The sequence below is a fragment of the Hemiscyllium ocellatum genome, chromosome 30 (genome assembly GCF_020745735.1).
Source record: "Hemiscyllium ocellatum isolate sHemOce1 chromosome 30, sHemOce1.pat.X.cur, whole genome shotgun sequence".
In the NCBI taxonomy this organism is placed as follows: domain Eukaryota; kingdom Metazoa; phylum Chordata; class Chondrichthyes; order Orectolobiformes; family Hemiscylliidae; genus Hemiscyllium; species Hemiscyllium ocellatum.
Genome location: NC_083430.1, coordinates 10,018,092 through 10,073,425, shown reverse-complemented (window position 1 = coordinate 10,073,425; position 55,334 = coordinate 10,018,092). Strand labels below are relative to the sequence as shown.

General features: G+C 41.8%; 2 long non-coding RNA genes across 2 annotated transcripts; one reads left to right on the top strand and one right to left on the bottom strand.

The window, feature by feature from the left end:
* Window positions 1–4,505: 4,505 nt before the first annotated feature.
* Window positions 4,506–18,690, bottom strand: LOC132829989 (uncharacterized). The gene is made up of 3 exons (XR_009646294.1): window positions 18,583–18,690; window positions 8,362–8,605; window positions 4,506–4,765 (listed from the first exon to the last, which is right to left on the bottom strand). It is a non-coding gene; the product is annotated as an uncharacterized LOC132829989 (long non-coding RNA).
* Window positions 18,691–35,763: 17,073 nt separating this feature from the next.
* Window positions 35,764–54,421, top strand: LOC132829991 (uncharacterized). Its single transcript, XR_009646295.1, has 2 exons — window positions 35,764–35,847; window positions 53,159–54,421. It is a non-coding gene; the product is annotated as an uncharacterized LOC132829991 (long non-coding RNA).
* Window positions 54,422–55,334: the final 913 nt, after the last annotated feature.

Here is a 55,334-nt window from a genome sequence, read left to right as displayed (position 1 = left end):
CAGATCTGAGGGTCAATTGGACGGAATCAGTATTCATCTTAGCAAATTCCAAAAACTGGATTTTCAATCGATCCAAGTGAAAGTTTCAATGGAAATGTCAAACTCTCCCAGAGTTAACCATCCCCAGTCTGACTCAGCATTGAGAGTAATATTAATTAAGTGGGCCAAAGCTTGGCACTGCACCTCAGAGAGTTATGACTCAGCTTTAGAAAGGGCCCTTTGTAACTCGGTGTTAACAGCAGCCAATACATTGGTCAATTCCATGTTATTGACCTGGAGAGGGAACATAATACATGCAAGAGAAGGTAATTTCCCAGACGATGAGCATTTCTCATTAGAGAGAGAGAGAGAGAGAGAGAATTATTTATATTTAGTTTTGAGAGGCACTATTCTGAGTGTGGGGCAAGGAAGGAGACAGAGTACTTGGTATCATGGTGCAAAGATACCAATCTCTCCCTCAATGTTGGCAAAACAAAAGAGCTGGTCATCGAAAACAGAAGAAAGGAGGTACATCAAGGGAGCTGAGGTGGAGAGGATTGAGAGCATCAAGTTCCTGGAGATGCTGATCACCAATAACCTGGTCTGGTCCCCTCACGTTGATGCGATGGTCAAGAAGGCACAACAATGCGTCTTCCTCTGGAGGCTAAAGAAATTCAGCATATCCATGTAGAGTAGTGTGCCACAAGGAAGCTTTTTGTTGTTTATATAAGTGATTTGGGTGTGAACATAGGAGATATGGTCAGTGATTTTGCAGATAACACCAAAATTGAAGGTGTAGTGGACAGCAAAGAAGGTTACCTCAGAGTACAATGGGACCTTGATCAGATGGGCCAGTGGATCGAGTAGTGGCAGATGGAGTTTAATTTAGATAAATGTGAGGTGCAACAATTTGGAAAGGCAAATCAGGGCAACACTTATCCACTTAATGGTAAGGTCCTAGGGAGTGTTGGTGAACAAAGGGACCTGGAGTGCAGGATCATTGTTCCTTGAAAGTGGAGTCGCAGGTAGATAGGATAGCGAAGAAGGCCTTTGGAATGCTTTCCTTTATAGGTCAGTGCATTGAGCAGTGGAGTATAGGTGTAGGAAGATTTGCCAGGAACCGTACCTACCATGGCTGCACCTCCTCCCACACCATACCCCCCCCAACAAAAATGTGATCCCACGCTCCCAATTCCTCTGCCTCCACCATCTCTGATCCCTGAATGACTGATTCCACTTCAGGACATCCTAGATGTCCTCCTCCTTCAAGGGCAGTAATTTCCCCTCCCCCTTGATCAACAATGCCCTCAACCACATCTCCTCCATTTCCCATTCCTCTGCCATCAAACCCCACTCCCCCCTCCTCACCCCTTTACCACAGAAAGGATAGAGACCCCTGGTCCTCACATTCCACCCCACTAATCTCCAAATCCCCCACCATTTCCGCCGCCTGCAGTCTGACACCAAAATGACATTTCCTTCCCTACGCATATCCACTTTCCACAGGGATGGTTACCTCCGTGATGCCCTGGTCAGATCCACACTCCCCACCACCCTCTCCTGGCACCTTCCCCTGTGGCCACAGCACGTGCAACACCTGCTCCTACATCCTCCCCTCTTCCATCCAAGGCCCCAAAGAGTCATTCTAAGTCCGGGAGAGATTCACCTGCATTTCCTCTAACCTGACTGATTGCATCCCTTGCTCCCAATGTGGTTTCCTCTACACTGGAGAGATCGAGGCAGACGCAGAGACTGGTTCAGGGAACATCAATGCTCCAATCAACCCCATCTTCTGGTTGCCAGCCACTTCAACACCCTCTCCCATTCCCCAGACATGTCTATTCTGGGCCTCCTCCACTGTCAAAATAAGGCCACACACAAGCAGGAGGAAGTAAACCTCGTCTTCTGTCTTGGGAGCAGACAAGTATACGGCCTTAACATAGAATTCACCAGCTTCCAAATCTCCCTAAGGCCCTCCCCCCTCATCCGAGATCCAGCCCTCCCTTTCTGCACTGCCCCCTTAACCTTACCTAACCTGTCCATCTTCCCTCTTTCCTATCTGCTCCACCCTTCCCACTGACCTTTACAGTCACCACCTACCTGCATTCACCTAAGACTCTCCCACCTACCTTTCCACCAGCCCCCCCTCCCTCTATTTATTTTGCAGCCTCCTTCCCCCTCTCCAGCCCTGATGAAAAGTTCCAACCTGAAATGTCGACTCCCCTTCTCCTGTGATGCTGCCTGAGCTGCTGTGCTTATTTCTGCTCCACTCTTTATCCAATCTGACTCTCTAGTGTCTGCAGTCTTCACTATCTCCAAGTATAGGGAGAGGCAAGTCATGTTGCAACAGTGGTTTGACCACTGTTGAAATATTGCATGTAATTCTGCTCTCCCTGTGGTAGGAAACATGTTGTGAAACATGAAAGGGTTTTGAAAAGATTAACAAGGATGTTGCCAGGGTTGGAGGATCTGAGCTATAGAGAGAGGCTGAATAGGCTGGAGCTGTTTTCCCTGGAGTGTCAGAAGCTGAGGGGTGACCTTATAGAAGTTTATAAAATCACACGGGGCATGGATAGCCAAGATCTTTTCCCTGGGGAATGGGAGTCCAAAAGTAGAGGGCATAGGTTTATGGTAAGCGGGGAAAGGTTTAAGAGGGACGTACAGGGCAATGTTTTCATGCAGAGGGTGATGCATGTATAGAATGAACTGCCAGAGGAAGTGGTGAATTCTAGTACAATTACAACATTCAAAAGACAGCTGGATGGGTATATGAATAAGAATGATTAAGAGGGATATGGGCTAAATGCTGGCAAATGGGACTAGATTAATTTAGGATATCTGGTCGGTATGGACGGGTTGGACCAAAGCGATTGTTTTCATGCTCTATATCTCTGTGACAAACAGTGAAATTCCCAGCTGACCTTAGAGAAACCTTTGTAGGAGAGCTTAGAGCACAAGAGCAGATAAGTGCATGGTTTTTAAGTCTTTCTTTCAATAATGAGTATACTGGGTTCTTTTTGGTTATATGTTTTATAGAGATCTGTCTCTTGATTATAATTTTAAAATATAAAACTTAGCAACTAAATTATCCTGGAGCAGAGTTTTTTAGAGCAGTAAGATGGTGCTACTTTCTGGGTCTGTAGATTGTTAAAGTACAAAGTTGGCCTTTAGCAGAATAATGTACTCTTCCTGTCAAATGTGGAAGATTTTGGAGAATTTCCATGTTACTGATGATTATGTCTGCAGGAAGTGTCTTTGGTTGAAAATCCTATCAGATTGCATGGATCAGTTGAAGTGACGGTTTGAGTCAATGAGGAATTTACACGAGCTGGGGTTGTGACGGAAGGCAGTTATAGGAAGGGAAAAAAGCCACAGGTACAGTCAGGTCGATGGGTTACTGCCAGGAAAGGTAGGAGAGAGAGGCAGGTAGTGCAGGAGTCTCCTCTGGTTATTCGCATTTCAAACAAGTATGCAGTTTTGGAAAATGTAGGGGGTGATGCACTCTCAGGGGACTGTAGCACAAACAGCCCCATTTCTGGTATCAGGACTGGTTCTAATGTAACAAGGGGTACGTCAGGTTCTAAATGATCGATTGTGTTAGGGACTCTCTCGTCAGAGGCACAGATAAACGTTTCTGTGGCTAGCAGCGAAAAATCAGAATGGTGTGTTGATTCTCTGATCTGAAAATGTGTTGCTGGTTAAAGCACAGCAGGTTAGGCAGCATCCAAGGAACAGGAAATTCGACGTTTCGGGCCACAGCCCTTCATCATTTTCAGCTCTGATCTCCAGCATCTGCAGACCTCACTTTTTACTTGTTGATTCTCTGATGCCAGGATCAGTCCATCACGTAAGCCAATCTCCCCTCCATTAACTCCATCTATACTTTTTGTTCCCGTGGAAAAACAGCCAATATCAGCAAAGACCCCTCTCACCCCAGTTATAATCTCTTCCAACCTCTTCCATCAGGCAGAAGATATAAAAGCTTGAACGCAAGAACCAACACGTTCAAGAACAGCTTCTTAGCTACTGCTGAATGGACCTCTCAAATTGCAAATCTAATGTTGATTTTGTTTTTGTACACCTTCTGTCTAGTTGTAACTCTGTATGCCTCGGTCTGTCCAATCACCCTATGATCCGTATGTCCTTGTATGTTATGATCTGCTTCTACTCACGAAACAATAATGTTCACCATTCTTAGGTACATGTGACAACAATAAATCAAATCAAAATCAGAAGAGGAAGTAGACCACCACAGCCTCAACGTTGCTTGAACCCATTAACTTCCATTCTGTAGTCCACTCTAGCCAACTGAGCTAACTGACACACCCAAAGGAACTAACTCTGAACTAAACAAATCAGGAACAAATGGTGAGCTTCACAGGATAGCCATCTCATGGGGACAACCCACGTCATAAGCAGTTGTGAAATATTATAGACTGAGAGTAATTGGTTTGCTTATTCAATTCGGTAACATTCGTGCTTCAACATTCCATTTATTACAGATCATTTCATTCCATCTTTCTTCCCTTCCTGTGGGATCAAATGTCACTGTGCGTCTAACAATTTGGATCTTCCTACTGATCAATATTTCATTGCTGCAGAGCTGCCATTATATCCTTCTCTCCATCAGCTTTGGAGCAGCAACAGTTAGAGACAACATGGCGACTGATTGACGACTCCCTGAGTCCTCCCTCTTTGTTGCCTGTCTGTTGTGTCTTCCACAGTCCCAGAAATCTTCTAAGAGAATTGACGAGGTGGGAAATTCGTTCAGTTTGTTGTCATGTACCTGCAACATGCCAAAGACAACCACAAGTAAATAATAAAGTAAATGGGAGCAGATATCAACTAGTGTCTACCAGGCTGCTTGGTTCACCAAGCCTGCTGTACTTAGCTGGTCTTCAGATTCACACCCATTTTCCCACACAATTCCATAGCCCTCAGTTCCCTGAGAGAACAAACTCTCTATCTCAGCCATAAATATATTCAATGATAGAGTACCCACCATCCTCAGGGTCAAAGAATTTCATTAAATTTAATCAGCCCCTTATCCCGAGTCTGCTCCCCAATCTTTCTGATTCCCCAGCCAGGGGATACCATCAATCAATACCTACCCTTCCAAGTCCCTTCAGCATATTTATAGATGATCGCTCATAAGAATGGCAGAAGACAGGCTGGATTTTCTCGTTCTATCAGCATAGTTGATAACTCTCTCATCACATGGACAATCTGTATTGTCTTCAAAGCAAGTGTATCCTTCTTAAGAGATTAAAATTCCACAAAGATAATTTTAGATGTGCTTTCATTAACACCTGCAAGACTTCTTTATTCTTGTACTCCAGTATGCAATAAAGGTCAATGCCATTTGCCTTCTGAACTATTTGCTGTTCCTGCATGTGTTATGGACCAGGCCACGCCCCTTGAAGAAGGTAGCCCACACCCTAACGTTTCTGGTTTTTGAAAGCAGGTGGATAGTGTATGGACCAGGAGTGATACAGCTGGCCCAATCACTCGGTTTTAAACAATGCAGAATTTATCTATACACAAACAAAAGAGAATAGAATATAGAACAACATAATATTTTTGAAAACACAATTGACTCTATTGCAATTTAATGATGCTGTTCCAAATATTTACAACACCCCAAAAATACCCTCTGGGCAAAAAGGTTAAAATTGAACACAGGTTCTTCAAGGAGCGATGTCAGAGACAGAGAGAGAGAGAGGATCAACACGGAGATGTTTCTTCGGGTTCAGCAGCTTCTCAGGGTTCCCCGCTAAAACCTCACAGCAGCTGCAAACAAAACAGTTTTCTTAAACCAAACCAAACCAGACAAAACCTGACCTGGGAGAACTGGCCACTCCCCTTGTACAAGGGTTTTAAAGAAAGACTTAAAAGCATTCTCAGTAGATTAACCCAGACATATCAGAACTCTGACTTTATAACCCCTCGTGAAAGAAAAAGCAAGGACAACATAACCTTGTTAAAGGAACAGCATTGTCACACATACTAGCTCTGTAGTCCTTGTACAAGTATACTAATCCCTCTGGCAATCAATATTTCTAAGTTCCATAGCTAAATTCCAATCTTATGACCAAAGTAAATAACTCCATCTATCATTTTGCTGGCCACTGAATTAATCTGGCTAACTTTTTGTAACTCATGTGTGCCCTCCTCAAAGCATACTTTCTCATCTAGGTGTGTATCATCAGTAAACCAAGATACTTTGCTTTCTGTCTCTTTGCTGGTCATTAATGTGGATCGTACTAACCAAGGCTCCAGCCCTGATCCTTCCAGCACTCCACTAATCACTGACAGCCAGCCTGAAACTGTTTTGTTTATCCCTACTCTGTACTTCCTGTCTATTAACCAATTATCTGCTGCTGATGATGATGTATTCTTCCCGTCTCCATGGGCCTTTATCTTGTGTGTTAACATCTTGTGTGGCACCTTATTGAATGTTTCTTTTGAAATCCAAGCGTAGTACAGCTACCCTATAAACTAGTTATTTACTCAAGAAACTCAAATATGATTGTCAAACACAATCTCCTATATTGAAATTATAAATTATGCATTGTATATTGTGAAAGCTCCCTAAATTAGTTGATCAAGGACATCAGCTCATCCACCTCCATTGACACATGATACTCTCTGGCACTAATCTCCTAAGAACTTGGTTGGACTTTCTCGGAAAAAGAGTGGATCACTTTCCCAGCCACTCTAGATCCCATTTTCACTCTCCCTCCATTCTTGAATGGTGTCATAAAGATCAATAATCTTCCTCCAAAGTTAGTACTTCATTCCAGGGGCTTCTCCTGTGATTGTACTATATCACAGTCTCAAGCCAATCTCTGTCGATGCAACACATTCAGGTTGGTCCTGGGAATGTGAAGGAACAAAGAAAGGTCAGGGGAGATTTGATGGAAATGTTTAAAATCAGTTTAAATAACATCTTTGTTATCCAGATAGATAGTGGAAGGTTTGGTATCAACGTTCAGGTAAATTAGCTAATTTCCTGGAGGGGAAGAATTTACACAGATATCAATTGGACATCTGCATTAAAGGATTGCTACAGAAATCATGGTCTGAATGGCCTCTTCTGTGCTTTATTTTCGATGAATTTATAATCTAAAGTATGATATGCCTGTTGAACATAAGGTGGTTATGCTCTCAGAGCTGATTGCACATTCCACCTTCTTGGGTAAGAGGCAGAGTGAGCCCTGGCTCTGCTTGATTAATGCCATTTAACTGGTTTAAGATGGAATGTCTGCCATTACTATTAGGACACCCTGCCGCCTTGAGCTGCCAGCTAGTCAGATACTTGGCAGCATTCGTATCCCAGCAGTGCCTCCCACCCCCACCTCGGGCGCAGTCACCATTGTTTTGGATGACAGTGAGGCTGGGGGCAAGGCATTGAGCCTTGAGACAAGGAAGGAAGTCGTATGTGGGGTCTCCCTAGGGCCAGTGTGGCAGGGTCTGGCCAGAAGCTGGGTTGCCCATGGATACGGGTTGGGAAGAACAAGCTGTGAGAGAGTGGTTGGTGTTGCATTGTGGGAGTGGCCTCCGATGAGCAAGGAACACACCCTCCAGCCAGCACTAAGTCCCATCTCTGAACAAGTTGGGAGCGCGAAACAAAAAAGTTGAGCATCAGCTTGTAAATCTATCTTACATGTGCTAAAGATAAGAATGGGAGTGATTCTTAGATCGCCATGGAATGGAAAGAACATTGGAGCCTTTATCATCACTATCCGTAGCTTCAGACAGCAACATGCATGTAAACCCTAACCCTAACCCTGATCCCACGTGTGAACTTGCTATGCATTACACCAAATGTTCACACTGTTTGTGGGTAACCAGGGATGCAAACATATCTCCAAGTGACATCATAAAGGAAAATGGTCAATCCTTCATTTGGACACTCTAACAAAATCCTGATGGGTTTATAAGTAAAGTCTCATACCTTTTAACTCCTGGTCGAACCTTTTTTATTCTATCCATCACCATCATATCAGCTGGATGAGTAGGGTGATGGATAAATGGAAACTGCAAATTAGGCATCAGTTAAGTATAAGCACAAATGTGGAAGGTGGAAGGCCAAGCACCAGACCATTCAAACATTCCCAATTTTTGGACATAATGATCATCAGATACTCCCAGGACAAGTACAACTCAATTATATATTGTAAAAACTCTTGAGATTGATTGATTAAGGACAGCAAAATTAGCAAACATGTGTTAAACACAGTTTACAATTGACATTACCAAATGGAGGACACAAACAGGTTCAGAATGGTCTGAATATTGGCTCAAAATCCTTGAAATGTCAAGCACTCATAGGTGAGGCATGAGCAAGATAAATGCGAACAGCTGTATTCAAAAACAAACCTTATTGTAGATGTTGATCAACATCGACTGGCTGTTTGATTCTCACTGTGGCAAAATCTGGATGATAACACTCTTAACAGACCTCTTGAAACATTGTTGAATCTTTGTTTCATCTTGTCTCTGATACCAAGAATCATGGTCCTACCAGGTCTCCCTGTGAACCAAGAGATATTTCTTCAACTCCAGTTGGTGTGAAGATGCTTTGTCTTCTCTCTCAATTTTCAGAACTCAGCCTGGGATACTCCTAAGATAAAATTCACCTGTTATATGTTTTCAATTAATGATACTTGGTTGAATAACTTACTTTGTGTTACTTTGGATTAGGATTCCCCTAATTTATTAATTTACAAATGCTCATACTTACGGGTGTGATCCTATACAGGGATATAATTTTAAACATTCAATATGCGATCTTTTGCTACACTCATGAATGTCTGCTTTACACTGTCCTTGCATTGTGTTCCAACTTTTGTATTAATGCACGAGTGAACGGATACAAGAACGCAATTGGGAACTGCCCTGTATTCTGTATTGGTATGGACTGAACTCATGGACTCTGTCCTCTCCTCCCAGCTCCTCCTATATTTATTTGCCATTGTTGGGGGGGGGGGGGGGTAACCAAGGGAACACATCTGTCTACAAAAGACATCACAAAAGATCCAGGATCCAATCACACAGCATTTAGGAATGATGTCACAGAGCAGCCAAACATTGCACCCACCCCCATCCCACACCCCCACCCCCAGTGGTATTATTGGATCACATGACCAAAGCCTGTTCCTTATGAGCATGAGCCCAGATTACAGTCTTGTTCCCAATATTACTCCCATTCAGACTCCTTGGAATGACAGTAGCCTTGAAATTCTCCCTCCTATCTTCCAAATGTTAGGTTTCACTTTGCAATGGCCCCCATGTGGACTCCTTGCACCAAAATGTCTTTTTGCTTTACTTCAGAGTATTGGTCTTAGTATGGTTTGTGGGAAATGCAGTTTGGAAATGGAAACAGATACATTACCACAACCTCTGTGCCCTGAATCCAGTACAGTTACTTTAACAGGAAGTGGGTGTCAAATGCAACAAGTTGAGGAATCATTAAAGCAACAATTGAAAGTTGCCTAATAATGAGCATGGCACTTTCCACATCAACAGTGTCAGGGCAAGTACAGAACGGTCAGCATTCTGCTAGTGAGTAGCTTGTGATGGGCATAAGGCATATCTAGACACTGAACCAAAAAATGGCAGAATCAAAACAGAAGCTGAATAAAGTATAGGAAAAGATCCATGCCAGAGTACACAGTCACAGGAAGAAATCAATCAACTACGGTAAATAAAGTATCCCAGAATCACAAGAGATGAAGTTGAAACACGTAATCAGAAAATATACTACTAGCGAGTGCATAAAGGAACTGGGCACGGTGTAAGCCATGAAGGAACTCCACTGCTGAGTACCCAAGCCAATCAGTTTGATCGTGAGTTGTGAGTAAAATAGAGGGATGCCAGGGTCAGTCTGCTGCAGTGAAATAGAAAATTGAACACAGGCCAGAGTTTCCTGTGGGAGACCCAACAGGAGGGACATAGAGAGACAGAGTGAACTCTCCTGAGGGGGAGTGACAGCTCAACAGCAAGAATTTCACTCCCTCAATGATATAGACTGACAAGATGAAATTTGGTATTAAAGAGATTAAAGTAAATGGCAGATTAACTATTTTTAAATTAGATATCTGTGATGACATATTGATTCTTTGCAATATTATACCCTGGTTTACTGTCCTCCATATAAATTTGGGGCTAAGAAAATACAAAGTAAGATGCCCAGATGAACGCTAAAATTTGTTATAATAAAAACTAAATTAAACAGGCTTTGTAAATAAATCGTAACAATTATGGCTTTCTATCAGGCAGACCTGCTTGTACAGTTGTAAGCATCCTTCATTCAACAGACACCAAATACATATCAGTCCCAACATTGCAACATTGCACCTCAAAATGAAGCTGGAAACATTCAGAAAGAATGTGTAAAATAAGACAGTACTGAACCACCAAGATGGAAGTTTACACAATGGTTTGCTCTTTCAGAATATAGTTACAGAAAAGTAAACTAGCATATGTGCTATTCATTTACTCGAATCTAAAACTTTGAATGTTCCTGAACTTTTGGATTCATGGGACATCATACCTGAAAATCCAGTTGTCTCTTGAGAAGAATCAAAGCTTGCGAAGGTAACATGAGGTTGTCTACTTATTGCACTGAACCTGCCCAGGAGATATAGTAGTAGCAGCAGCAATGTCAGGTAGAATTAGATGAAGATGTTTTACTCAGAGCAAATAGCCAGATTATTTCTGGCATGCAAAAAAAAATCACCTTGTAGACCATTGGTCAGTGTTGAAAGCAAGATAATCTTCAAAACATGCACAGTCAGTAAAATGAGCAAAAGTGAAGCGAGTTTTAATTATGAAGGGAATTAAAGGTTAGGGAGAGATATTGGGAAGAGGGAGCACAAGTAAAAGGTTGGCGCAGAGGGTTGCATGGCCCATGCCTTATAAAACACAGATAGTGCTGGAGAAACTCAGCAGCTCTAACAATATCTGTGGAGAGAAAAACCGAGTTAACACTTTCAGTCCAGTATGACTCATCTTTCAATTCATAAAATCTTATGTTTTTCACTGAAATGCGTTAAAACCATGAGTTTTATCGTCCGTTAGGATAGTTTCTTCCCATACAATTCTACATTTTCAACAAATTGAAAGCCATCAGAGGCATTAAATTGAGGCCGGATACTACACTGGAAGAATGAACTAATGCATCATCATGTTTCTGCTTCTCTTTTAAAATTATTTAAGCTAGAGGTTGTCTCCACATTATGGCACACACAGACTGTAACTTTTACGATGCACACCTAACTGTCCTTCAAACTTTCTGACCTGTGATGACATTACAGTACAAGTAAAATTCATCCCTCCCTCCAAATACTCTTTGCTCCTTGAATTCCTTCCATTTACAATTTGGGTCTGAAGAAGAACATTATGATTATATGCTGTGGAAAATTTGAACTGACTGCGTATTGAAATATTCTTATGTTTAGAATCTGATAGAATTCCATCCTTCAATCTATTGTAACAAGTTAACAACACTTTATTAGAGTAATTCAAAAGCAATCTCACTCCCACAGCCCCGTTCAATGGCTATGTGTCTGAAGTGAGAATCGGTTTAGTTCAGTTGGATTGTTGGTTTTCAGAGCAGTGTGATGCCAACAGCATGGGCTCAATTCCCATCACCGGTTTGAGGTTACCAGGAAGGACTCTCCTTCTCAACCTCTTCCCTTACCTGAAGTCTGGTGGTCCTCGGGTTAAATCACAACCAGTCACTTCTCTTGAATGTGACAGCAGCTCCTATAGTCTGGTAAGACAATGGCAACACAACAATAATGTGCCTTATTCTGTTTCAGTTACTTATCCAAACTTCCTTCAAAGAAGTGCAATACTGTCTACATTAATCATTCCCTGCTCCAACAATCTGCAATTTCTCCTTTACTTTTTTGCTGCCTTTTTAGCAGTAATTATAAATTTGTCCAGTCAAAAGAAGTGGCCTTTTCTGTTCACCCTTGGAGGGGCCATTATCATGTTTCTGCACCACCCACTGTGATGAATTTTGGACTTTCTCATGGAAATAAAAACCAATAAATAAATATAATCATTTCCTTCACTAATGAAACCTACTTTCAGCTTTCTCTGCTTTCCATCTGGGTTTTTCTCACATGCAGAACTGGTTTTTCACAAACAAATATACCTTTTGCAACAGCGTCCTACAAGTTTTGACATAGTTCCTTTCATTCTTCTTCCTTGAGAAACAGATTCATCAGCAACTTGAATATGTCATTACCTTGTGGTTTTTGGTCTCGAGTCACATGGAGGCCAGAACTGGTACGGATGGCAGATTTCCTTCCCTGAAGGACGTTAATGAACCAGATGGATTTTAATGACAATGAGTGATAGTTTCATGGTCAACAATGCTGAGACCTGCTTTTAATTCCAGATTGCTCTTAACTCAACCTAAATCCCACCAGTTGCTCTGATGGGATTTGAACCCATAACTCCGCAGTATTAATTGGAAGAATGCAGGAGTCTTGGAGAGTGCTGGCAATGAAGGAGATTATAGAGATAGGGATGGGTGAAGCCATGGAGGGTTTTACAAATGAGTAGGAGAATTTAAAGGATAAGCAGCACCAGGTTAGAAGCTAATGTGAGCACTGAGGTGATAGATAAAGGGGATTAGAGGTTCAAGCTGGATAAAGGTAACAGTGTTATGGATTAATTCTAAATGTTGAAAAAGATACTGTTTGATAGAATGGGGTATACCAGATCTGAACGGAAATCAATACCTTTGTGTCCTTTGAATGGGTTATGGCGGAAGTATTTGTATTTTAGATTAAAGTGTGCATTGGGTACTGTGTATTTAATTGAATCTGTTTCAAAATCACAACCATGGGATTTAACTGGAGATTCACTTGTGCTTCAAGAAATAGACACAGTCCTGAAAGTTTTGCTGTTAGCTTAGGAGGCCTTATGCTTGTCCTATGACACATAAATATATGGTTGTAAAAGTGAATGCTCAGAACAAATTCCAAACTCTCTTCAACAATCCAGTTACTATTGCTTTGCTTCTATAATTTTATCTCATATTCATTGGCAACCTTAAAAAATACTAGTTAGAACTCTTCTGCATCTAGTTCTGCCTAGGACTGTTCTGCCTTCTATAATCTTCATCTCATAGAGTAATCTATTCAAGCTCTCAGGGTTCAAGATAATATTTTATTTCCCCAAGGGCTGATTTTCAGATTTTCTCAATGACTACTGGCTGATTTTCATGGAATACTTTTGGTTTTCAAGGGATACATTTACAAATTAAGTAACTCCTCCATTGGGTGATGCAGTCAGACAGTAACATACCTTTTGTTTTCGGGTTGATGCATGGAGCATTGGGTCTAACACCTACGCAGAATTTGATGAAGTCAACAATGTCTTCAAAAATCATCTTCGCTTGCTTATAAATGCTCAAAACATATGAAAGTATTAATTTCAAAACAACCATTATGTTTAAATTGTTATCAGGCCCATGTTTAAAACAACAGCGTTTAAAGTAATTGACAAACTCACACCAAAAAGCCATTATAATAACTCAGACTAAAAAGGTCACAGTTATAAAGACTGTGTGTGTTCTTTGGAATGTGAACTTGGAAAAAATAAAGGTTTGGACACCATTGAGCGGCAGAGAATATACTTTTTAAAAATTTTTTGCAACTCAGTGATCAAAAGTAGCTCTATGATTTTCACTTATTGTTACATAAGGTCAGGTAACTTTTAGAGAAAGTAGACTTGAGATTTTATGGGATAAGCTGGCGTCAGATGCCTTTGGGTTGAAAAACTGTCAAGCAACAGGATTGGTATTTTTAAGTTACAGTCTGTCATAGGCCTGATGTAGCAATTTTGGGCAACACAGAAGCGGGGAGCAAGCAGTGGATCCTGGGAAAAGCAGCTAAAATGGACAAAGCAGCCACCTTTTTCTGAAAGCTTGACATGATTTCCCAGCAGGCTCAGATGGCTGCTATCTCTGTGCCTGTACAAAAGAGAGCCCAGCCCCCAAGGTGTTCTGGCAGGAATCGGCCAGACACCTAAGTGTATTGGAGGAGGGAAGTGGCCACTATGCAGGCCTGATAAGCCAACAAAGCCTGGAGTCACGATGTCTGAGCTAGGCTCAGGAGAACAGAAGAGAGCCATTAGCACCTCCGTGTTAGCAAACGGAGAGATTATGAAACAATGGACACAGCCACGGAGGTCATTTTCACCTGCACGGTAGGGAGGTGGAAAACACATCTGACATTGCCAGTGCCCTGGGGGCATTTCCAGACTATAACTGCAGAGGTACCTGGGCTCTCTAAAAAGGGGGCTCTCCTGACTACTGGAACAGATCTCTCTCTCCCTCTCTCTTCGCTAGCTGCTGGGACAAGTCTGCTGTTCACCCTCGCACTCAATTTCAAGCCTGGCTGTAAGTTTCTCACCCAGAAGCGTGGCGTTTTCCGAGAACCATATCAGTGGTTGAGGCTTTGTGGGAAAGGGGGTTCTCCACTGTCATAGCTATAAGCATTGCTAACTTGTGTAAAGTAAGGCCTTACGTTGTGTGCGTTAGCATCTTGTTCCCATAGTCATAGTAGACTGTATAGTGTCTAATGTTTGTCTTTCTTACGGGTTCTGGTGGGTGTTGATAATAAAATGGTGTTGGACTGTCGCTCTGCGTCTTGTTTGCCCCATTGCACCCTCACCACGGACCTCTGGTAAAGTCACGGTGTTTCAAAAGGCCTTGCCATAATTCCGGAGTCGAGAATCTAGGGTTTTTCCTGGGACACCTCAAAGCCGTCCACTCAGGACTGGGTCTGGTCAGGCATAAACAGCCCAGTCCTTTTCTCTCTTCCGGGGAAACTGCCCGAGTGGGTGGACAACGGGGTGGCCATTAAACCACTGACGGAAGGGAGGAATCGCCTGAGTATTGGTGGCAGTGGGTTACCTGGGTGATATAAGGGTCAGACTTGCTGTGCAGCCTGCAGCAGTTTTGACTCAGCGCTCGCCCCAGAGGGAATCCCATAGTGTGGGATTTCCCCGGTTCCTAGAACCAGCTGGTGCGAGACATGCGCAGGTGGCCACCCTGTCAGATACCGACTCAGCGTGGAGTAAAGCAGGAACGGGACCCGCTACACTGAGAAGGGACAATTGAATTCAGGCATCCAGAAAGCCTGCAATTAAAGATTCTCTTTCTTATCCCCTGGGCATGGGAAAACAACAGGGAAATACTCTAAAAGGAAGAATGCTTAACTCAAGCAAAGACCTAATCACAACCCATTGGCTACTAAATTGAAGATCTTCCACTGTGATTGGAATTAGGCTGCGATGAGGAAAGCTCTAGGCATAACCTGAAGTCCAATAAGAAAATATCTAAATTTGGGCAGGCCCTACCAAAATTTGAGGAAAAGGATGTTGAGTCATTCGTTGTGGTGTTTGAAAAGACAGCAAAATAAATGAAGGAAAACTGAAGAGTGCCCAAATCGAGCAGTTACAAGGTACAGCGTGTATGAATTATGCACCACTGTCTGACGTCTCTATGGATTAGGATGATGCAAACATGGCTATACTGGGTGTGTATGAGTTAGTTTGTGTCAATATTTATATCAAGAAGATATGGATTGCTAGACAACTTTGAGAAATAAACAACGATATCTTGAAAAGTGTCCATATTAGTGAGGAGGTGGTGCTGGATATGTTAGAATGCACAAAGGTGGATAAACTCCTGAGACCTGATTAGGTGTATCTCAGAACTTTGTGGGAAGTTAGGGAAGTGATTGCTGGCCCTTTGCTGAGATATTTATATCATTGGATAGTCACGTGTGAGGTGCTGGAAGACTGAAGCGTGGCTAATGTGCCATTATTTAAGAAAGGCGTTAAAGAAAATATTTAAGAAAGGCGTTAAAGAAAATAGACATCAGCGACAGGTTAATTGTTGGAGGGGATAAGGTTTATATGTGTTTGGAAAGGCAATGACTGATGAGAGATAGTCAACATGGCTTTGTGCGTGGGAAATTGTGTCTTACTAATTTGATTAAGTTTTTTTAAGAAGTGGCAAAGAAGATTGATGAAGGCAGAGAAGTGGATGTTGTCTATTTAGAGTTAGGCAAGGCATGATAGACTGGTTGGCAAGGTGAGATCACTTGGAATCCAGGGAGAGCTAGCCATTTGGATACAAAATAGGCTTAAAGGTAGGAGACAGAGGACGATTGCTTTTTGGATTACAGGCCTGTGACCATGGTGTGCCACAAGGATCCATGATGGATCCATGGCTTTTGTCATTCAAACAAATGATTTGGATGTGAACATAGGAGGAAGGGTTAGTAAGTTTGCAGATAACACCAGAATCGGTGGTGTCGTTCTCAGTGAGGAAGCTTACCTCAGAGTAAAATGGGATCTTTACCTAATGGGCCGAGAAGTGGTAAATGGGGTTTAATTTAGGTAAATGCGAGGTGCTGCGTTTTGGTAAGGTCTATCAGGGCAGGGCTCATACACTTAGTGATAGGAGAGTCGCTGAACTAAGGGATACAGGGACATAGCTCCTTGAAAGTGGAGTCACAGGTAAAGTGGGTAGTGAGAAATGCATTTGGCACACTTGCCTGCATTGGTCAGTGTACTGAGTATAGGAGCTGGGATCTCATGTTGTGATCGTACAGAACATTGGTGAGGCCACTTTTGGAATTCTGCGTTCAATTCTAGTCTACCTCTATAGAAAGATGTTGTGCAACTTGAAAGGGTGCAGAATAGATTTACAAGGATGTTGCTGGGGTTGAAGGTTTTAACCTCAAAGGTGAGGTCAAACAGGCTGGGGCTGTTTTCCCTGGAGTGTAGGAGGCTGAGGGGTGATCTTATAGAGGTTTATAAAATCATGAGGGGCATGGATAGGGTGAGTGGCCAAAGTTTTATCCCCCAGAATAGGGAAGTCCAAAACTTGAGGGCCCAGGCTTAAATGAGAGGGGAAAGATTTAAAATGGACCTGAGGCGCAACTTTTTCACACAGAGGGTGGTGTGTGTATGGAATGAGCTGCCAGAGGAAGTGGTGCAGGTTGGTACAATTACAGCATTTAAAAGGCATTGGGATGGGTATATGAATAGGAGGGGTTTGGAGGGATTTGGGCCATATGCTGTCAAATGGGACTAGATTAATTTAGGATAGGTCTGCATGGACTAGTTGAACCAGATAAAAGTGAGGACTGCAGATGCTGGAGATCAGAGTCAAGATTAGAGTGGTGCTGGAAAAGCGCAGCAGGTCAGGCAGCATCCGAGGAGCAGGAAAATCAACGTCTCGGGCAAAAGCTCAATGAATGTTAATTTTCCTGCTCCTTGGATGCTGCCTGACCTGCTGCGCTTTTCCAGCACCACTCTAATCTAGACTCGAATTGGACCAGAGATCAGTTAGAGGCTAATTGGTTCCTACTCGCTACACTTCCCGTTTGAGGCTTTCACAACTTCGGACATAAAAGGTTTGAGTGTACAGAACAGAAATCGCTCCTGTTTCTCAAAGTAAGTCATTTAGTTATTGAAACTAACGCATAGGATTGTTCTCTGTACCGTTATTCGTTTAGATTAACTTCACCCTGCTTTTTTTTAACAACTTACTGCGTAAAAGCACAGTCTGTCGCTGTCAAACTTAGGTACAAAGTCGCTGCTGAATTGATTCTCGCCCCCACCCCCAGCTTTTATCATCCTGTGCTGAGGATATTACTTTAATTCAGATTGCAAAGTGAGTTAGCAGCCTTGCATCCAGAGGAGTGGAAATTATCTGAGAAGGTTTCACAGCCAAATCTTGTCCTGATACTCACTGACTTAAATGTCCAGCTAAAATCATTGCATTGTCTGAAGCAGGGATGATGGTTGGTTGTGCAGCGACAAATCGGGAGCAATCCCAATGATCCAGGGCACACTATCAGCGCACATGGAGCAAACTCAGAATAGCAGCTTTGCTGCATTTACTCCTTTGCCGGTTCACACTGCCCTGCTCAGAGAATACAGGGCGGCGCAGTCAACATCTGCACTGGGTCACAACCATTCCTAACGGGTGCAGGATTCTGTTCCAAGTGTGACCGGCTCAGCCTTACAGTCAGCACGTTGGGATTCCTTTGTTTCAAGAAATGGGAGAAGCAAGTCAGTGTTTCAATGGTGAGCTGGACAATTCCGAAAGGCTTTGATTCAGCAAACATAGAGTTGACCTTTCCACTTCTGAGAATTCAAAAGTAGCTTTTATAATAAAGACAAGTTAAATCATCAGCAAATCCACGTTGGAGCTCAGGAGAAAGTTCTCCTCAGGGTGATTAGAATGCTAGAAAGCATTGTGTGGTGGAGTCAAATATCACAGATGCATTTAAGCCAACGTTAAACAGGTACTTACAGCACTGAAACAGACCCCTTGGTCCGACCAATGTTATCTATAATTCCAACTAAAATAGTCCCACTTTCCTAAGTTTGTCCCATAGCCCTCCAAACATTTCTTATTTGTGTACTTATCCAAATGTCTCTTAAATGTGGTAACTGCATCCACCACTTCCTCAGGAATTTCTTTTCACATACTAACCACTCGCTGTTAAAAAGAAATTGCGCCTCGTGTCTTGTTTTAAATCTTTCTCCTCTCACCTTAAAAAATGCCCCCAGTCTTGAAGTCCTCCACCCTCAGGAAAAGGCACCAGCCATTCACCGTATCTATACCCCTCATGATGCGACAAATATGGATAAGGTCACCTCTCAACCTCCTCTGCTCCAAAGAAGAAAGTGCCAGCGGCTCCACCCTCTCCTTATAACTCAAACTCTCCTATCCTAGTGAGGGAGAGAGGGTAGGAGTACAAAGCTTTAGGGTTCATGAAGTAGATCACGTAATTTGACATATTTGGACTGACTGGTAAAGTGCTGCAAAAATCTTTGTACTGTTGACTTCCTTATTTGAAACCTAAGTAATTTGTGTTTTATATCTAACTAAGATATTGTCAGTTGATTAAGTAATGGAATGGAATGATTTTGCGATAGTTTGTCACTTTTTAAAATGATCAAACATCCATCGCAATAAATATAAATAAAGAATTGAAAATGGGCTCGAAGTTGGGGACAATTATTGTTCATTTACGTGATTGTGTGCATGTGCAAACTGGCTGTAAGATTGTGGTTCAGTTTTATGTGGCTTAGAGATTAGATTAGATTACTTACAGTGTGGAAACAGGCCCTTCGGCCCAAAAAGTCCACACCGACCCGCCGAAGCGCAACCCACCCATACCCCTACATTTACCCCTTACCTAACACTACGGGCAATTTAGCATGGCCAATTCACCTGACCCGCACATCTTTGGACTGTGGGAGGAAACCGGAGCAAACCCACGCAGACACGGGGAGAATGTGCAAACTCCACACAGTCTGTCGCCTGAGTCGGGAATTGAACCCGGGTCTCAGGCGCTGTGAGGCAGCAGTGCTAACCACTGTGCCACCGTGCCGCTCACAAAGAGGTGTTTATCTTGCTGAGAAGAACATGAGCATTTTCAGTTGAAAGATTCAACTCTCGGGTTAAATTAAAGGTGGGGTAGGGGAAGGTTTATTGAGAGTCTATGTGGAACATGTTTTAAACAGAGTGTAGTTGTAATGTGCTGCCAGGGAAGGAGGTAGAAGCAGTTACAATAGCAAAGTTTAAGAGGCATTTAGATGGACAAATGAATAGACAGAGAATGGAGGAACATGAAGCATGTATATTATTCTTAGAAGTTTGCACCACAAATAGACATGGTGGTTAAGAAGGCATTTTTGCCTTCATTGCTCAGACCTTTGAGTACAGGAGTTAGGGTTGAGAGTGTGTTGCTGGAAAAGCACAGCAGGGCAGGCAGCATCTGAGGAGCAGGAGAATCGACGTTCCAGGCATAAGTCCTTCATCAGGAATCTGGATTCAGGATTCCTGATGAAGGGCTCTTGTCTGAAATGTCGATTCTCCTGCTCCTCGGATGCTGCCTGACCTGCTGCGCTTTTCCAGCAACACACTCTCAACTCTGATCTCTGACATCTGCAGTCCTCACTTTCCCCTATAGGAGTTAGGGTGTCTTGTTGAGGCTGTACAGAACATTAGTGAGGCCTCATCTGGAGTACTGTGTACAGTTCTAGTTGCCCTGTGATAGGAAGGACATCATTAAGTTGGAGAGGGTTCAGAAGTGCTTTATCAGGACGTTGCTGGGAATGGAGGGTTTAGGCTTTAAGGACAGGATGGATAGGCTGGGACTTTTTCACTGGAGTGCAGGAGATTATGGATGACCTTAAAGGGGTTTACAAAATCATGATGGGTATAGATGAGGTGAATGGTAGGTGTCTTTTCCCCAGGGTGAGGGATTTCAAAATTAGGGGGTTCACTTTTTAAGGTGAGAGGAGAAAGATTTTAAAAAGACATGAGGGGCAACTATTTTACACAGAGAGTGGTTTGTGTGTGGAATGCACTTCCTGAGGAAGTGGTGAATGCAGTACCATTACGGTGTTGAAAAGCTATTTGCATAAGTACATGAACATGAAATGTTTGGAGGGATGTTTGGGCCAAGCGTAGGCAGGTGGGATTAGTTGAGTTTGGGATTATGGTTGGCATGGACTGATGGATCTGTTTCCATGTTGTGTGACTCTATGACTGTAAGTGCGGGCAGATGGGATTAGTTCAGATTAGCATTATGGTTGATACAGACACAGTGGACTGAAGGTCCTGTCCTGAACTGTACTGTTTTATGTTTCCTTCTGTACTCCTGAGCATCCAAGTCACTGTTCCAACTGGGAGTAAGAAAGCAAAATGCCTGAACCCATTTGGCGCTATAGCTTTACTATAAGATGCAACATTTCTAAACAAGTTTGCAGAAAATATTCTAACACTTCACCAGAAAATGAACCTCTCTCAGGTATTGAACACTGTTATTTGTGTTTGTCATATAGTTGAACTGAGAAAAAAAAAGTACTCTACCTCTACCATCAGAGATATGCATTTCTTTGATGATTTAAAAATCTTGTTTCCACGACTCGTGTGTTAATCTATTTGAGATCAGAGTTATATCCTGCGCCATTATAATCGTTACAGTTTGGTGGCCTTGAAACATGCCCCGCCAATGAATACTGCCCCTTGTTCTTTCTTAGAAAATGGCCATAACTCCTGAACTAATTTCATCAGTCCTGGCCAGGGAAATATTTATCCCCCGTATTTTCTTTGAAATGATATCACACAACCTTGACATGCATCTCAGAAAGCAGATAGGGCCCCATTTTAATATCTCATCTGGAGTGCAGTGCTTCCTGAGTAAACAATTTGAGTGTTAATTGTATGAGGCATTAAACTGAGTTTGATCTTCACCAAGGGGCAAGTTTGGTGTGTATGTGTTGGGATTCACAGGGCCTACTTAATTTATTGTTGAAATGAAAATATTTAATGGTCAAACTGAAAGAAGATCTTGTATGAACAAATGGTCGTTTCTCAGATGTTACCAACTAGCAATAGATTACATGATAAGATAGACTTCCATGACTAAGGAGGACCTGAATGTTAGAACCGACTCCTTTGTAGATCCATATGACATCATATTGGCGGCATGGTGGCACAGTGGTTAGCACTGCTGCCTACAGCGCCAGAGACCCGGGTTCAATTCCCGCCTCAGGCGACTGACTGTGCAGAGTTTGCACGTTCTCCCCGTGTCTGCGTGGGTTTCCTCCCACAGTCCAAAGATGTGCGGGTCAGGTGAATTGGCCATGCTACATTGTCCGTAGTGTTAAGTAAGGGGTAAATGTAGGGGTATGGGGGTGGGTTGCGCTTCGGCAGGTTGGTGTGAACTTGTTGGGCCGAAGGGCCTGTTTCCACACTGTAAGTAATCTAATCATAATGGATGGTGCTTATGTCACTCCTCAGTATTAACTCTTTCAGTCTCACACACAAATTAACCTAGATTGCGTGGCCACCTGGCTTGGATTTGGAGTCAAAACCACTGCATACTTACTCAAAGACAGTGTGTTACCAACTGATAATTCCCTCACAGAATTGCTTCATATGCTTACATCTAAATAGTAAACATTGAAAGCAAACACTGGACTATCATGGCCCAGCTTGATCTGAGTGAAACAGTAATTAGAAGTGGGAGATCAGGATGGGTTATTTCCAGACCAAAACATGGGAAATTACATAGTATTTACAACACAGAAATGAGGCCATTTGGAACAACAGGAGCAAGCTACTGCAGATGCAGGACATCCACAGACTGAATCAGAAAATTTTCTCATCCACACTTAACAAATTCCTCTCCATCTACACCCTTAACACTATGGCAGCCTCAGAGTGTGGTGCTGGAAAAGCACAGCCGATCAGGCAACACCCAAGGGGCAGATGAATTGACGTTTCGAAAATGAGCTCTTCATCCAGTTGAATCTGCAGTCCTCACTTTCTCGCATTATGACAGTCCCAGTCTACATTTGGAAAGTTAAAATCCCCTATCATAAACACCCTATTATTCTTAAACATAAACAAATTTTGGAAGGATATTTCAGTTATCAATTTCCTGTTGATTGTTAAGGGGTCTATCATACAACTGCCATACGGTGATCATCCCTTTTTTCAGCTCCACCCAAATAATTGCCCTGGATGTATTCACAGGAATATCCTCCCTAACTACAGCAGTAATACTATCTCTTATCAAAAATGTCACTCACCCGCCTCTCTTGCCTCCCTTCTCCCTTTCTATCCTTTCTACAGCATTTGTATCCTGGAACATTGGTGCAAAACTTGACCTACTGTTGGGAAATAAGGCAGGGCAGGTGACTGAGGTGTCAGTGGGGGAGCACTTTGGGGCCAGCGACCATAATTCTATTAGTTTTAAAATAGTGATGGAAAAGGATTGACTGGATCTAAAAGTTGATGTTCTAAATTGAAGGAAGGCTAATTTTGACAGTATTAGGCAAGAACTTTCAAAAGTTGATTGGGGGCAGATGTTCGCAGGTAAAGGGACGGCTGGAAAATGGGAAGCCTTCAGAAATGAGATAATGAAAGTCCAGAGACAGTATGTTCCTGTTAGGGTGAAAAGCAAGGCTGGTAGGTATAGGGAATGCTGAATGACTAAAGAAATTGAGGTTTTGGTTAAGAAAAGGAAGGAAACATATGTCAGGTATAGAAAGCAGAGATTAAGTAAATCCTTAGAAGAGTATAAAGGAGTATACTTAAAAGGGAAATCAGGAGGGCAAAAAGGGGATATGAGGTAGCTTTGGCAAATATAGTTAAGGAGAATCCAAAGGGATTTTATAAATACATTAAGAACAAATGGTTAATTAGGGACAGAATAGGGCCTCTCAAAGATCAGCAAGGCAGCTTATATATGGAGCTGCAGGAGAGGGGGGAGATAGTAAATGACTATTTTGCATCAGTGTTTACTGTGGAGAAGGACATGGAAGATATAGAATGTGGGGAAATAGATGGTGAAATCTTGAAAAATGTCCACATTACAGAGGAGGAAGTGCTGGATGTCATGAAATGGATAAAAGTGGATAAATCCTCAGGACCTGATCAGGTGTAACCTAGAACTCTGTGGGAAGCTAGAGAAGTGATTTCTGGGCCCCTTGCTGGTATATTTGGATCATCGATAGTCACAGGTGAGATGCTGGAAGACTGGAGATTTGCTAACGTGGTGCCACTATTTAAGAAAGATGGTAAGGAAAAGCCAGGGAACTATAGACTGGTGAGCCTGACACCAGTGGTGGAGAGAATTCTGAGGGACAGGATTTACATGTATTTGGAAAGGCAAGGACTGATTAGGGATTGCCAGCATGGCTGTGTGCATGGGAAATCATGTCTTACAAACTTGATTGAGTTTTTGAAGAAGTAATAAAGAGGGCTGATGAGGGCAGAGCAGTAGACATTATCTATATGGACTTCAGTATGGCATTCAACAAGGTTCCTTCTTGGGAGACTGGTTAGCAGGTTAGATCTCATGGAATACAGGGAGAACTAGCCATTTGGATTCAGAACTGGCTTAAAGGTAGAAAACAGAGGGTGATGGTGGAGGGTTGTTTTTCAGACTGGAGGCCTGTGGCCAGTGGGGTGCAACAAGGATTGGTGCTGGGTCCACTACTTTTCATCATTTATATAAATGATTTGGATGTGGGCATACGAGGTATAGTTAGTAAGTTTGCAGATGACACCAAAATTGGAGGTGTAGTGGACACTGAAGAAGGTTACAACAGGATTTTGATCAGATGGGCCAGTGGGCTGAGGAGTGACAGATGGAGTTTAATTTAAATAAATGCGAAGTGCTGCATTTTGGAAAGGCAAATCAGGGCAGGACTTATACACTTAATGGTAAGGTCCTGGGGAGTGTTGCTGAACAAAGAGACCTTGGAGTGCAGGTTCATAGCTCCTTGAAAGTAGAGTCGCAGGTAGATAGGATAGTGAAGAAGGCATGCTTTTCTTTATTGGTCAGAGTATTGAGTACAGGAATTGCACCTATCCAAATATATTTTAAATGTTGTAACTGCATCTGCATCTACCACTTCATCTGTTGCAGCTGTACAGGACATTGGTTAGCCCACGTTTGGAATATTGCATGCAATCCTGGAATCCATGCTATTGCAAGGATATTGAGAGACTTGAAAGAGTTCAGAAAAGATTTACAAGGATGTTGCCAGGGTTGGAGGATTTGAGCTCTAGAGAGAGGTTGAATAGGCTGGGGCTGTTTTCCCTGGAGCGTTGGAGGCTGAGGGGTGACCTTATAGAGGTTTATAAAACCATGAGAGATATGGATAGGATAAATAGACAATGTCTTTTCCCTGAAGTGGGGGAGTCTAGAAATAGAGGGCATAGGTTTTAGGTGAGAGGGGAAGGATATGAAAGGTACCTAAGGGCAACATTTTCATGCAGAGGGTGGTGTGTGTATGGGATGAGCTGCCAGAGGAAATGGTGGAAGCTGGTACAATTACAGCATTTAACAGGCATCTGGATGGGTATATTCAATAGGAAGGGTTCAGAGGGATATGGGCTAAATGCTGGCAAATGGGACTAGATTAAGTTAGGATAACTGGTTGGCATGGATGTGTTGGACCAAAGGGTCTGTTTCCATGCTGTAGATCTCTATGACTCTACTGAAAACAACAAATGCTGGAGATCACAGCTTCCGTGTGGGGAGAGAGCAAGCTAATGTTTTGATTCTTGATAACTATTCATCAAAGCTGATGAGATGTGTGATTTGCTGGTGCTATTTGCAGCTCTCAGGAGGCCTGTTGTCATGATTTGGCAAACTCACCTGTCTTGTGGGGTTCTCAGACATCTTTGGTAGCTTGTCACCAACTGCTCTGTGACATTCATCATCCGACGACACCACACTTTCTGCTGCCCTCTACTTTTCCCTTGAGCAAAGGTCTTTTCAGCAACATCAAATGGTGAAGATACTCACATTTTCTTTCCTGAATGTCACTTTTTAAAATGTTTGTCACTCCTGCAATTTCAAACACTCCTTCACTTGTTTAATGGTATGTAAATTATTTTTATTTGCATTCAACTTAACATCCACATTTCAAAGGTTATTTTAAACAATTATCAAAACTTAAAAGACACAGAACATTGGATCTTATGAGTTTTTTCTTTGTTATTGAGTTATAGAGTCATACAGCACAGAAACAGACCCTTTGGTCCAACTCATCCATGCTGACCAAATTTCCCAAACTGAACTAATCCCACTTGCTTGCATTTTGTCCATACCCTTTTAAACCCTTCCTATTCATGCACCTATCCAAATATATTTTGAATGTTGCAACTACATCTGCATCTACCACTTCACCTGGCAGTACATTCCACATATGGACCACTCTCTGTGTAAAAACATTGCCCCTCATGTCTTTTTTAAATCTTTCTCCTTTCACCTAAAAAATATACCCCCTAGTTTTGAGCTCCCCACACTAGGAAAGAGACCTTTGCTATTCACCTTACCTATGTCCCTCATGATTTTATAAGCTTCTGTAAGGACATCCAGGAGAAAGTGAGGACTGCAGATGCTGGAGGTCAGAGCTGAAAATGTGTTGCTGGAAAAGCGCAGCAGGTCAGGCAGCAGCCAAGGAACAGGAGAATCGATGTTTCGGGCATGAGCCCTTCTTCAGGAAATGAAGGGCTCATGCCCGAAACGTCGATTCTCCTGCTCCTTGGATGCTGCCTGACCTGCTGCGCTTTTCCAGCAACACATTTTCAGCTCTGTAAAGTCATCCCTCAACCTACTATGCTCCGGTGGAAAACATCCTAGTCTATGTAGCTTCTCCTGACAACTCCAACCCTCCAGTCACAGCATCATTCTGGTAAGTCTTTTCTGACCCTCTAATATTGAAGAATATCCTCCCTGTAGCCGGGTGATCAGAACCACATAATACTCCAAAAGTGGCCATACCAACATACTGTACAACCTCCACCTGAAGTCCCAACCCCTGTACTCAATGGCGTGAGCAATGAAAGACAGGTTCTAGACACTTTCTTAACCAGCCCATCTACTCCTGATGCAACTTCCCAAAAACTATGAACCCCTAGGTCTCTCTGTTCAACAAAACTCCCCAGAGCCCTACCATTGACTACATAAATCCTTCTCATGTTAGTTTTACCAAAATGCAAAACAGCGCTTTTTTTCAAATTAAACTCTATCTGCCATTCTTCAGCCCATTGGCCCAATTGAACACGATCCCTTTGTAATCTTTGATAACCTTCTCCACTATCCACTATACCATCAATTTTGGAGTCATCCGCAAAGCTACTAATCATGCCTTCTAAATTCTTATCTAAATTGTTTAGAATAATGACAAACAACAGTGGACCCAGCACCAACCCCTGAGAAACACCACTGGTCACAGACCTCCAGTCTGAAAAGCAACCATCCATCACTACCCTCTGCCCTCTACCATCAAGCCAATTTTGTGTTGAGTATTCTTGCATAATAAATCTAAACTGAAAATGCTGGAGAAATTCAGCTGGTTTAGCAGCACCTGTGGAGAGATAAGCAGTTAGCTTTTTGAGTCCGGTATGGAACTTCCACAAATTTGAAAGGGGTTGGAAAACTGAGGGTTTTCATGCTGTTGACAGAGAACAGATTGTGAGGGTTCCCAAAGCAAATCTGTAATCTGGATGGGTTTGAAATACAAAACATGGAAGTTCATTTGAAATTTGTGTGAGGTGAGTATGAGCCAGAGACAGTCACTGAGGGAGGCGATTTGGCTACAAAAGTGGGTTTTGGCAAATATTTTATCAAGTACCTGGAAAAAAACAGAAAGCAATGAAAATTAAAAAGCCTAAAGTTTATATTGGAAATGGTTTTGGGGAGAAGAATAAAAATTTCTTCAAGGTAGGTGTAACTGGAAGAAAAGAGACAATGAATTAAACACAGATAAAAACAAAACACTGTGGGTTCTTGAAATCTGAAATAAACTCAGAAAATGTGGAGAAACTCAGCTGGTCTGGCACTGACTGTGGAGAGAGAAAACAAGTTGATGTTTGAAGTTTTATATGACTGTGCCTCAAATTTGAAAAGGGTTGGAAAATGGTGTATTTTATGCTGTTGACTGAGCAGCAAGGACTCTGTTGTGATTGAGCTTTCTTGTTGTTCACACATCCTTCATTGTTATAAAAGTACTTCTGTCCACCGCCATCCTGCTTCTAACATCTGCATCAAATCTGCAATGTTCTCTTATTCGCTCAAAGTATACAAATTTAAATACTTATTCAACTGACACCATCCACACCAATCTTCACTGTATTTATTCCAATGTATCCTTTCTAACCACTGTTGTTTTTGATTTTTTTTGTTGCTCATACTCAGACCATATGCTAAACTTCCTAATTTCACTTAATCCACAATATCCACTTCTGATTTCTAACTAGCACTGTGTCATGAATATACCACAGCTTTGCTATGTCCTTGCGTCCAATTTCTACCCTGGAAGTACATCACATTCTTTGAATATTTATTCTATGTACAGATTGAACCAATTGGCAACTGTACACAATTTTGATTTGGAGATGCCAGTGTTGGACTGGGGTGGACAAAGTTAAAAATCACACACTAGGTTATATTACAATGGGTTTAATTGGAAGCACTAGCTTTCGGAGCGCTGCTCCTTCATCAGATGGTTGAAGGAGCAGTGTTCCGAAAGCTAGTGCTTCCAATTAAACCTGTTGGACTATAACCTGGTGTTGTGTAATTTTTAACATTGTACACAATCTTGTCATACTCCACTTTTCATTTGAAACAAAGCTGAGATGATCTCGCTACTTAATTCCAGTGTATAAATTTGGATAAATCTCACACCTTTGATGCCAATGTCATAAATTTAGCAACATGTCAATAACTTTTAAAAACAAAAGTGATCAAATGTTTTTAATAGCTTCTGAAGCATGTATGTTAATGTCTAGATATTTATCAAAGATTGCTCTCAGATTAACTATTCTATTTGTTTCTGCTTTGGATCTAAATCCAGACTGTGTTTCACCAATTCTTTGTTCAAATGTGTTACTCCCAATGAATTTAATGAGATGACTCATCAAGCTTAGGGATATAAAATGATTGCACTCTATTTCTTTGGGTTACATACAATCATATAGTACAGTAGAGGCTGTTCAACCCATCATATCTGCACTGACAAAAATTACTCTAAATATAGCTAGTCTCACAAGGTAAAGACGCCATAATCCCAGTGGATCCAAGGGCTGCACTCTCATTAAAAAGAGACAATTGGTGGTGGTTAAATCAGACGGTCACAATGGCTCAGGTGAGCAACAAATTTGAGAAGGTGAGACCTAACAAGATAACCTCAGCTGGTGTGAGAAGTTTTCTAGGATAACGTAACAAATAATGAACGCCTTAAATCACTTGGAATGTGTCCTCTGGTTTATATTTGTTCACAAATTTCTACTGTAATTTCTAGTTCTGTTTCTACAAGGAGTTTTAGATATTCTGGTTTTACTTTATTTATGTCTGGAGGTTTTCCTGTATTCACCCATTTTAAAGCATTCTGCATCTCTGCTGTTGCAATGGTCTGATCAGCGTTTGCCTCTACATCTTGAGGACTCCCTTAGTTTGGATCATTGTGTAAATTCTGTCTGTCTTTTTACAACTGCATTTATTTCAGACAATATTTTACCATTGCTGCCTTTCAAGCATACAGTATCTGTTGCTATTCCCTTTTTTCTATCTGTCAAAGGTTTCACTTTCTGGTAATTAACTCTCAGCTTTTATGGTTTCTTTACAGCTCAAATACATCATCACACTCCTCATCACACCATTTATCTTTAGGTGCCTACATGTACTCTTTAATTTGTCTCAATTTCAGTATACCTGAATCTGATAAGTTATTTCTTTCTCCTTTCTCTCAAGCTTATTTCATCTGTCATTTACTCTTTGTCACATTTTCTTCTCCATGACGGTGAATTTTGTTTCCATTTGGCTGAGTAGCTGATTGGTACTGCAGAGTGATACCAGTAACATGGGTTCAGTTCCCACATTGGCTGAGGTTACCATAAAGGACACTCATTCTCACCAATTCCCCCAACGTGACACATAATAACCCTTGGGTTAAACCACAAACAGTCATCTATTTTTTATGCGCTATGGTCTGAAATGACTGTAGCAACGTTATCTTAATATTTGTCATAGAGTCAGCAGCATATTAGATGCTCTCTACCGTGCTGTTCTATTGGCTTTCTATTACTTATTCTAAGAGTGTTATCTGCTTCTGAATCCTCAGACATTTAGACTTATTTCTTACATTATGAGTGAATGTCTCTCTGATGGTTTCATTTTTCAATAAGACAATCCAACTGGTGCCCATCTCCTTTTCTGGAACTTGCAGTTTCTATTTAATTTATGCTACAAAGAGATAATTTATCTCTGTTTCACCATTGTAGAATTTATTTGATTTCTAAACACATGGCTTTGACTTTGCCACATGCATAATCTTCAGAATGGTTCCTTAGAGAAAGTGTTTGTCATCAACATATAACTTTCTTCACAAAATTGTACAAATATATGAGTGCTGGTGAAACTACACCTGATGTATGTGAGTAGTTCTGTTCCCTTTTTTTTATGGAAAGATACATTTTCATTGGAGGCAGTTCAGAGAAGGGTCACTAGTATGATCCCTTGTATGGAAGGATTGTCTAATGAGGAAAGGATTTTGAAGAATGAGAGGTGATCTCATTGAAACATATAGAATTCTTTAGTGGTTCGACAGGGTAAATGCTGAGAGTATGTTTCCTATTTTGGGAGAGTCTAGGACCAGAGGGCATGGTCTCAGATTAAAGGGGCACCAGTTTACGATGGCGATGAGGAGGAATTTCTGCTCTCAATGGATTGAGACTCTTTGGAAATCCTTGCCACAGAGAACTGTAGGGGCAGAATCCTAGTGCATATTTAAGACTGAGCTAGATAGATTATTGATCTGTCGGGGAATCAAGGGTCATCGGAAAAGGGCAGGAGAAAGTGGATGTGAGGAAAGTTGAATCAGCGATGATCCTATTGAAAATGGAACAGGCTCTGCTGAGTCCTATTCCTATTTCTCATGGCCTTATTGTACGCTAAAGAATTCTACTGGGAATAGCCTGCCGACCCCCAAACAGTAATTATCATGTCGGGTGAGAATGCCAGAGAAGTATTGAGAAACAAAAGGAGGCAATAATCATGGGGTGATTTTAATTTATATTCAACTGAAAAAAATTCAGATTTGCAATGATAACCTGATTGAGGAGTTTACAGAATTCTTTTGAGATAGTTTCTTAGGGCAACAGGTTCTGGAACCTATGAAAGCATAGATTTGACAATGTGTAATGTGACAGGATTATAAAATGATTACAGAGTAACGGCATCCCTGGATAACAGGAAGTACAATTTGATTGAATTCTACATCTAGCTTGAAAGGAGGAAGAGTGGTTCTAGAATTGGTATTTTGAACTGAGCGAGCTGAAATGAATTAAGATAAATGGCTAGGAGACAGATTAACACAGAAGCAGTGGAAGATATTTAATGGAATATTTCAGTATACTCAAAATAAATATATTTCAAATATGATGAACATTTCTAAGGGGAGGACCATCACCAATGGTTAACTAAAGACAAAAGGATCAAGCTTTAAAAAAGTGCATAATTGCACAAGGAGTGGCGTTTCAGATGGTTTGTCCAAACACAAAGAATAAAAGATAATAACTGAAAAGATAATTAGGAGAAAGAAATTGGAGTGTGACAGGAATGTAAAAACAAATTTTACGGGTATCTAAAAAGGAAAACAGTAAGCAAAATGAGTACTGATCTTCAGAGAATGAGAATGTGTAGGTAATAACAGGTAATAAGGAAATAGCAAATGAAATTAATAAGTATTTTTCTTCTGGATTCATTATAGAGGGTACAAAAAATGTAGTAATGGCTTTAAATTAGGAGATGGAAGGAAGAGAGAATTTGGTGAAATTACAAACACCAGGGAGACGGAACAAAGAAAGCTGACAGCCCCAGCAATGCCTTTTCCTCACTACATTGATGACTGCATCGGCACCACCTCATGCTCCCGCAAGGAGGTTGAATAGTTTATCAACTTCACCAACACATTCCACCCCGACCCTAAATTCACCTGGACCATCTCTGACACCTCCCTCCCCTTCCTGGACCTCTCCAACTCCATTAATGATGGCCAACTTGACACTGACATTGTTTACAAATCCACCGACTCCCACAGCTACCTGGATTACATCTCTTCTCACCGTACCTCCTGCAAAAATGCCATCCCGTATTCCCAATTCCTCCGCCTCCGCCAAATCTGCTCTCAGGAGGACCAGTTCCACCACAGAACACGCTAGATGGCCTCTTTCTTTAAAGACCGCAATTTCCCTTCCCACGTGGTTAAAGATGCCCTCCAACGCATCTCATCCACATCCTGCACCTCTCCCCTCAAACCCTACCCTTCCAACCATAACAAGGACAGAATGCCCCCATCCTCACCTTCCACTCTACCAACCTTCGCATAAACCTCATCATCCGCTAACATTTCCGGCATCTCCAAACGGACCCCACCACCAGAGATATATTTCCCTCCCACTCCTTTCTGCTTTCCATAAAGACCATTCCCTCTGTGACTACCTGGTCAGGTCCACACCCCCCTACAACCCACCCTCCCCTCCTGGCACCATCCCCTGCCACTGCAGAAATTGCAAAACCTGCGCCCACACCTCCTCCCTCACCTCCATCCAAGGCCCCAAAGGAGTCTTCCACATCCATCAAAGTTTCACCTGCACTTCCACACATGTCATTTATTGTATCCGTTGCTCCCAATGTGGTCTCCTCTACATTGGGGAGATTGGATGCCTCCTCGCAGAGCCCTTCAGGGAACATCTCTGGGACACCCGCACCAATCAACCCCACCACCCCGTGGCCCAACATTTCAACTTCCCCTCCCACTCTGCCGAGGACATGGAGGTACTGGGCCACTGCCACTCCCTCACCACCAGACGCCTGGAGGAAGAACGCCTCATCTTCCTCCTCGGAACACTTCAACCCCAGGGCATCAATGTGGACTTCACCAGTTTCCTCATTTCCTCTCCCCACAGTTCCATGCTTCCAGCTCAGCACTGTCCTCATGACCTGTCCTACCTGCCAATCTCCCTTCCCACCTATCCACTCCACCCTCCTCCCTGACCTATCACCTCCATCCCCTCCCCCATCCACCTATTGTGCTGTATGCTACTTTCTCCCCAGCCCCACCCCCTCTCATTTATCTCTCCACTCTGCAGGCACCCTACCTCCAATCCTGATGAAGGGCTTTTGCCCGAAATGTCGATTTTCCTGCTCCTGGGATGCTGCCTGACCTGCTGTACTTTTCTAGCACCGCTCTGATCTAAACTGATGGAGCTGCAGGCTGACAAGTCCTTGGATCCTAATTTCAGAGGTGGCTACAGAATTAGTAAATTCACTGACATTAATTTTCGAAAATTCATTAGATGCTGAAAAAAAATTGCAATCAGACTGAAAAGTGACAAATGAAACTCCAAAAGTGTTTACAATATGTATTAATGACTTGGAGGAAGGAAGTGAATGTACTGTAGCCAAATTTGCAATGACATAAAAATAGATGGAAAGGCAGGTTCACAGAGGGATACAAACAGTTTACAGAAAAATATTGATAGAGTAAGTAAGTGAGCATACAGTTGGCAAATGGAGGATAATGTGGGAAAATGTGAAGTTGTTCATTTTGGAATGGAGACAAAAGAACATAGTATTATTTCAATGGAGAAAACCTGCAACACAAAGTGACTTGAATTTACTTCTGCACAAAACACAGAAAGCTAGAACACGTGCAGTGCATAATCCGGAGGTCTAATGGAATGGTAGCCCTTATTTCAAGGGGGTTGGAGTGCAAGAGTAAGGAAAACTTGCTGCAACATAAATGGGTCTTTTTTCTGAATGGCAGGCAGCGACTAGTGGTGTACCACAGGAGATCATTACTAGGATCCCGGCTAGTCACAATATACATTCATGATTTAGATGAGGAAACTAAATGCAATATCTTAACATTTGCAGATAACACAAAGTTTGGTGGAAGGGTGAGCTGTGAGGAGGATGCAGAGATGTTGCAGTGTGGTTTGCACAGGCTGAGTGAGTGGACAAATGCATGACAGATGCAGAGATAGACAGAATCGTGATTAATAGGGGAATCAAGGGTTATGGAGAAGATGGAAAGTGGCTGTGAGGAATGTAGGATCAACCATCATTCTATGGAATGGCTGAGCAGGATCAATTGGCTGAACAGTGTAGTCCTGTTCCTATTTCCTGTGGTTTTAAAAGAGGCAGAAATCAGAAAGCTAAAAGCCAGTTCGCTTCATGTCTGCATGTGAAAAGTGCTAGATTCGATATTCAAGGAACTTCTAGCCATTGTCTATAATAGGCTTTACATGTAAATATTGAACTGGCTACACAGAGGATTACTGATGCTAGCGAAAGAAAAAAAAGAAAGAAAAAATAAAACTCACACAGATCTTGTAGTAGGAAAGTCACTGAATTGTACATAAGAGAACTTAGGAGCATAAAATAGGATAAGGTGATTATAGGTAACACACACATGAATAAAATCAAGATAATCTGAAAGAGTCAACATGGTTTTCCGAACAGAATATCATGTTTAACCAATTTATTGGAGCTTGTTGAATGACATGCGCTGTGGATAGAGGGCAGCCTGTTGATGTATCAGAATTTAGCTTCCAGAAGACACTTGGGAAGGTGTCACAGAAAAGGTTATTGTACAGAGTTGGAGATCAAGTGGCAGGAACTTACATACTAGCAAGGATAGGTCAGCTGGCTACGTAAATCAGTGTTTGCAAAAATGGACCTTTTTTATGATTGGCAGCCTAGGATGAGTATCACAAACATTGCATACTCATGTACTCCACTTCCCACTTCCTGCTGATATCCCAAGATAATTACATTTGTGCAGGAATCTGTTTTGGGGTTTCAGCATTTTACAATTAATACTAATGCCTTAAATGATGGGAGTGAAGACCTGGTGGCTAAATTTGCAGATGACCTAAAGGTAGGTATGAGAGTATGTTGTGAAGAGGACATAACAAGATTAAAAGATTGAGAAAATATCTAGCCAGGTAAATTAGAATGTAGGAAAATGTGAAATAGTTCAGTTTTACAGGAAGAATGAAAATGCAAAGTATTACTTAATCTTGGAACTTTTTGCCTTGGCAGGTGATTGTGCTGGAGTCATTGAATGTACTTAAGGTGGAGGTAAATACATTCTAGTTAGGCAAGGGATCAAAGCTTATTGGCAGTAGATGGAAACGTGAAATTGGAAACAAACAGATCAGCCATGAGCTTATTGAAAAACAGAGCAGGCATAAGGGGCCTACTTCATATGTTTGTAATGACAAGCCTTCCTAATGGTCCTTTACTGATTTTCGTGTCTAAGTCACTCATTAAAATGATTGTAATTAATTGATAATAACTCTTCTCAATACCACCATTAAATGTTTAGATTTTGGCTAAAAAATACAGATATTTCCTTTGATCTTCATGGTCACTGTATCTGGACTGACCAGTAAGCTTCAACTAATCTCTTGCATTTATGTTTACTAGAATTTCTATTCTATTTCTATTTTTCACCTCCTTAGAGGTAAAGCACATCATTCTGTTTTCCATATGACAGAATCATCTTACTTCTTCAATTCCTCATAAACTAATAGTGTCTATCCATCACCCACATACAGAAATCAATCTTTCTATTTCCAATTCAAATATTATTTTAATCCATGGTCCTACTTTCAAGAAACCTCTCCTTCCATTAAGTGGAGCAGGCTGAGAAACTGATCTTTTTTGTGAGGTCAATTTAATCATGAACATATTGATGACTTTATTGGGCAAGGGCTTCTCCTTCCCTGCCGCGATTTACAAGAGCATCAGTTGCTCAAGGCCCAAACTCTTTTTATTGACTATAATTTTCCATTGAATTATGCAATGTGAGATTCCAGTGCTTCACAGGTCAATGCCAGAGTTTATGGTATCATCTGCTGACCCAGAGGAAAGTAACTAACACAGCACAGTCTAGTAGAGCTATTTAAGTCCGTAGGGAGTTACATAAAATCATAGAATAGTTCCAGCAAAGAAGGAACCCATTAACTTGTCTCCACTGCAGTCATTTAGTTTCAACGTGAGATGTTGAGGGAATCCGTTTGCTAATTGCTCTAATCTGTTATATTTTGCAGCCTATCCGTATCTCTTTTCTACTCAAAGACATCAGAGCCATTAATTTCAATCATGACATCAACGACTGTCATTGTTCAGCAGCCCACTTCTGGGATACCAGCAGGAAATGGACAGTGGAGCACAGGACTATGCAACGTTTGTGACGACATGACTATCTGTAAGTCTCCTCGTCAATTGATTCTTCATTGGGTAATTGCAGCAACGGAGTTCAAATTGCCTTTATAAGTCACTCTTTCCATTAACTTTGAATCAGGGAAGATAACAAAAGTACAGGTGAGAGCTTTTCACATGAGATTGTCAGTTATGGGCATATATTTGGTACTCAGCCTGTCCCCAGTTGGATCTTCAAACATAAAAGGACAAGCTTCCAGAGGATCCAGTCACAGGAAATCACTCCATGCATAGTGCCACTGCCTCTGACTCAAAGCTTTAGGTGAAATTCCCACTCATTCGCTGACCAGGCACAAAAGGAAAGTTCATTAGACAATTAAATGGTGTAAGCATTATCCTGACAATCCTTCCCACACCATCAGTTCCCAAAGGAAAAAAGTAAAACTAACAACATTTCATAAAATATCCGCAGGCACTTCAGTCAAAAATTGACATAGAGCTCAAGAAAAACAGCCATTAGCACAGGTGGTTCAAAAAAGTCTCAAAGTGTAGGCTTTGGAGAGACAGGTTTGGGGAGAGAATTTCAGACTGTGGGGACTGGACAAGGAACCCATGTTAAAAATCCCCTAATTCTAAATGTTAAAGAGTGGAGACACTCAGTCCAGGGTCATTCTTACACTTGTCTTTGAGAAATAACACAATAATTAGCCAGTGCATGTCAGAATACATACATTTATAGATTGAGAACTGGAAATAGCCTTTCAGACAATACTAGGTTGCAAAGAAATTATTAGACGATTGATTGAAACTGCGAAATCAAAATGTTAAAGGAGACGATGATCTATTTGATGTTTACCAAACTCTAGTGATTTTGGAAAGCAGTGTTCATTGAACTTTCAGAGAGAGATATGGGTGGAGTTTTATTGCTTTAACTGTTCCTTGATTGAGGGAATGAGTATAGCTTTTCACCGTACACCGAGTAGCTGTGGGCAGTTCCCAGAGAAGTCTGGAAGGTTACAGTACGGTATCACTCAGTCTTGAAGACTGAGAGCTTCTAACATTTCTATCAGTGAACTGGCTTGAAAAAAAACCCGATAAGGCTCCAAATGTCAAGGTTTAAATCTGTTTCTCATTGACAGGGCTCCTGATATAAGTTTAAAAAATAATGGGGGGTATAGGTAGACTAAATGGTAGTTGTCCTTTCCCTTGGATAGGGGATTTCAAGAGTGGAGGCACATTTTTAAGGTGAGAGGACACAGATTTAAAATAGACTATGAGGGGCAAATCTTTTACACAGAGGGTGGTTCGCGTGTGGAATGAACTTTCTGAGGACGTAGTGGATGTGGGAATAATTACAATATTTAAAAGATATTTGGATAAGTACATGAATAGGAGAGATTTGGAGGGATATGGGCCGGGAGCAGGCAGGTAGGACCAGTTTAGTTTGGGATTATGTTCAACGTGGACTGGTTGGACTGAAGAGTCTGTTTCCATGCTTTATGACTTTATGAATCTATGACTCTATGATTCTCTGAATCAGAAATGTGATCTGGTGATTTCCCATTATTCGAAAACTGATAGCAATATTAACTTGTCAACAAGAAACTGAAAGAACTGTGAGAAAGTCACTTAATTTCACCCTTGTAGTTTGGACTCTTGAACCACAGAGATTTTCCACATGCAGTTGTTGTGCTGTGGTCTGTGTGTGTGTGTGTGGTGTATGTTTCAGAGGTAGTAAATACATTTGTGTGGTAGCTTAAATGATAACCAGTTTGGTACTTGTTGAAGAATATATTTTTCTGTAATAAATGTTATTTTTGAGTTTATTCAAAAGTCTGGTAGAAGTGTATTTTGGTCTAGTTAACAATAATAAAGAAAAACAAATTGACCATTTTTGTTGAATGAATAAGGCTTTTACACTTTTGGATTGAATTGAATTAGCTTTAATGTCACATGTACTCACATGAGTACAGTGAAAAGTTTACAAGTCACCACAAACAGTACCATTTTAGGTACCTCGGTGCAGTTCTTCAGGACAAGTTCTTAGGGAAAAAAAATTGCAAAAAACATCCATGATTACGGATCATAGGAATAAATTAGAAATTAGAGAAATAAGGAGTTCAGACCAACAGTCCTTCCAACCGAGTCTGTGCCATCACCCGGCCTCCACTCGGGTTTTTGTGGTAATGGAAATTGATTTCCAGCCTCACAATACATAATGGATTTCTTGCTGAAAATGTGTTGCTGGTCAAAGCACAGCAGGCCAGGCAGCATCTCAGGAATAGGGAATTCGACGTTTCGAGCATAAGCCCTTCATCAGGAATTATGCTCGAAACGTCGAATTCCCTATTCCTGAGATGCTGCCTGGCCTGCTGTGCTTTGACCAGCAACACATTTTCAGCTGTGATCTCCAGCATCTGCAGACCTCATTTTTTACACTATAATGGATTTCTTCTCAATCATTCAACTTACCCTTTTGTTGAAAATCCTGGAAAATTGGCATGATGGCCATTTCACCAGATTTTCTACAGTGGTGTTCATGGATAATCAGGAGAATCCGCATTGAGATTCATTTGGTAAAATCCTGGAGTTGTATTCATGACAGGTCTGCTTTGAAGTCTAATCTTTGAATCAACTATTAGAATCATCAAATTGTACAGTTTACCAAAAGGCCCTTTGGCCCATCAAGACTGTACTGTGAAAATAGACATCGACTTTCCTGTGCTAGACCTATAGCCTTGAATGTTATAACACTTAAGGTGCTTATCCAAGTACTGTTTAAACATTGTGAGGTTTCCCTCTTCAACTGCAACCACCCCCCCACCCCCCCAATAACCAGAGACAGTACATTCGTACATTCCAGACCTCCAGGACCATCCAGGTGAAAAAGATTTTCTTCAAATCCCCTTTAAATTTCATGCCTTTCAGTAAGTTATACCTCCTTGTTGTCAACCCTTTGACTTAGAGGAACAGTTATTTTCTATTCACCCTGTTCATGCCTTTTGTAATCTCATACATCTCTATTTGGGATCACCTCTGTTGGGATCAATAACTCTTTGACTTTACAGTAACTGTTAAAAGCTGAAAATGTGTTGCTGGAAAGACGCAGCAGGTCAGGCAGCATCCAAGGAGCAGGAGAGTCGATGTCTCGGGCATCAGCCCTTCTTCAGAAGAGGGGCTCATGCCCGAAATGTCGATTCTCCTGCTCCTTGGATGCTGCCTGACCTGCTGCGCTTTTCCAGCGACACATTTTCAGCTCTGATCTCCAGCAGCTGCAGTCCTCACTTTCTCCAAGTAAATGTTAAAAACCAGTCCATGAAGATTCTGGTTCATTATCCTGTTTCTAAGTGTTCTACTGGAGCTGAGAATTCTTAGTATGGAAATTCTCTTCTTCAGTCTCTCCATTTGCCTACCATTCCCTCTTCCTTCGACACACTCCTTAAAATGTGCCACACTCCTGATCACCTATCCTAATGTCTCATTTATATATTTTTTCTTTCGTGGAACGTGGGATTCACTATAAAGGTCACCATTTGCTCACTAACCTTAATTGGTCTCTAGCTGAAAATGTGTTGCTGGAAAAGCGCAGCAGGTCAGGCAGCATCCAAGGAGCAGGAGAGGGGATCCAAGATGGCGGCGACCCAGCAAGACTGAGTCCACAGTGCTCTACCCAAAACTTGGGAAAAGTGGGCTATCCACCCCCACCACACTCACTAAACCATTTATAATAGTTGTTAACCTTAAGTAGTTACCTATTAGTACATTTAAATAGTCTAATACTAGCTGGAAAATGAGTAAAGGGAAGGGAACAGGCGGCTCTAAGAAAGCAGGGACCCCTCCCCCACCCTCTCCCTCTTCAGCTGCAACAAAGGTGTCTTCAGCTACTTCAGGAGATTTACCAATGAAGATGAGCTTTGAGGAGATGTTTGCCAGGTGGGAGGCGAAGATTGATGCTTTTATCGATGAGTCTCGGCAGAGCAGAGAAGCACTATCAGCCGAGCTGCAGAAGCAGGGCAGAGACATTCAGGAATTGGAGTGCCGAGTCAGAGAGGTGGAGTCGAAGGCCGCAGCCTCAGAGACTGGGATAAAATCAACAGCCGACCACATCCGTTTTCTCGAGAATAGAGTCCAGAACCTAGAAAAGCACATTGATGACCTCGAAAATCGATGTCGTAGAAAAAATATTCGGTTGTTGGGCCTTCCCGAGCAGGAAGAGGGAGGCCAGCTGACAGCATTCTTAGAGCATTGGCTGCCACAACTTTTAAATCTGCATAATGGATCAGGCCGGGTAAGGGTGGAATGGGCCTACCGGGTCACAGTACGTGGGCCCGGCTCAACCCAGCGCCCACGCCCGGTCCTGTTCCAGCTGCAGAGCTATAGGGAGAGGCAGATGCTCCTGGAAGCCTCAAGAAATCTGGGAAAAGATCCCCAAGCTATGACCCACAAAGGATCCAGGATCATGCTGTTCCAGGACTTCTCCCCAGCTTTGGTCCGAAAGAGGAAGGCATTCGATGAGGCGAAGAAGCGTTTAAGGGACTTAAATATCCAGTACTCCTTACGATATCCAGCGACGCTACGCCTTAGCCACGAAGGATCCATATATAACTTCGGATCACCGGAGAAGGCTAAGGAATTCTTGGACTCTCTTAAATAAGCTGTAAGAGATTGTGGACGCTGGTCTGCCTTTCCCATTATTTTGGTTTACATCCCTTCATCTTTTCTTATCTTTCCCCCTATGTGTGTATGTATATATATATGTTGGGGCGTTTGGTTAATGTTGATGGGGGGAGGTGGTTGCAAATGTGTTGCTGGTCAAAGCACAGCAGGTTAGGCAGCATCTCAGGAATACCTTATTCTATTTTACTTCTGTTTTTAGGAGCGGGGTTGTTTTTCTTTCCCCTGTTATTTTGTGGTATTATATTTTAAGTATTACGTGTTGAGATTGTAATCTTATAGTTATATATGGTATTAATATTCCCAAATATATTTAGATGTGGGTGTGGGTGGGGGTGGGGTGTTCACTGTTAACTCTAGCTTTATATTATATTTGAATTCTCCTCATTTTATTGAGGAACACCTGGGTCAAGGGTGGGGCACTGGTTGGAAGAGGGTAAGATGGACTGTGGGAGAGGAAGTGACGCTCCCTGGGAACAAGGGAGAAAATCTCCAATTCGGAATTTTTATATTTTTTATACTTAGAAAGAGTTTTTTGTTATATTGTTTTGAGTGTATCAGAGAATCTTTACTTTTGTAAATCTTGTATGCTCCATGCTCGGGATGTTCTAGATAGGGTTTCCCCTCCCGAGGGGTCTCGGATCTGTCCAGATGATTATGGCTGAACAGTCGGTTAAGTGGTGCACCTGGAATGTCAGGGGGAGTAATTCGCCAGTTAAAAGGAAGAAAATATTATCAAATCTTAAGAAGGAGAGAGTTGATATAGCACTCCTACAGGAGACACACCTGTCGGATAAACAACACTTAAAATTACGACAGGGCGGATTTGATCAGGCCTTTTTTTCCTCTTTTAATTCAAAAAGCAGGGGAGTCGTTATCCTTGTCCGGAAGAACTTCCCTTTGAAAATTCTAAATCAGATAAAAGACGAATCTGGACGATATATTTTGATTAAAGCCCTCATAAATGGAGAGGAATATGGGATCTTAAATGTATACTGCCCCCGGCACACCCCTTTAAATTCATAACGGAAGCTTTTTCAAAACTGATGGCCTTTGGTGCCCGTCATACAATTATAGGGGGAGACTTTAATTGTATTATGGATCCGGAAATAGACAGGATTCCCAAGAGTGCCGCTGGAGTATCTCCCAGATCTAGACAACTGGCGGACCTGAATAAAGAATTAGGATTGGTAGATGTATGGAGATGTCTCCATCCACAGGGTAGAGATTTTTCTTTCTACTCTAATCCACATAAATGTCACACAAGAATTGATATGTTTTTTGCCCCATCGATTTTTCTAAACTCTATAGCAACCTGTAAAATAGGTACTATAGCAATCTCGGACCATGCCGCTGTATACATGGAAACTAAGGTAAAGAACAATGGGACATCTGCTCGGCATTGGCGTATGGACCCCTTCCTGATAAAAGATAGCAAATTTTTAAAGTACTTCTCCCAAGAACTTAAAACTTTTTTGGAAATTAATACTGGTACGGCTAGCAATCCGTCAATGATGTGGGAGACCATCAAAGCTTATGCACGAGGTTTGATCATCTCCTATTCAGCGACCCAGAGGAAAATGAAGGGAGAGCAACAGCGTCTGCTCGAAGCTCGCCTAAAAGCAGCCGAAACAGCATACGCTGATAGACCTTCTATCACAAAATTGCAGAGGATTACAGCTCTTAGGACAGCTTTAAACACCGCGCTTACTCAAACGGCTAAAAGGGAAATATTATTTGCGAAACATAGATTATATGAATATGGCGACAAACCGGGTAGATACTTAGCATTTCTTGCAAAGAAAAAGAAAGCCCCTCAAACTATTCCGACCATCAAGGAAAGTACAGGTACCCTGACTCATGATCATAAAAAGATCAATGCGACCTTTAAAGAATTTTATTCTGAACTATATAGATCGCAGGATTGTGAAGATAGGATTAGGAGGATGCAGTCATTTTTTAAAAATTTGACCTTCCCGGGCCTGACTCCGGAACAGGTGTCGGCCCTAAATACCCCTTTAACAGTCCAAGAAATACTTGAGGCAATTAGGCAACTTCAGAGCGGAAAAGCACCGGGCCCGGATGGTTTTCAAGCTGAATTCTATAAAGAATTTACAGGAATATTGGTTGACCCACTTATGGATATGTATAATTTTGCTCATAGTCAGGTCTGTCTCCCGCCCACGCTGAAAGAAGCAAATATTTCTCTTATCCTCAAAAAAGGAAAAGACCCAGAAGATTGTGCATCTTACAGACCGATATCCTTACTAAATGTAGACTTTAAAATTCTCTCAAAAATGTTAGCACTAAGACTAGAAAGGGTACTGCCATATATTATAAAGGAGGACCAGACGGGATTTATTAAGGGCCGCAGATCATCCAATAATATCAGAAGGGTCTTGAATATGATCCAAGCCTGTCATCAGGGAAAGATACCAGGAGTAGTAATTTCATTGGATGCGGAAAATGCATTTGATAGGGTTGAATGGTCATATTTATTTTACACATTGGAAAGGTTTGGCATTGGACAGGTGTTTACCAAATGGGTTTCAACATTGTATAATGACCCCAAAGCAGCTGTTATTACTAATGGGTTAAGATCGGATGGCTTCAGTGTGGGTAGGGGCTGCCGTCAAGGATGTCCTCTCTCACCATTGTTGTTTACACTGATAATCGAACCATTAGCAGAAGCCATCCGGACTAATCCTAATATAACGGCCCCGAGGATTGGTACAGGTAAACACAAAATTACCCTCTATGCAGATGACGTTCTCTTATTCCTCAGTAATCCTTTAATGTCAGTGCCTCGTCTAATTCAAGTTATTAATACATTTAGTGCATTCTCAGGCTATAAAATTAATTTTTCAAAATCGGAAGCCATGCCAATGGGTGGTCTGGCTATGATACCCCACTTAATGGACGGATCCCCTTTTCCCTTCCGTTGGTCCCTGGAGGGCTTCTTATATTTAGGTATTTTTATCATGCCAGTATTTGATCAGCTGTATAGGGCTAATTTTGTACAATTAATGGAAAGGATAAGGCAGGACCTCCAGCGATGGAGAGACCTTCCGATTTCCTGGCTAGGGAGAATAGCATTAATTAAAATGAATGTTCTGCCCCGTCTCTTATATCCTATGAGAATGCTCCTGCTGATGCTGCCAAGGCTAGCCCTACGTAAATTATATGGCTGGTTGGGCTCCTTTATTTGGAACCATAGACGGCCCCTTATTAAGCTGAAGAAGCTACAGCTTCCACAGGCAAGGGGAGGACTGGACTTCCCAGACTTTAGGAAATATCAGTTAAGCTCCCTACTAAGTTACATAGCTGATTGGGTTTCATCTGATCCACAATCAATTTGGCTGGATATCGAAGCCTCCCAAGTAAAATACCCACTTATTAACCTTTTATTTTCAGATAAGAGGAAAATCATTACAGACCACTGTAAAAATCCCATAATATTAAACACAATTAAGGCCTGGAATATAATGCGGCAAAATGAGGGTAACTCACATAAAACATCCCCCCATGCACCAATAGTAGGCGCATGGGGATTCCAACCGGGGATTACAGATGCCACCTTTAAACTCTGGAGATCCAGGGGCATCTCATGCTTAGGGGACCTATTTAAAGATGGGATCCTGATGTCCTTTGAGCAGCTGCGTCTGAAATTCAGAATACCTAATGGGGATCTCTTTCGATACTTCCAAGTTCGAGATTATATACAGAGGAAGACTACATTAATAGATAGTCTTTATAAATCAGACAGAGAACGTAATGTCTTACGACCAGCAGGGGCATCCTCCATTAGTACTATATACCATTTGCTACATGATGGAGTCTCAGGAGACATGGATGACCTGCTTAAAACATGGGAGCAGGACTTGGGGCTAGAAATCTCTGAGGATATGTGGAATGACATTTGGGAAAATGCTAGAAGAATTGCTATCTGTAACAGAACTCAGGCTATCCAACTAAAGATACTTCATAGGGCCCATATAGCTCCGGCTCGACTGGCAAAATTTAAGGCAAGAGCATCTCCAATGTGTCCCAAATGCAAAATAGAGGTGGGTACTCTTGTACATTGTCTGTGGACTTGTCAGAAAATCCGCAGATACTGGACTAAAGTGGCAAATACCCTGACAGAAATTTTAGGAATGGAAATTAGGGTGGACCCTGTATCTCTCCTTTTGGGCTTTTCGAACCTCTCATCTCTGGATATGCATGGGAAGAGATTATTTTCTATTCTCTCTTTCTGTGCAAGGAAAAATATTTTGGTGAACTGGGTGGCTGAGGGCCCCCCTGGACTTTCAAATTGGCACAGATTAATTATGGAATATATCCCCCTTGACTTCCTCACAAATATGGTGCACCGAAAGACTGAATTATTTTATAAAATATGGCAGCCCTTTTTGAATTATATAAATGCAGATATTTCGGCTATCCTAACAAGGGCTTTTATTTAGTGAAGATTTCAGACCGGGCTGCTCCGGGGCCCCTTGGGAGAGGAATCTTGCGCGAATACGGGTTTTATTATATTTGATGTTTATACATTCCGAGCATGTAAGAGACTTAGGTATACACTCTGGTTAGATTAGTAGAAAGTTGAGTTTTTTTTTCTTTCTTTTTTTCGTTTCTTTTTTTTTCTTTTTTTTGTTTTCTTTCTTTCTCTTTTCTTTGTTAAATTATGACTATTGTATATATGATTTAATTGTACATCAATGTTTGTATTTGAGAGTTTTGTTTATTTTTGTAAATTTGCAAAAATGTTAAATTTCAATAAAAATATCTACAAAAAAAAAGGAGCAGGAGAGTCGACGTTTCAGGCATCAGCCCTTCTTCTCGATGCTGCCTGGCCTGCTGCGCTTTTCCAGTAAAACATTTTCAGCTTAATTGATCTCTAGACCATTTCAGAAGGTGGTTGTGGGTCAATTGAATTACTGTGGATCTGTAGGCCAGGCAAGACAAGAACAGTGGACTGTCTTCCCTAAAGTAAACAATTAGCTTGACATTTGCAAAATTTGAATTCAATTCTTCCATGGTGTGATAAGGGCCTATGGTGCCAGAACATAGTGTACTGTGGATTACCATTCTAGTGACATTATCACTGCAAATGTGTTGCTGGTCAAAGCACAGCAGGTTAGGCAGCATCTCAGGAATAGAGAATTCGACGTTTCGAGCATAAGCCCTTGGTTCCTGATGAAGGGCTTATGCTCGAAACGTTGAATTCTCTATTCCTGAGATGCTGCCTAACCTGCTGTGCTTTGACCAGCAACACATTTGCAGCTGTGATCTCCAGCATCTGCAGACCTCATTTTTTACTCGAAGACATTATCACTGCAACCACATGACTGGGATTCAATGCTAAATTTTGTCTCATATAATACTCATCTGAAGTGCTCTTATTGTGCTTGTGCATTAAAGGTATTGTACAAAAGTATTGTTTTTTGTTCCTCATTTCTTAATTTTGGTGAGCAGAATTTTTTGCTCGGGCTGTGTTTTGAAGTAATCAGGGTGTGCTGTGGGAAATTCTCTGGCCTGTATATTTGACCATGTATGGAGTACATTCTGTATAGACTCCACTGTGTCTGATTCACCATCAGGAGCAACTGAAATTTAAATGTTAGATTTGACAACCTTACTCAGAGAGACAAAATGACTGTCGGGTTGGGAAATGACAGAGTTCACTTTAATTAAGTTGTTGGCAGATGCAAACTGTGAGGTTAGGAATGAGGGAGGCAGAAGAGGGGCATTTCCTGTGTCGCATATCCCTAGGTGTTAATTCATATCTAATCTGGGAGGACTATGTTCTAAATAAACCAATTTATGAGCTTTCACTTCCAATTATAAAAGAGGAAGTCCTCAGTGAACACCTGCATAGACATATTTCAGTTTCATTTCTTACAATGAAAATCTCTTTAGATTTCTTACAGTGTGGAAACAGACCCTTTGGCCCAACAAGTCCACACCGACCCTCTGAAGTGCAACCCACCCAGACCCATTCCCCTACATTTACCCTTTCACCTAAACTACAGGCAATTTAGCATGGCCAATTCACCTGACCTGCACACTTTTGGACTGTGGGAGGAAACCCACGCAGACACGGAGAGAACGTGCAACTCCACACAGTCAGTCGCCTGCGATGGGAATTGAACCTGGGTCTCTGGCGCTGTGAGGCAGCAGTTCTAACCATTGTGACATCATGACGCCCACTTTAAAATTAGATTCGATTCCCTACAGCGTGGAAACAGGCCCTTTAGCCCAACAAGTCCACACCGACCCGCCGAAGAGTAACCTCCCCACCCACGACTAACGCACCTAACATTATGGACAATTTAGCATGGCCAATTCACCTGACCGGCACATCTTTGGACTGTGGGAGGAAACCCACACAGGCACGGGGAGAATGTGCAAACTCCACATAGACAGTTGCCCGAGACTGGAATTGAACCTGGTGCTGTGAGGCTGCAGTGCTAACCACTGTGCTACTGTGGCAGGAGACTTATCTCTCATATTTCACCAAGGCAGTTCAATAATGCTTAAACTCCACCTCTGATATCCAACGTTCAGCACTCCCAGATAGACAGAATGGATGATGTGGCAGAGTGTGGTTTTGGAGGTGGGAGATCAGCAGGAAGGCACATCTCGTTTGCGCCACATTGATCCTTGAGAAACTGACTCAGTTGAAAGCTGCTTCTTTTCTCCAGCTTTAGGGGAGCAACTTGGAATTATTCAGAGGATCCTTGACAGCCGCACATCCGCTACACCAGAGTTTGACCCACATTGGATTAGGTGATCCCACTGAGAGAATGGTAGAAGTTCTGCAGAGAGTAGAACATTCTTTGCTGAAGTTACGTATGTGTGAAACAGCAACTGGGCTTCTGTGAGATATCCCTTTAATCTGTTGACAGTCATAGAAAAAAGGCTGATACAAGTCTGATGGACAGTTGGGTGAGGTCAAGTGGGCATTCCGATAAAACAGAGCCAAACCACAACTTTGCATTTGGAAGAGAAGATTAAAACAAAGTAAAGACTCCACAGTGGGAGGAATTGCCAGTTTTCTGGAGATGGATGGAGGATATAAATTCAGTTTTAAAAGTCTGGAAATGATAAAGCTGGTGTCACTAAAAACCATAAGACCTAACCACTTCACTGATGTATTTAGGGAAGTAAACGTCTTGTTATTTCCTGATCAGTTGATTCTAAACCCACATTAATGTGATTAACTACCTTTGATGTGCTTTCACAAACTATGCAGTTATAGATCCATGGACTCATAGAATCATAGAGTTATACCTCACAGAAGCAGACCCTTTGGTCCGACTTGTCCACACCTACCAGACATTCCAATCAGGCCTAGTCCCATTTGCTGGCATTTGGCTGATACCCCTCTAAACCCTTCCAATTCATATACCTATCCAGATACTTGTTAAACATTGTCATTGTACCAGCCTTCACCACTCCCTATGGCACCTTGTTCTGTACACACACCATAATCTGAGTGAAAAAAAGGTTACCCCCTCAGGTCCTTTCTAAATCTTTCATCAAAAGTGCTAGAGTGTACAAACTATGTTTATTGATGGTGGTGGACCACATCTGCCTTCTTCAGGCACATGGAACTGGCCAACAAATGTTCAGAGGGTCACTGGATTCAAAATGTTAACTCGGTTTTCTCTCGACAGATGCTACCAGACCTGCTGAGTTTCTCCAGTGATTTGTTTTGGTGTGCATAAAATGTTTTGTTGTGTGTTGGGGGGGGGGGGGTCTAACTAGCTGTAATTACCCACGTCCTGCTTCTTAGAAGGGAAAATTAGGAAGATGAAGGAGGTATGCGGTGATCAACACCTGTCCTCTACACTCTATACCTTGTAAATCACTGAAACCTGCCTCATCAGCCATCAACCACTCAACAATTCTTGTACTCACCCCACCCAAGAGTCACGTAAAGTCTGAGCCATTGGAATGGGGTGTTTCTGGTGAAATAATATGGGAAGGCTTGATCTAGGGGATGGAAAATACATTAATAGTAATGTTTATTTTCACAGGCTGTGGTGGTCTCTGCTGCCCACTTTGTCTGGGATGTTATGTGGCTAGTGCTTATGGGGAAGCTTGCTGTCTGGGTTGTTTACCTGGAGGTATGGCTGCACTGCGCACCCATATGCGCCTTACTTATGGCATCCAGGTAGGTGTATGATCTATTTATTTTCTCTCTGAAACAGTTGTTTCCATGGCAAGGCCACGAAAGAGACCATTAATGTCAATAATTCTGATCTGCAATTTCCCTTGAATTTCTCTTCTTTCTTTTCTAGTCCCTCAACCCATTTGTATGAGTTGTCTCCCACTCAGTTAACCCCATTCCCACCAAACGTTTGCTCCCATACTAGCTGGTAACATAATTGGTTTTCTGTGGTCAGGCAATATTCATTTCTGTTTTAAAGCCGCCATCATTACTATCCCTGAGGAAAAAACCTTCATCAGTCTGTCTTTGTGACTTATCTCCAACCTGTCTTTACTTTCCACCATCTTCCAAGATCCATGTCCACCCACTCTATAAATCCTTTCTTGAATCAAAATAATCAGTTTTTAACACTTCTCATTGCGCCAAAATGACCAGAACAGAAGTATCCACCATTGTCAAGCTTGGTAGGACTTGTTCTCTCTTTCAATCATAATCAGAGAATCTCTACTAACAATTGTCTTTCCAACCCAATCCCTTACATTTGGAGTGTCCCTTGGATCCATCACTTCCCCATTTACATCCTGCCCTTATCAATATGAAGTACAGAAATGGGATCAACTACCAGTGTTTGATTAATAACACCCAGTTTTGTATTATATCTCTCAACTCCTGCCTGGCCTCTGAACTTTCAGATCAATTGTTCCACATCCAGACTTAGTTGAGTCATGGTTTCCTTCAGTTAAACATTGAGAAGACCATAACCATGTTCTCCAGCCTCTGCCACATCATCGTGTCTGACGTCGTCTCTTTCCCGGTCACTGATTATTTCAGGTTGTTCACCACCATTACATCCTATTTCACCTAGGACATAGCTTTCAACCCATTTACCCTTCATCAGAAAGAATATTGCATTGGTAAGAGCTAACCCACTTTGTTCTGAAAAATCAAGTAGGGTTAACGTACTAACAGTCAAGAATGTGCTTAAACCAGCTACCTTCCTCTCGCCCAATCATTCCTTCACTCAGGAAAATGATTGAAGCTATACAAGAAGGGAGCAATGGGAGGTGGAAATGTGCAATAAATATGGAACGTCAAAACTGACTCAGTGGCACACCGCAGCACTGGTGAAGGAGAAATGGTATAAAATAAGGTGCTTCAGTCTAAAATACCAACAATGTTTGAAAAACTCCCTTGGATCTCAATAAACCGGAAAGACCACAAATAGTCAAGATGCTGGAACTCCCTCCCCATCAGCACTGTGGGTGTTCACACACTAAATGGACTGCAAAGGTTCAAGGGGGCAACTCGGCACCACATTCTCAAGGGTAATTAGGGACGGATAATAAATCCTAGCAAGGTTACATCCTCAGAATAAATAAATGGAAAGACAAAATGCAAATTGAAGACCGTAGAGTTTCAGTATGATTTTTAAAAAAATTCTTTGTTGATGAGGGCACTGCTGGTTAGGCCAGCACTTACTGTTCATCACAAGTACTGTCAACCACATTGCGGTTGACCTGGAGTCACTGATAGGCCAGACCAGGTAAGAATGGTGGTCTCCTTTTTTGAAGAATATTAGTGAACCAGATGGATTTTCCCCAACAAATTCATAGTTATTATTAGACTCTTAATTCCAGATTTTAATTGAATGCAAATTTCACCATCTGCCATAGCAGGATTTGAACCTGGGTCTCCAGAACATTACCTGGCTCTCTGGATTGACAGTCCAACAATAATATCACAAGGTTATCACCTCTCCCTCCAGCTGATCAATAATTGTCTGCTTTGACTGGATAGTATAGCCATTCTTGTTGTTTTATTGACTGCTACTCTACAGTGGTTGGACTCTTCAACTCTTTGCTTCTCCATTGTACAGGGAACCATCTGTCAAGATGTAATGTTGACAAGCTGCTGTAGCACATTGGAAATGTGTCGAATGGCTCGTGAGATGCGCAGACACATTCGTTAGTGCTGGGATGACTGAGAAAAAGGTGCCCCCTTTGTGAGAAGATGGATGTGTAAACATCTGATTTAGTTTTAAGATAATTAACCTTTTCTCTCCTTGACAGCTATCGCCTGATACCAATATTACCTGCTTAATTTTGATTAGAGAAGTTAAGTCTTGTTAAGAAATATAATAATGTCCAGATTGTGTAAACTGTAAATTCACCAGCATCATAGGACAATTGTCTTGTTATCTCCCATAGCCAATTTAATTTGAGCATTTTTTTGTAGATGGCCTGATCAACAATGAGGGCACTTCACATTATAATATGATTGTGCTGATAACATGTTTTATCCCAACTGTTTTAAAAAGAATCATCTTTTGTCTTAGCAACTTCAACACATTTTCATCCACAAACCTGAAAGTAGAACTCTCAAATCCTTTCACTTTACTTGGATCCTTGTGCTTCCTGTGTGTATGAACAGTCCTGCATTACTGCTATCATTGAATTCTCCAATCTTGGTGTTCCTGCTGAATGTTTCTCTTGAACCTTGCTGGGAATGAATATACTCCCAGGGATTTTTAAGGCTTTAGACATCTGTTCCAAAGTGTGTTTCATTCTGAAAATCTGACATTGGTTCACTCTATCCTCGTCTGACATCTCAGCATAGCCAAAACTTTAAAGGAAAGTCTTGCGTTTGGATTCTTTGAGTAGAAACACTGCAATCTTGCATATAATCTGTTACATTCTTTTATATATTCTTCTCCAGATTATCCACACTGCTGTCTAAATTTATCAAAGTTTGATCATGTGTCATATACATTTCAGAGATTATCTTCCATATAAATTGCATCTAGAAATGTTAATAGAATTTCCAAACCTTCTTCAGTATCCACTTCGGCCTCATTCTCTGAGAATACTTTACAGTTGATCTTGTTTCTGGTAAAGTGACATGCCACAGTCATATCTGGCTTTTTTCTTGGGAAAGACAAAATGCGGGTTGACATTTCTATTACATTTTCCATTGATCATCATATTCTGTCTCACAAAATACTGGTGAGAAATGATATCCCAAGACTGTTTTAGTTAGTAGTTTATTGACTACTCAGTCTTACACCTACTTCCAACTCACAGTCCCACCTTCATAATTACTTTTAATCAACCTGTTCAGATGTGTTATGATACACCTCTGTGGCAGAAGAGACTTGAACCCAGATTTTCTGAGCCAGAGGCAGGGAGATTACTACTTTATATCTACTCAGTCAATTTATTAATCAATTCACCCTCAAATACCTGCTTAGTAATTTGCTGCATTGACAGAGGTGAACATTCAATGATTGCCAGCCTCTGTCATTGCCAATATAAATAGCTCTGTCAGCAGCTTTCCTGTACAAATCACTAAATGTATTCATTGATGAGGAGATTTTTTTTGACAAAGCCAGTAATGACAGCATAATGACAGCATAACCCAAAGAGACCTCATTCCAGATCAGAAATGGATCTTGTGCCACATTAGTATGAATTGGCTTGGCTGAAAATGTCAGTACAGCTTCCACATGTAGCTTGCCTCCTTCAGTACAGGGTTTGGAGATTCCCTGTATTTAAACTGTTTAAACGTTTGCTATAAATTCTGTGTCTTACAATCGTGTACTCCACAACCACATGATGAAGGAGCAGCGCTCTGAAAACTAGTGCTTCCAGTTAAACCCATTGGACTATAACCTGGTACCGTGTGATTTTTAACTTCAAAACAGGGGAGTTTGTGGAGAGCAGTATGTTGGGGAAGGTGTATAAACTGGTGCACTGTGAAGTTAGGGAAGTATTCCCACTCATCACATTTGCAAAGGGTATTATATTCTGTTTTATGTAGGCACCAGGAACCTTTGAAACACCACTCTATCTATCTCAGTCACAAATAGGACATTTGTCTCAAAAATTGGACTTTGCAATCCAGCAGTTCCATCGTGATCTGATTTTGGGTGGCATGGTGGCTCAGTGGTTAACACTGCTGCCTCACAGCACCAGGAACCCAGGTTTGATTCCAGCCTTGGGCGACTGTGTGTGGATTTTGCACATTCCCCCCATCACTGTGGGGTTTTCCTCCTGGTGCTCCACTTTCCTCCCACAGTCCAAAGATGTGCAGTTTAGGTGAATTGGCCATGCTAAATTGCCCCATACTGTTCAGGGTTGTGTAGGTTAGGTGCATGAGTTAGGGGAATGGGTTTGGGTCGGTTGGTGTGGACTTGTTGGGACAAATGGTTCATTTCCATAATCTGGGGATTCTATGAAAATTCCATGTGCATGCACCCCACACTTAATTCCTTTCGCAATCAGGGACAAACCTTTGTGGTGATATTCAGAGACTGCCTCTGGGGTTGTATACATCCATGCATTGTGTGAGCAGCAAGTTTGGAAACGATGCCATGATATTCAACCAGTTGCCAGGCAGAGGAGGTTTATTATTGAGGCAATCCAGCCTGAATCAGTTCCTTCAGAAGAGAAAGGGTGAAAATGAGGAAAATCAGAATTCTTTCTGACCAATTTTAAATTTTTCTTTGCAGGTTGAAGAAATATTCTTCACATCAAGGCAACTATGCATCTGGATTCAGCAGCCCTGAATATTTTTAGCCTGCATACAATGCAAAACTTTTGAAATGCAAGATTTTCATATTCATTTAAACATTTCATGCTTGTGCAAAGATTTGCAAATGAGACAGTAATAAACTAAATGCAATGTAACTGAGTAAACAGCAATGTTTATGTATGATTACAAAGAGAATTTAATGAGGTTTAAACTGTTTTGTGTAAATTGTGACAATAATAGCTTTGGCTCAAAATTATTTGACCGTTTAAAGTCCACTCTGGATGCCAGGCTTGTTGTAATGAGAGGTAGCACTTTCTCTTGTAGCAGGTTGTGGGCTAAGGTTTAACACTTGGATCTGAACATGTGATTTACGATGAAATCAGAGCTGAACGTGCTCTAAGAGGCCTTCATCTGTTCCCTCACACGCTGTTTTCCAATCACATGGACAATTTGAAGAAAAGCCAAGGCAATTTCCATCTCCAGTGTCTTGTTCAATGTTTACAACAAAAACCATCAATACAGATTTTCTGCCAACTTGTTTCATCAATGTTTCTGGGCTATTATTTTATCACATTTTCTACATCAGTGTTTCTCAAAGCTTTCGTTGAAGCATTCCTTACCATAGAGATAGGTAATAATGGACCCCCTCATCTCAATTATCACACCATACAACACAGTGAGTCAGCATCTACAATTGTGGTCGCATTGCTGAAAATTGATGCTTTAAGTTGTGAGAAGCACTTGTGAAGTTTGTTGTTTCTGCAAAAATCACAAGGCTGAGTCATGAGGGTGGGGGGGTATATGTTAAGCTAGATATGCTTGCTTCTGCAAAAATCGCAAGGCGGAATCACGTGGGTGTATACCAAGGAATAACTAACGGTAAAGGGAGATGGTCGACTGGTAGAAACAGATGAATTGACATGACAGTTGCAATTGTCATACACATAGGGAGTTAGTATGGACAAGGTACCCAAATAAGACCCAGTGTTGCGTCAGCAAAATCATAAAACTCAGCTATCAAGGGGGGTGGTTACATGTCAACAACAGGCCTCAGACAGATGTGGTAAACCGATTAGATTAGCCATTGCAAAGAGAAATACAAATAGCACGTATGAGGTAAAAGGGGAGTACTGAGAGACTCAACTGAACTGTATAAATTGTAATGCGACCCCCTGATTGGGTGTGACTACATTGTGGTCACCCGGCTTGCAAGACCGTGTGAATAAAGACTGCTTCAGAATTTGACTCGGACTGAAATTATTGAACAGTGAGCTTGGTTTCTCACAAAGTGAAATCATGGGTTCCCACAGGAATTAACGTTAAAGCCTGAGTTAGAATCCTTTGGAAATTTATGTGCCTGGAGAAACCAATATTCAAGTGGAAATACATAATCGGTATAATGTATTCCCAAACTGAAATAACTTACAAAATAAAATACATCACTGAATACAGCACAAATCCTGTATAAATTCAAATTAGATTGTTCTCCCCAATCCCCATCTCACACACCATCATCCATGTCTCTCACCCAGAGCACTCTTAAAACTCAGCTTTGTCTGTCTTATTCTCTTCATCTCTCTCAATCAACCTCTTGCTCATGTTGAAGATGTTTACAAGCCCTGAACAGTACAGACATGTCACACTCTCTCTCTCTCTTCCCAATTTGTAAATTTCTTACTCCTTCTCAACCCTTCTACTTATCCCATTCCATTCTGTCTCCCATCTTCTGTAACAGCAGTGTGAACCAGCAACCAGCCCTCCATTTCCCAGGGTCACCCCTGGGTCCTACTGCCTACCTGCAGCCAGGCCTCCATTTCCCAGGGTCACCCCTGGGTCCTACTGCCTACCTGCAGCCAGCCCTCCATTTCCCAGGGTCACCCCTGGGTCCTACTGTCTACCTGCAGCCAGCCCTCCATTTCCCAGGGTCATCCCTGGGTCCTACTGCCTACCTGCAGCCAGCACACCAGCTTCCCTCCACTTCTGCCTTTTCACGTCATGGCCCCTGTACCCCTTCCCACACACCAACCTCTCTCCCAGCCCAGCCCCCTCTCAATCTCCTTTCTCTCCCACACCCACTAACCCCACCACACCACACCCAACCCTGAGCACCACACGCCATCACCCTTCCCCCCGCCCTCCTTCAACCTCCTTGG